This window comes from Microtus pennsylvanicus, chromosome 4, assembly GCF_037038515.1.
Source record: "Microtus pennsylvanicus isolate mMicPen1 chromosome 4, mMicPen1.hap1, whole genome shotgun sequence".
Lineage (NCBI taxonomy): Eukaryota > Metazoa > Chordata > Mammalia > Rodentia > Cricetidae > Microtus > Microtus pennsylvanicus.
In genome coordinates this window covers 20,198,905-20,259,852 of record NC_134582.1, presented here as the reverse complement: position 1 = coordinate 20,259,852, position 60,948 = coordinate 20,198,905, and the positions used below count along the sequence as shown (strand labels likewise).

At 45.4% G+C, this 60,948-nt stretch overlaps 1 protein-coding gene across 1 annotated transcript; it reads left to right on the top strand.

Moving 5' to 3' along the window:
* Positions 1 to 481: 481 nt before the first annotated feature.
* On the top strand, positions 482 to 39,996 carry LOC142848620 (O-acyltransferase like protein). The gene is made up of 15 exons (XM_075970825.1): positions 482 to 629; positions 8,890 to 9,029; positions 9,793 to 9,871; positions 17,063 to 17,204; positions 18,456 to 18,682; positions 21,394 to 21,573; positions 22,319 to 22,421; positions 24,881 to 24,982; positions 30,001 to 30,166; positions 32,308 to 32,387; positions 34,547 to 34,660; positions 36,490 to 36,622; positions 37,780 to 37,966; positions 39,188 to 39,330; positions 39,664 to 39,996. The coding sequence occupies exons 1-15, from the start codon at positions 482 to 484 to the stop codon at positions 39,787 to 39,789; spliced, it is 2,070 nt and encodes a 689-aa protein (XP_075826940.1). The 3' UTR covers positions 39,790 to 39,996.
* The last annotated feature ends 20,952 nt before the right edge of the window (positions 39,997 to 60,948 follow it).

The following is a 60,948-nucleotide window of genomic DNA, read 5'->3' as shown; positions in this document are numbered from 1 at the left end:
TGTGTGACCCTTCCTACTGACCGCAGAGAAGCCCGGCTGTGCTGACATCCAGCCAATCATTTTACAGGTGGGATTTATCATCCCTCTTGGTCAAAACCCAAATATTGCTACTTCACGTCATCAACATGTTTTGTTTCTAAACCCAGAGAGATATACCAGGCCATCCATCCAGAGAGAAGACTTATTATCCGAGACTTATTCCTGCGAGCTGGGCATGTTAATCTGCATAACTAAAGGAAGCCAGGTGGCCAGCGGGTGCCACTTCCACGACACAGTCTCCCTGACAATAACAAATTGTATATAAACCGGTTTCCATGGTTTATCTGTCCGCTTTGCAGGTGGCTGAGGAGATGCGGTTTGTCTCTTGGCTTGTTAAGGAGCGAGGGGCATCACATTCACCCCCCAGCACATTACAGACGAGGGCTTCATAAATATTAGGCTCTTTGTCTAAGAAAGAAGATCAGTCCTGACAGATTGAGAAATGACGGCCCTCGCTTTGCTAGCTTGCCTGCACTTTATGTTACCTTTTGTTTCTCCTGCGAGAAACATTTCTCTCAAGTGCATGCAAGACACTGACGAATTCCTTTCCGATCTGAATTCACTGAAGCCCAAGGAATACGCTCTGAGAAGTAAGTAGGTTTTCCTGTCCCTCTCCGCAGCCAAGCACAGGACAGTCTGCCGAATTTGCTGGAAGCATGCTAGACTAACCCGTGAGAACTTAAAAGGCACCAAGCAGGAGAGAGAAGACAAACCTGAGAGACTGAGGAGCTGCCACTGCAGAAGGCTGTAGAGCCAGGCTCCAGATGCTTTCTTACGGAGAGAATTGTTCCTAAATATTATGTGCTTTGCTAATGAAATCAATAGCATTTTACTTTGCACGGCATATCTGGGTTTATTTCCTTTCTGAGACATTCGATCTGCTCCTGATAGTGAGTTGCTCTGTTATTCAGTGAAACCAGCTCATCTGTTCTGTGCTGATAGAAGTAAATAGAAGGTGAGCAGTGAGACCGCTTTTCATGTTCTTTGCCTGGCCTTCAAATCGTTGCAGTTTGGTTTCTGTGTGTTTCTCAAAATTATATGCATGCCTTTCTGCCAGAACAGAGGATGAAATCAAGGGTACCTTGTCTAGGAATGAGATTCATTGTTGTTGCTGGTGGCAATCACGAACAAGAAAACTGTAAAAACTCCTTTTAAAGCCAGACAGTCTGACATATCCATTTCCATGTAGAATACACAGGCACTTTGTTCTGTGTTTAAAACCACTGGTATCATAATAGAGAATAAAATAGAACATTAGGATAATTCAAAATGCCATAACATTTGAAGAAATTTCTGTTCTACCTGGGGTCAGAGAGCCCGAGATTCGATGAAAGGGTGGCAAAGTATAAACCCAGTTAATTCAATAGCTGTTTTGTTTAAATCCCGTTTTGGAATCGATGGTGTTTCATAACAATACGCGGTGAGAGTGATGGGGGATGTTGCAGCCGAGCCAGGCGGCTGGCCAAGGGACTGCAGAAGGTATGACAGCAGGCCCAGATGCCTGGTACTGAGATGGCAGGATACAGTCACCATCAGTCAGAGCCACGTGGGCACCGTGGGCCTTGCAAGTGTCTCCACCCATGCGCCACCCAGGTTCTGTCTGCAGGCACCTGGAAGTTTAAAATGTTCATCTTTCTCCTTATTAAAACAGGAGTTTCTCAGCCTAGGGAGGCAACTCAGTTATAAGGTACGTTACTTCTGATGCAAAGTTCGATCCATCCCCAGCACCCACACAGGAAAGCTGGGTGTGGTGGTTCATGTTTGTAATTCCTGTGCTGGGTTGCCAGTGAGAGACCTGTTCCCCAGATCAAGCTGGATGACTCTTGAGGGACAACACTAAGGTTGACCTTTGGCCTCCATCTTTATGTGCACACATCCGCCTGCATACACGCGAACATACCCCCATCCCCACGCACACAAATGTGAATGGGTAGATGACTGTCAGTTTCCTGCAATGGAGGAGTGTGTCTGTCTGCAGCGGCTGTGACTTGGCACAGGTACTTTGACGTTTGTCTGGGATTTTTGAGGGCAGAATGTGCTATTGACTTGGTTCTCGTCACGGTTTTTCTGGTGGACGCGTGGAAGGAAGAATAAAAAGAGAGAAGAGGAAGTAGTAGGTGCCCTTTAGAACCTTTGTAGAGGGCTTGCCCCTTTGGAGCTCTTCAAGTCCCCTTTACGGGAGGGGAGACTTACTGCTCTCTAGTTGGTGAAGGAGGAAATAGAGTCCAAAACACACAGACAATAATAGGCATGGGTTGTGTGGAGCTGGATAACATGTCAGGGCCCAAGGGGATGGTCTGGCAAGAAGGCCCTTGAAATCTATGTGGCAAGGGGTGGCTATTCTAGGAAATAAGAGGAGGTGACTTAGAGAGACTCTGAGTGGGAAGGATGGAGTGAAGGGTATACTCTTTTTCTTTTTAGCAGCCTCACACACGCTAGGCAAGGGCTCACCACTGGGCTACACGCCCAGCCTGCTCTTATCTGTGATTGCGAAGCTATCGGCTTGGCCTGTGTTGGTATAGTGGCAATCCCTGCGGCTCTACCGCTCCTGTCCTTCTACCTCCACAGTCGGGTACGTCACCTTGGAGGCAGTCAGCACGTTAGAAAGGAACCGAGCAGCTGCCGCAAGTCAGGACATGTTTATATTTCAATACTGAACAAAAAAAAAAAAAAAGTGACGGCTCTCTAGTGATCGGCCTGCCACTGGATTCGGCACACAAGTGGATCAAGCCGCACACAAATACAGGCAGTTTTGCCATGCATTTTGTTTCGACTTCGTAGTGCTTGTTAAGGCAAATGAAACAACCACCGATATTCATGCCGGGTTACACCTGTCGGTGAGCAGAAACCATACGGCACGGCTACAAGAGGTGACAAGAAATTCATTGAAAGCAGTCGGAGAGACAGGTGTCTACATTTGGATTTTATACTAAGGAGTTATGGATTTCATTTTTATTTGTAACCCGTGGTGATGCAGATTGAATTGTGTTTCTCCAAGTTCATATATTGAAGCCCTACCCAGAACATCATAATGTCAATGCGTGTGGAGATGGGGGTCTTTAAAGAGACAATTAAGCTAAAAATAAAGCAAACAGAGCCCTAGTCCAGTGCCAGGTTAGGACACAGGCCTGCTCGGAAGAAGGATGACGTGAAGATATGGAGTGTATATCTGGGCCCATCTGAACCAAGGCGATCAGCCTCAGAAGAAACCAGCTCTGCCCACGTTGCCATCCCTGATGTACCTATTTGCAGAGAACTAGGAGGAAAGGGGCGCCTGCTGGCAAAGGTGCCATGTGGCTCCTGCTGGCAAAGGTGTTATGTGGCATTTGTCATGGCAGCCCTTGCAAGCTCATCATGTGCCGCTTGTCCTTTGTATCAGCATAAATTATAATATGCCTTCTCAAAAGATGCAGGCTGAATTGTGTCTTCACAAAAATATGTCTATGGTCCAGGGAGATAGCTTGGTTGGTAAAAACACTTTCCTTGAAGGACCTATGTGTAGTAGTCCCTGCTTATAACCCCAGTGCTGGGGAGGCCAAGAGAGAGATCCTTTTTGGGGGCTTCCTGCCCAGCTAGTCCAGTCTGTCTGTTTCATTCCAGGTTAGTGAGAGCCCTTGTCTCACGCATGGTGGACAGTGCCTGAGGAGTGACCGCCGAGCTTGTCCTCAGGCCTTTTACCACATCCAATGGGTTCCCACACACGTGTACCTGCACATACATGAACACACAGGCACACAGAGAAATGTCCTTGCTCACTCCTTGACCTTTACTTTCTGTGACCTTATTTGGAGATGGCTTCTTGGTTGTAAACAGTCAAATAACGTAACAGTCCAACGGTGAGGACCGAGCAGGTCCTGATGGAACAATCATTGTCGTTAAAAGGGGGAATCTGGACACTGTAATGGCAGAAGTGCCAGCCACCAGCAGCTAGCAGATGCCTGGGACAGACTCCCCAGAGCCTCTGGTGTGAGCTTCCTCTGTCCCTGCTTCAGACTTCCAGTCTCCAGATTCAGAGAATGGAATTCTGAGCTTGAAGCTCCCCTGGGTGTGGAGACTGTCAAGACAGCTATAGAACAAGAAGACAGATGCTGAGACAGACTGCTCTGACCTCCCAAACACACTCTGCAGAATTAAATCATGTGTTTATCGCCTGCACTGGAAAAACAGAAGCCCATAGATCTCTGGCGAGGGGCCCAGGCCTATGATACAGTGGTACCGTTGGCAGCCATTTCTCAAAGTCCATGCCTGCCCATGTCTAATGCTGTCCACAGCGGAGGCTCTGGGTGGGAGCTGTACCACACGTACACCCCAGGACTTCTGACTTTGCTTCCATTTCAGCTCTCCAGACACAGTGGTGGGGAAAGAGGGGTAGCCAGGAGTTCCCAAGCAACCTGCAGTGCTTTTCACGCCTGACTTCTGAGCATCTTTTCCCCACAGCATTCCCAACACAGCACTTTTTCTCTAAAGAAACTTCTTAGCCCTGCACATCCCTGGTCCCCACTTCAAGTCTCTTAGCCCACACTGAAACAGGATACCCAGCTTCCCATTTTGACTGTGTCATCTCTTTGGCTTCATTGTTTATTTCCTCGTGGTCACTGTTTTACCTTGTCTGTCTGCCTCAACTCTTTCCTAGACACCAAGCCCCACAGTGGACCCTTGTCAGAAGAGGCAGTTCATAGTAGACACTCCACAGGGCGACACCAGCCTGAGCTAGGATGTGGGTATCCTTTGGGAGGAAGCCTATTGCAGTCTACCACAGCGTGGGTGGTTTTGTTGTTGTGTTGTTTGCATGCATACATGCATGTGTGTGTGTGTGCGCGCGCGTGTGTAAGGTGTGGTGCTGGGGATTGAAGCTAGGGCCTTCCATCTGCTAGGGAAAAATTCTACCATTGGTGGTATGGTCCAGTCAGTCTATTTGTCTGTCCAGTGTGTGGATAGTACCCACTCAGCTGTCTGCTGGGAAAGCTTTTTCTTTTGTTGCTCAGGACCAACACTACAGAAACCAGGAAAATCGCCTGTGAGAAAGAGGATGATATAGTAGATCCCATAGAAAGTTTTAGATTCTGTGTCTATCAAACATCCACGCAGGACTGAAGGTGTGGCTTGGTGGCAGAATGCTTATTCAGCTCACGAAAGGCTTTGGGTTCCATTTCCGGCCCCCCAAACGACCAAAAATTCAACACGAAATAATAACACAGCATCATACTGCGGTAGGATAGTGTGCTTCCTCTGAAAAGATATCCGCAACCTAGGTGAGCATGGAGATGCACACCGCAATCCCCACACTTGGGGAGAGAGGCATGGGTCTGTAATCGCAAGTAGTTAGGGGACAGAGGCAGGAGGATGAGTTCCTTAGGCCGTTTGGAGAAACCTCGTTTAAAAAAAATAGCTCCATAGTCGAGTGCATCGTCACTTGTACCAAGCCTGGGGCTTGATCCCAGAGCAGCGAGAAAACAGAAAGCTGCGTTGTCATCTTCACCTGCCATCACCACCGCAGAAGGGGACATCTGCCGTTCAGCACAGCTGATTGAAACATGTTGCTTTTAATCATTTGGACACGAAAAATCAGAACAAGTGCGGCGATGTGCGGTATTGTGCCCTTAGTCCTGACCCGTTCCTCCCTCCCTGTGATACAGCATTTTGATCTGCACCGTGCCTATGGCCTGGTGTCGTTTAGGTTCTTGATGGAAACTCATTAGGGTGGTGGCCAGAAAAGGGGAGTTTGTCCATGTGAACCCATAGTAAGAAAGGAACGCAATGCAATTTGGAAACCAAAGCAGCTTAACTGGAAAACCGCCAAGGCGATCAGGAGAGGAAGCAGGAACGGAAGCATCAGTGAAGAACTGGGGACTCCATGACACATGCCCTGCAGACTCCACCCCAAGGACTTACAGCTCAAGAGTGTCCCCCATGCTGTTTCCTTCCTTGCCACTCTTACACTTCCAGAACCTACACTTGTGAGTACAGAGCTTGGGGGATCCTGTGATGGGAAACATATTTTGAAAACCACCTTAGTCTATTTGTAACAAATACTTCTAGTATTTTGGGTTGCAGGGAGAATCTGAAAATATTTTGTTGAAGCTGAATTTGGGCATTTTTACTAACCTTGTCAAAGTTTAATCCTATTCAGCCAACACCCACACAGTTCTTCCTCTAAGATGCACACTGACTAACACAGGGCACAATCTAACCCTCCTGGGAGACAGATGGGACACGGTGACGCACCTCCCGGTGTGACGCACTGAACAAGAGTCTGGATTGTTTCCTGGGAGAGATAGTCCTCTAGCTCAGATTCGAAGGATGACTCAGTTATTGCCAGTGGAAGGGAGGAGGGACAGCACAAGAATTAGCCTGATGTATCTTTAGAATGGAGCAGAGGGAATGTTCTGGCTGTGACCGGGAGGGTGAGCCTAGAGGGCAACTCGGGACATGCAGGGCCCCTTGAAGCCCTGCTCAGGAGTCCCACAGAAATCCTAGTGCCAGAGAAGTCACACCAGGTGTACACTGGCATCGCCCGGGAAATATCCTTGTCCAAGCATCACCCTTGACTTCATGCCCCATTTCCCCCACAAATATATAAAGTGTAACTAAAAAACCATCTGGAGCTAGTACAAGGAAAAAGAGAAGGGGTGGGACTGTGTTGTAGTGGGAAGAATGCTTCTAGCCTGCAAGAAGGCCTTATTGAAACCTTGTTTTGTTTAAAGAGAAGGGAGGGAGTGAGGGGGGAAGGAAGGCAGACAGGTAGGCAAGCTGCCTTTAAGAAACTTATGTCAGCATTATGAGAAGCCCCTGGGTTCTGCAGGCTGTGCCTGAAGTCCTGTGATGCGTGCGTGTGTGTATGTGTGTGTGTGTGTGTGTGCACCTGTATGTGCATATGTGCATGTGTATCTTTGTGTGTGCATGTGTTCGCTTGTCCACCCAGAAGTACAGTCATCCTCCATCTTCAAAATGAAATCAAAAGCTGCTTGCAAAATGGAGTCTCTCAGGGCAAGGCACTGCCTGGAAAAACGCCATTTTCCACTATGTGGAGTAACTTAGAATGGGGCGTAGCTTGATCTCAAGGAACAGAGAAGTCACAGTGAAAAGCAAAGAAAGAAGATGTATAAAGTGTGGCTGCATTGGGAAAAGGAACAAAGTGGTCCAGTGGCCGGCTCTCCCTCTGCCCCACAGCCCATCTTCAGGGCCCTGATACGAAGTTTAGGTTTAAATAGAAGGTGAAAGGTGTGCCCAGCTCAGGGTCTTGGTCTAATGTTCCTGTTCGCCATCCTTGTCTCTGCTGCAGCCTCTCCAGCTGTGTGAAATCTCTTTCCAGAACACCAGCTCCCTCTGGCTGCCGCCCAGCTCCAGCCCCTTCCTCCTAGCATGAGAATCCTGGGGAAAACTAGCTTCTTGGAGTCCCTGGTCTCAACAGTCTGGTAGCTGAAAGGAGGGGCACAAAGGTCTCTTAATATTTTAGAGGTGGGATCACTTGTCAGAAGTTTTTTTTTTAATTTAAAATTTAAAAAATTATTTTATGTGTATGGGTGTTTTGCCTGCACATATCTGAACCACATGCACGCAGGGCAAGAGGAGGCCAGAAGGGAACTTTGAATGCCCTGGAGCTAGGGTTGCAGGCAAGCTGCCGTGCGTGTGCAGGGAATTGAAGCTGGATGCTGTGGAACCCACTGCTCTCCACGGTGGAACCACCTCTCCGACTCCACGGACATGTACTTGGTGTTTCAGCCCTTTGAGGACTCTCTCAATCTTTTTGTTCGTTTGTTTTTAGAGACAGAGTTTCTCTGTGTAGTCCTTGATGTCCTGAAACTCCCTCTGTAGATGAGACTGGCCTCGAACTCACAGAGATCCGCCTGCCTCTGCCTTCCGAGTGCTGGGATTAAAAGCAGGTGCTGCCACCTCTGGATTCAGTTATGATCTTCTGATCAGTTTGTCTGATCCTTAAAATCCTGAGGGAAGGGTCCACCTGGGGCCTGGCCACACGGATCCCTCATTGTACTCCACAAAGGGAAGAGCTGTTCATGGACCACAGCACGGAAACCCCTAGGGAGTAAACACAGAGAAGAATGCCAGTGAACTAAGCCAGTCTGTGTGCTCCATGAACTGGGACCAATGGGCTGCCAAGGAATTAAAATAAGCAGACAAAACATGCCCAAAGTGATGAAAGAATATTGGCAATACAAAACTGTGTGTTAAAGGTAGATGCTAAAGACAGTAAAAATACTGCCGTGGATACATAATACATAGAGTAAATATTAAGATGGATAGCGGTGAGGAAAATTTGGTGAGCTAGCTCAATTTGATAGCCCTCTCAAAACAGAACAGAACAAGAGGAATAGATCTTTCTTCTGGAAAGTTTTTTTAAAAAAATGAAAGAAAAACAAAGAGACAGGAATTCAAATGGCTACACTGGGCTGATAACAGGGACCAGAAACAGAAATATAACAAAGAAAAGGAAAGAATATTTGGACAAGTAAAAGCCATGCTTTTTCCAGAGTGAAAGGGGAAGAGACTCACACAACACTGGATGAGATAGGGAAAAGAAAGCTGTCCCAGTGTGTCCAGACAGAGCTGACATTAAGGGCAATAAAGAGGGGCTGGAGAGATGGTTCAGTGGTTAAGAATACTGGTCCTTCAGAGAAGCAGAATTTCTCACAACTGCCTGTAACTCAAGCTGCAGGGGATCTGAAACCCTGGTCTGGCTTCTGCTTACACCCACACATGTAGTTATAGGTACAAGTAAGTCCGGTGCTGAGCTTTTCTCATGGGCTCTGGGGATTCGAACTCAAGACCTCATAGTTCATTTCTTAGTGGCACAGGGAGATTAATTATGTAAACTTCTGCTTTGGGACTCAGTGTATGACTCGGTGGGGAAGCTTGGAAGCAACGTTCTCAATGGCAATGTGGACAGGCTGGGATCCTACAGCGAGTGTCTTTCCACCCGGAGCCCCGAGGGGAGTTTCCGAGGCCAGTACTGCAAGCTTCATGTACTGCAGGTGAGTGGAGGAGCCCTGTGTGTTTGCTCTCGGAGGGCAAGTGCGTAAGACACAGATCAGAATACGACTCCCCCACCTGCTTTTCCTAACTGAAAACACAGAAAGAAACCAAGAAGTCACACAAGAAGCCGCAACCTTCTGCTTCCTTGAGACAAGATCTCACTATGTAGAAAAGGGTGACCTGGAACTTGGAACCTAGCCCTACTTCGAAATGTCGATCCTCTAGGCCTGTGCTTCTCAGTCTTGCTAACGCTGCGACCCTTTAACACAGTTCCTCCTGTTGTGCTGACCTCTCCCAACCAACCATACAATTATCTCCATTGCCTCTTCATAGCTGCCATTTTGCTACTGTTATGAATTGTAATGTAAATATCTGCTGTGTGACCCCTGGGAACGGGGTCACGACCCTACAGTTGAGAAACGCTGCTCTAGGCTCCCTCCCAGAGGCTGGGGTTTTAAGTACACACATTAAATTGTTGGTTTAATGTGCCCAGCCTCTTTGGAATGAGTGACATATGCTTGTCAGAGACAGGCAGATCCTGTGACGTCATATCTAGTCAATCTAACCGATATTGAGCTTCAGGTTCAACCCTACCTCAAAAAATAAGTTGAGTGTGATCATGGAAAGACAATCAATGCCGATATCTGACCTCCATATACACACTTGAACACACACACACACACACACACACACACACACACGAGCATGTGTGTATACTGTAAGCAGTAACATTAAAGGGCACTGTGTCATTGTGTTTCCCAGGATGGCGCAGACTACAGTGTGGGTGTGTGTGTCCCTGATTCTTGTGGTGAAGAGGATGTGACCATTCTGTCTCAGCTGGGTAAGTACAAAAAAACCACCACCATCACCACCACCACCACCACCAACAACAACAAAATCAAATAAAATATAGTCAAACTACTGTCACAGTATGACGTTTGAACATTCTAACTGCTTAGAGTCAACAAAAGTGGTGATTTCAGGACCTTCAGAACCACACGCAGAGTCTTCATCTTGGTCAGTCAGCTTAACTAAGAATAATGGAGGGGAGAAAAGCTGGGAACAGAGGTGGTGGCGTGATAGAGGAGAAGACGGGAAAGGAAGGGGAAGACAGTAGGCAGCAGATAATTGCTGGGTCTTGACACGATAGCAGGAAAGTCAAATAGTCTCCCCACAGCTGCCTCAGGAGGCCTGGAGACAGGAGTGGGCGGTGTCCGGTTTCCACACTGTGAATGCTCTGCTCTGCCCATGTGTCTGCCCACTGCCGGGTCAGGAAGGCCAGTTGGAACTTGGATTGTGTGAGGTCAATAGGTTGCAGTGGATTAGCACCGAGAGCCCAGCATTTGGTCCTGGTTGTCACTTCCCAGCTGTGTGATCCCGAGCAAATCATTTAAGCTCTCAACCCCCCCTCCCCCCAGCTTCAACCTCCTGTCTCTGCACCTGGGGCCTGAAAGGCCCTGAAGTTCAGGGGCTCCCAGTGCCTTACTGCCTCACAGCCACGTCTGATCTTTGGCCATGCAAAGGAATATATTTTGGCACATGGGAACGGGTTTGATCTCTTATAAGTATTTAAAAAATTTCTAAGTGAGAGCTTTAAAGCCTAAAATTTGTTTTTATCACTAGGGCTTCACATTAGTTTTGGCCATCTAAGAAAGAACTAACGGCTCATGACAGAGCTCTCTTTCAAAGTGTCGATGGTGCCGCTATTCTTAGTAACTTCAACTTGTTCTCTAAGCTGATAACGACGACACTCACAGCTTTGGGTACCTTATCTGTCTAGCCTAGTGTTACATGGGCTGTTTCCAAGCAAACCAACAAAACCAACCAACCAACCAACCAACATGTTATGCATCTGCAGCCCCAGCACTCTAGAAGGGAGGAGGTTCATGGATCTGAACAAGGCTACAGAGCAAGTTTGAGGATAACCTGAGTTACACAGCAAGGCATTTTTATCTATCTATCTATCTATCTATCTATCTATCTATCTATCTATCTATCTATCTATCTATCATCTATCTAATCTATCTAATCTATTAGAGCTGGTGACCTATCTCAGAGGCCCAGTCCTTGCTCAGCATCTATGAAACCCTGGGTTCTAGCCCCAGTACTACACATGAAATAAAACATGTTATAAATCAAAGTCAAATTTTGGTTCTTAATAGGTAAGTAATAAACATCATAAAACAAAGTCAGGTGTGTAGCTACTATGAAATTAACATTTCAGAGGTGTAATCAAGGCCCCAAGTTTAACGAGTTGTCTTGCTTTAGGAGACTCATCAGTTACTCTGATTTTTCTTGCTAACGCTAAGCTGGCTAGCCAGAGCTGACCAAAGGAAATGAAACATTGACAATCATTGCTGATGATAAAAAGATATTTTGAGACACTCATTCTTGGAGAGACATGAGGAAGATGCTTTCTGAGAAACCAGAAAAACCAGTCAGTCTAGGCTAGAGTGAGCAGAGATGACTTGGGGAATGGGGTGTTGGGGAAGTTAGGGTTGGCCGGCCCTCAGAGCCTCTCTCCTGCTTTGGCACAGAAGCAGGGCAGGAGATCAGGGTGTCTTTGCCCAGGGGAACAGTTCCCCATCTGGAAAGGATGTGTCAGCTATTTCTTAAAGCCTTTTGATGAAGTTGCTAGGATCTCCCCTCCAGATGTGGGGCAAGCAGCTCAGGAATGCCAGGTGGCTGCTGTTGGCACAGGAGCTGCTCCTTGGAGCAAGAAACCAGCAATGGCCACAGCAGCCAGACCAAGGCAGGAGGATCAAAGCATTATTTAGAGAAAGAGACAGAGAGAGTGAGGGAGAGACAGAGAGAGACGGAGAGAGACAAACAGAGACAGGGAGAGACAGACAGACAGACAGACACACACACACACACACAGAGAAAGAGAGAGAGGGAGAGAGAGACCTTGGGTAGATAGGAGGGACGGCCTGCAGGCAGAGCCTGCAGGACCTGCTGCACAGTTGGTTTCCATGGTTTCCATGGGATGTTAGAACATTTCAACAAACAGACGTTGCCTGATGTGATAGTTAACCTTCACCGTCAGCTTGACTGTATTTAGAATCACCTAGGAGACGCACAGTGCCTGTGAGGGTATGTCTAGAGGTTCCAGGAGGGTTCACCCTAAATGTGTGATTCTAGTCCAAAGTGTGGCTCGGGGTTTAGACTGAAAGGGAGGAAGTAAGATGGTGGCTGCTTTCTTTTTTTCTGGGTCCACAGAGATATGAGCAAGCAGCTTCCTGTTCCTTCTGTCACAGCTGTGAGCCACCGATGCACTAGGACTTCCCCGCCATGAGGGACTGTATCAAGCCATGAACCAAAATCAATCCTTCCTGCCTTCTGTTACTGTACAGTTCGTACTACTACATGAACTACGGTACTATGCCGGTAGCCTGCAGTATGGGACTGGACATTTTGCAAACCAGGCAAGAGGCTGGAGATTGAATGGATAGAGTCATGGGTCATCCTTGAATTCCCCAAGAATGCCAACTTTATTGTGTTCCAGGGCAGCTTATATAGCGCCTTCCCTGACCAATGGCCACGCCCGAGCTCTCGGGATCCTTCAGCTGTAAGCCATCAGAAACCACTCCCCTGCCATCAGGGTCTTGTGCTCAGAGCAGCTGCAAACACAGGAAAACAAATTGTTTGCTCTGAGCAGCTGCAAGCACAGGAAAAGAAGTTGTTCACAGGAAATTCAGGGTCCGGGGATCCACAGTCCCCAACACGTTACTTCTTGTTAGGTGTTTGGTCACAGTAATGAAAAGAGTAATGAATGTATGTGGCTTCCTGAGAATAAAATTATGTCATCCCAGGATATCAGGATATACCGATTCTAGATCAAACCTGGATTACATATCAGTGCAAATCTCTTATTCTGTTCATTTCTCAAGGCTCCAATCAACAGACTATCATACTTGAGATGACTTAAGATAAGAAAAAATGTATTTTCTCACAGTTCTGGACAGTAGACATTGAAATCAGATGCACGTGGGTGCGTGCGCGCGCACGCGCGCGCGCACACACACACACACCTTTTAAAAATGCCTAAAATATGCAAAGATGCTGAAAGCCACATGTCTTGGTTAGGGTTAATATTGCTGAGATGAAACACCAGGACCAAAAAGGCAAGCTGGGGAGGAAGGGTTTAGTCAGTTTACACGTCTACATTGCTGTTCATCACTGAACGAAATCAGGACAGGAACTCAAGCAGGGCAGGGTCCCTGATGATGCAGAGGCCATGGAGGAGTGTTGCTTACTGGCTTGCTTCCCCTGGCTTGCTAAGCCTGCTCATTTCTTGTAGAACCCAGGGCCACCAACCCAAAAGGGCCTGGGCCCTCCCCCAGAGATCACTAGTTGAGAAGATAACTTACAGCTGGATCGCTTGGAGGCATTTCCTCCCCTAAGGCTTCCTCCTCTCTGATGACTCTAGCTTGTGTCAAGATGACACACAAAACCAGCCAGTACACCACCAAACTAGGCATTTGACGCAGGCAGAAATGGATCAGCGCGCGCACACACAGCTGCCTGTGGAGGCCAAATGAGGATATCAGATTCCCTGAAGCTCAACTTATAGGAAGTTGTGAGCTGTCTCCTGTGACTGCTGGGAACTGAACTCTGGTCCTCTGGAAGAATAGCATTCACTTTAATCCTTGAGTTTCTACTCCCTTTTGACATCTTTGTTTCTTATTTCCCCTCCCACTAGTCATAAAGCAGATAAATTTGGTCTTTGGCATTCATGGTAGATTGGTTCCAAGACCCCCCAGGAGCCTAAAATCCACAGATGCTCAAGGCTTTATATAAAATTCCATAGTGTTTGCATAGAACTTATGCAATCCTCCTGCGCACTATTCATCATCTCTAGCTTGTCTAGAACACCCAGTGTAAAGGCTATGGGCATAGTTATCCCATATCCATACAATATGAAGGCTATGTACAGTAATTCTACAGCCATGCTAATATAAAGGCTATGCGCATAGTTATCCTATATCCATACAATATGAAGGCTATGTGCAGTCTACAGCCATGCTAATATAAAGGTTATGCACACAGTTATCCTATATCCATACACTATGAAGGCTATGTGCAGTAATTCTACAGCCATGCTAATATAAAGGCTATGCACACAGTTATCCTATATCCATACAATATGAAGGCTATGTGCAGTTATTCTACAGCCATGCTAATATAAAGGCTATTCACACAGTTATTCTGTAGTCACACTTTATCATTTAAAGGATAACGATGAAAAGTCTGTACATGTTCAGTATAGATACAATCTAAAAATACTGCCAGCCTTGGAAAGCCGATGCAAGTTAAAATGCCAGCTTTGTGTTTCTTTTTCTTCATTTTTTATTGAACTATATATTTTTCTCCACTACCCTCCCTATGTCTCCCCTCCCCTTTTACCCTCTCCCAAGGTTCCAATGCTTCCAATTTACTTGATACATCTTGGCTTTTTCTACTTCCCATGTAGATTAGATCCATGTATGTCTGTCTCTCTTAGAGTCCTCTTTGTTGTCTAGGTTCTCTGGGATTGTGAATTGTAAACTGGTTTTCTTTGATTTATGTTTAAAAACCATTTTTTGAGTGAGTACATATAGTAATTGTCTTTCTGGGTCTGGGTTACCTCACTCAATATGATGTTTTCTAGATCCATCCATTTGCCTGCAAATTTCAAGCTGTTATTATTTTTTTCTGCTGTGTAGCACTCCGATGTATAAATGTACCACAAGTTCCTTATCCGTTCTTTGGTCTAGGGACATTTAGGTTCTGGCTATGACAAACAATGCTGCTATGAACATAGTTGAGCACATGTCCTTGTGCACATGATTGAGCATCCTTTGGATATATAACCCAAAGTGGTATTGCTTGGTCTTGAGGAAGGTTGTTTCCTAATTTTCTGAGACATTGCCACACTGACATCCAAAGGAGTTGTACCAGCTTGCACTTCCTCCAGCAATGCAGAAGTGTTCCCTTTATCCCACATCCCCCCCAGCATAAATTGTCATCAGTGTTTTTGATCTTGGCCATTCTTACAGGTGTAAGATGGAATCTCAGAGTTGTTTTGATTTGTATTTCTCTGATGGCTAAGGATGTTGAGCATTTCCTTAAGTGTCTTGCGGCCATTTTAGACTCATTTGTTGAGGGTTCTCTGTTTAAGTCTGTACCTCATTTTTTTAAATTAGATTATTTGATGACCAATTTCTTGAGTTCTTTGTATATTTTAGAGATAAGCCCTCTGTCTGATGTGGGGTTGGTGAAGATCTTTTTCCATTCTGTAGGCTGCCATTTTGTCTTGTTGACCATGTCCTTGGCTTTACAGAAGCTTTTCAATTTCAGCAGGTCTCATTCATTAATTGTTTCTTTCAGTGTCTGTGCTACTGGGGTTATATTTAGGAAGTGGTCTCCTGTACCAATGTGTTCAAGTGTACTTCCCACTTTTTCTTCTCTGAGGTTCAGAATGGTTGGTTATATGTTAAGGTCTTTGATCCATTTGGATTTGAGTTTTGTACATGGTGATAGATATGGATCTATTTTCATTCTTCTACATGTTGACATCCAGTTATACCAGCACCATTTGTTGAATATGATTTCTTTTTTCCATTTTATATTTTTTGCTTCTTTGTCAAAAATCAGGTGTTTATAGGTGTGTGGATTAATATCCAGGTCTTCGATTTGGTTCCTGTCTGTTTTTATGCCAATATCAGGCTGTTTTTAGTACTGTACTCTGTAGTAGAGTTTCAAGTTAGGGATTGTGATGCCTCCAGAAGTTCCTTTATTGTACAGGATTGTTTTGGCTATCCCGGGTTTTTTGCTTTTCCATATGAAGTTGAGTATCGTTTTTTTTGGAGGTCTGTGAAGAATTTTGTTGGGATTTTGATGGGCATCACATTGAATCTGTAGATTGCTTTTGGTAAGATTGCCATTTTTACTATGTTAATTCTGCCTACCCAAGAGCATGGGAGATCTTTCCATTTTCTGGTATCTTCTTCAATTTCTTTCTTCAAAGATTTAAATTTCTTGTCATACAGGTCTTCCACTTGTTTGGCTAAAGTTACTCCAATAAATTTTATGTTATTTGTGGCTATTGTGAAAGCTGATGTTTCTCTGATTTCTTTCTCAGCTTGTTTATTATCTGTGTAAAGGAGGGCTACTGATTTTTTGAGTTAATCTTGTGTCCTGCTACTTTACTGAAGGTGTTTATGAGTTGTAGAAATTCCTTGTTAGAATTTTTGGGGTCGCTTATGTAAACTGTCATATCATCAGCAAATAATGAGAGTTTGACTTCTTTTTCAATGTTTATCCCCTTGATCTCCTTTTGTTGTCTTATTGCTCTAGCTAGGACCTTGAGAACTATATTGAATAGATATGGGGAGAGTGGACAACCTTGTTTTGTTCCTGATTTCAGTGGGATCACTGTGAATTTCTCTCCATTTAGTGTGATGTTGGCTATTGGTTTGCTATATATTGCCTTTATTATGTTTAGGTTTGTTCCTTGTATCCCTGCTTTCTCCAAGACCTTTATCATGAAGGCATGTTGTATTTTGTTGAAGGCTTTTTCAGCATCTAATGAGATGATCATGTGGGTTTTTTTCCAGTTTGTTTATATGATGGATTACATTGACAGATTTTTGTATGTTGAGCCATCCCTGCATCTCTGGGATGAAGCTGACTTGATCATGGTGGATAATTTTTTTGATGTGTTCTTGGATTCGGTTTGCCAGTATTTTATTGAGTATTTTTTCATCAATATTCATGAGTGAGATTGGTCTGTAATTCTCTTTCTTAGTAAAGTCTTTGTGTAGTTTGGTTATCAAGGTAATTGTAGATTCATAAAAAGAGTTTGGCAATGTTCTTTCTGTTTCTATTTTGTGGAACAATTTAAGGAGTATTGGTATTAGTTCTTCTTTGAAAATCTTGTAGAATTCTGCACTGAAATTATCTGGCTCTGGGCTTTTTCTGGTTGGGAGACTTTTGGTGACTATACTTGGGAAAGTCTAAAGCGGTAACATGGCCTCTTCTCTCTTGATAGATATTCTAAAGTTCAGAAATACTTCATTTTTGGCACCTTCCCTCTCCCTCTTTGCGAGAAACTCTTCCTCCTCATCCTGTGAAAGCGTGGCCAGATGTGCTGCTGGGGTGCTGTGGCTGGACACGTTTGCCTCTGTGTGTCTGTAAGTATGGGCATCTGGGGTACCCAGCTGGTAATGACGTCACTATCATCTCATTAAACTCTCTCATCAACTGCATTTAGTGTTGCATTTAAATCACTAAGTGATGACTGGCCAATGCTGTCTCTTCCTCCTGAGTGCTGGGATTAAAAGTGTGCACCACCACGCCAAGTTATGTCTTTTCTTTTCTTTTTTTTAAAGGTTTATTTATTTATTATCTATACAGTGTTCTTCCTGCATGTCTGCTGCAGGCCGGAAGAAGGCACCAGATCTCATTACAGATGATTGTGAGCCATCATGTGGTTACTGGGAATTGAACTCAGGACCTCTGGAAGAGCAGTCAGTGCTCTTAACCTCTAAGCCATCTCTCCAGCCCCCAAGTTATGTCTTTTTAAAAATCTGATGAGGAAGGTTTCTTTTCCCCCACAGATTTTCTGTTACTTCTATTTTTCTTTTGTAAATTTCCACCCTCTTATCTCTCTCTCTCTCTCTCTCTCTCTCTCTCTCTCTCTCTCTCTCTCTCTCTCTCTCTTGCATTTTCTTGTTTTTTAAAGTTCGTAATCTTTATATGGGCTATTTATCCTTAGATATACTGCTACAAATGTTTTGCTCAGGGTTTTGTTTTTGTTTTGTTTGTTTATAATAATTTCCACTGCACCTTAGCCAAAATGCTGAGAAGTGATGCTTATGATAATTTTCAAAGTTGACAGTGAGTGAAATTCATTCATCGTTTCCTGTTATGATTTCTCCCCATTACTTTTATTCTTAGAAGTTTTAAAAGATGTATTTTTTCTTAATTTATGTGTATGTGTGTGCCTGTGTGAGATTGTGGACCATATGTGTGCAGGTGCCCATGGAAGTCAGGAGAGGGCACACGATCACCTGAAGTGGGTTACAGGAGGTTGAGAGCCCCCCATTGTGTGTGCTGGGAAATCGGAAGCTGGTATTCTGTAAGAACAGTGAGCACTCTTATCCCCTAAACCACCTCTTTAGCTCCGGTTCTTAAGTTGTTAAGTATTGCCCATCTTAATTTTTATGTGTTTTTCTTGTTCTTCTGGTTTTGTTTTTTTTTTTTTTTTGAGACAGCATACCTCTATGTATATTAGTTAGCCGTGAACTCGGGACCCTCCTGACCCAGCCTCCAGCATGCTCGGGTTGCAGGAGTGCCTCCAAGTCCAGTTGATGATGTTGTTTCTCCTGGGGTTGTCTTCTCTGCATCTTTGGTGTCATGTGACAGGTGTCGTCTTTCTGCAGGTTCATCACCTTGCTAGGCCTGGTCCTTCCTGTGGCTGGGACTGTTTACATGGTGGCCAGGGGCTGGGGTTTGGACCTCAGGACGTCGCCGGCCCATGGGACTTCTCCTGCAGGTTGTGAGAGTCTGCCTTTGAGAAACACGGAGAGCAATGGGCAAAGAAGCAGGAGCCCGCAGACCAATTGTCAAGTTCATCTTTCCCCACCAGGACCCCCGAGCAGAGGAAAACGTAAGCATTTTAAACTAGGACCACCCAGAGAAAGGGCCTAGAGAAGTGTGTGGTTGGAAAATAATTCCTCCAGTTTGCATTCTAGCGAAGGCCGAGCAGCTCCTAAATGTCAGCCGAGGCTGGATCACTGCTGTTTACAATTCAGTCTTTGTTTACCATCAGGGTGCTAGGGCAAGGCGAAGTCACTAACAATGATGCTTTATGTCGGGTACAATTATCCACTGTGTTTTTGTGCTGACAGAAGCCTGGGTCAGTGGAGAGTTAAGGGGTTCACTGTAGTTATGCCCCTAGGAACCAATTCTATGATCAAGGCTATTTTTAGTACCGTAGATTCATGTGCAATTCTGAAGCCAGTGGTGCGGGTGAACGTGCCAGCAAAGCCAATCAATGTATATGAGTCAGAAATAGATAACTCGACCCCAATGGAGTAAAATGATGATTTGATTGGGGCCCACAAGGTTAAGCCTTGGTGAAAAATTAATATTAGTTTCAAGGACCATGGTAGCATATACCTTTAATCCTAAAATTTGAGAGGCAGAGGCAAAAGAATCTTCTGTGGTTTTGAAGCCAGTCAAGGGTTGCCTGTGTGACTCTGAAAGAGAGAGAGAGAGAGAGAGAGAGAGAGAGAGAGAGAGAGAGAGAGAGAGAGAGAGAGAGAGAGAATATTACTTGCATTTCCTTCTGTGGGTGTGGCTGGTGGTTCTTGAGTTTTGTCCACATCAGAATCCCCTGCAAGGGGTCAGATGCTAGGCACTAGTCCTGAGGACTATATCTTCGCAGGGTTGCTCAGAGTCTGGGGTTGAACATTTCTAACAGATTCCCTGGTGATAGTGAAGCCACTGATCCAGGATCCCCCCCACTTTGAGAGTCGATAACCATATAAACTGTTTAGCCCAGCAATGGCCTCTATCCACCCTAGTCTCTATAGTTTATAATTCTTTCTATTCCTAAACAAGCAAAACAGGGCTCCAAGAGGCTGTCTCTTTTCAGAAGAGTCTATAAAGCACTGATGGTTCCATTCACTCAAAATAGAATTTAGATGGAAAAATAATACTAAAGAACACAGAGTGCTTGCTTGCCAAGGTTAGCGCTGAGCCAGAGATGTTGCTTTGGAATCTTCGTAACACTCCTCAAAATTACATTTATTCTATATGTGAGGCAATGTGGCTCAGGAGGTTGGAGAATTTGGCTGAGAGCTCTGGTCCTGCCTTTCATCACAGGAATCTGGGGGAGGAGCCAGGTGACATCAGATGCTGAGCAATGCTGCTCATGGTGCTGACTGCCAAGGGATGCTTGGGGAACCCAATTTCTGTGAATGAAAGGGTGGGTGTAATGCCTGCAGCAGGGAGACCATCCCAGGGAAACCGAGATTGTCTGCCAGAATCTCAAGATGCCAGGAAATTCAACGTAAGACAACTGACTTAGATTTCGAGCATGTGGCCACAAGCTGGCCTTCGTTTGTGAATACATTCTAATTCGATAAGGGCATATTTGCAACCTTAGTGTTTCAGCTTTGCCCAGGAGAACATGAGTCTCTCAGGGATGGCTTGGATTTTGGAGAGTCTTGTGTCCCAATTCCATTCATTCGATTGGCTCTTGGGTTAGATTACATATAGTGTGTGTATCCATATACACACATATACATATACACTGTGTATAACTAGCATCCCAGCACTTGGGAGTTGGACACAGGAGGCCTGCCATAAGTTCAAGGCCAGCCTGGGCTATATAATCAGACTCTTGACTCAAACAACAATAATAACAACATCAAAAACAAAGATAACAACCACTACCACCCCAACAACCCAGGATATAAGTTAAGTAGTCAAGTGTAGTTGTCCTTGTGACAAATACTGATAACTGTAAAGATGATGTTGTAAATGCTTATTACTGGGTAGTCTCTATTCAGAGTGGCTTATTGGGTGGTCTCTATTCAGAGTGACTTGTAAGCATTTTCTCATTTATTATTCATGATATCCTATGATTACAAGATCTACCTCGACTCTTGGTTTCTAGCTGTGGAAACTGCAGTGCAGAGAAGTTGCCGTGGGTTACAAGGCAGACTTAGAACCAGGAAGATGTAACTTTAAGGGGCAACCTTTTTTTTTTTTTTTTTTTTTTTTGATTTTCGAGACAGGGTTTCTCCGTAGCTTTTGGTTCCTATTCTGGAACTAGCTCTTCTAGACCAGGCTGGTCTTGAACTCACAGAGATCCGCCTGCCTCTGCCTCCCGAGTGCTGGGATTAAAGGCATGTGCCACCATCGCCCGGCTAAGGGGCAACCTTAATTGACAAACCGACTCTTCTATTCTAATGCTTGTACCTGACGGATGCTGGAGACAGTAGTACCAAGTGAGAGTCCTTAGGACAGCACCAGGATGGTGTTTCAAGTGAAATGCTGGTTCTCTGGGCCCACTGCTCTCACAGACGTCTCCCTTTCTCCTGACCTTGGTAAAGCAGGCCTGGGGGCAGGGATTGGCCTTCCTGGTGCCTGAACTTGGGCAATACAAGGCATCCTGGAACACCACTATCAGGTCAAGACTGGTAGGGAGAGTCAAGGTCCAAAGGACAGGTATGAGGGCCCAGAGATAGGACCGTGGAAACCTGAGTTGAGCACTCCATGTTTTGAGCCAAAGTCTTTGGTCCACTTCAGGGTGATGTGTGGATGGGTCTGGTTTTCATGAGGGCTGGTAATAACTCTATTCTCTCTCAGGGTTTCTAGGAGTCGTGGATGGAGCTCTACAGTGCTTTTCTTGGCAAAAGAACATTCCGGCCATCTGCACCCCAGAGCTGCCAGGAGGCACCTGCCAGACACTGAATGGGATCCGAGTCCTGAGTCTCCTCTGGATTGTCTCAGGACACACCAGTCAGATGACTGCTTGGCTCTCTTTGGGTATGGGGAGCTGACTGGCTTCTTCTCCAGCATCCATGGGGAAAGAGAGCCCCTTCTATGTTAGCTAACAGCATCCATGGGTCAGGGAGCCTGACGCTGTCTCAGGAACAGCCAACCTTCCTTCTGTTCTAGAGACACACTGAGACATGCCATGGCATGTGACCTCCTATGCCAACTTTCCCAGGGCTGCAATCACTACCACTTCCCTAGGCAGAAATCAGGCACCCAGTGATGTTTGGTCATTGTGTGCTCCCTCTGCTTACTACACAAGACAGGAAGTAGCTTCCCCCCATTACTGAAGACTAGGCAAGTACAACCAAATGTGGTAAGTCATCATTTCTGGACATTGCCACACCCTGATATCCCTCATCCATAATTCAGTGTTCATCATTCAGTAGCAAAGGTCATCTCCTCGCAGGGGATCAAGCAGGTGGATCAGAACTAGAGGCAAGGCCATGAGGGCAGTTACAGGGAGCCTTTGAGGTGATGGGCACCTGTCCTAACTCTGAGAGAGTCCCAGAGGGCTGCGGGCACCGTGGGAGCACAAAGGGAGCACACAGCCTGAGCCACAGGGGCCTCAGTCACCACCGTCACTCCCGCTGTAAGTTCACCGCTGACGTTGTTCTTACAGCTCTCCAGCGCAAACAGAAATCGCAAGTGTGCCTCTTGCTTTTTCTCAGTGTGAAGTCCTCCTGTTTTCTTCAGCTGAACTAAAAGATATTGCTTTTCTTTGCACTTGTTACAGATAATGTGCTCGAATGGAAAGCCACAGTGCCTGTAAACCCGCTGTACCTCTACTCTCGGAGTGGCCCCTTCTATCTCGGGGTGGATACGTTTTTCCTGATCAGGTGATGGGGTTGACATGTAGTCGCTGCTGCTAGGCTTGTTAAGGGATGTGTAGGTGTGGCGGGGAGGGCTGCCAGCCTCACTTCCCTGAAGAAAGGCAATTGGCACACATTAACTCACTCAGGACTTGACTGTTCTTTCTGTCTAGAGAGTGCTGTGTTCACAGCTACTCTTTGCAGTATCTTCGGTTTGGTAGCTGAGTTAATATGATGCAGAAAAATGTTTTTTTTTTTTTAAATTGAATTTGAAAAATATTTTTATTGCATTTTATTTATTTGTGTGCATGTGTGTGTTTTATGTATTACGTTGGTGTATGTGTATTGTGACATGTTTGCTGGTCAGAAGACAGCTTGCAGGACTTAGTTTTTTTATCACCATGTGGGTTCCGGGGTTTGAACTCGGGTCATCAGGCTTGGCAGCAGGCACATTACTCTGCTGAGATGTCTTGGTTGGCCACACAAGTCAATTTTGTTTGTTAAAATCATTCATTTTGGTCGTTCTCAAGCTCTAGAAAGTGGTGTAGATTCATACTAAAATTTCAGATTCTCACTCCAGCAAAATGTGAAGGAAAACCATAACAAAGCAGTGTGAGGGCTCACAGAGTTACACTCTCTTAAATTATCAACCTAAAATTTCCTAGTCTTTCCTAACTTTGTAACTTCTTAAAACTATTAAGAGTTTGGGAAGCCCAAGGACCGCCCACCTCTATCCAGGTCTCCTAAGGTGAGCATCCAAACTGCCTAGGCTCCCCCAAAGCCAGTACGTGCAGTAGGATCAAAAACCCTCTGCGATTGTTCTTGAGTTCTCAGTATTCCTCATTGTCCTCTATATTCAGCCAGTCCGGATTTATCCCATGCTTTTTCAGACCCAGGCCAGCTGGCCTTGGTGAGTTCCCGATAGAACATCCCCATTGTCTCAGTGTGTGGGTGCGCCCCTCGCGGTCCTGAGTTCCTTGCTCGTGCTCCGTCTCCTTCTGCTCCTGATTTGGACCTTGAGATTTCTGTCCCGTGCTCCTCTGTCTCTGTCTCCTTTCATCGCCTGATGAAGGTTAATATTCATGAGGATGCCTATGTGTTTGTCTTTGGGTTCACCTTCTTATAGGGAGGGTGACTTGATCGGGGGAGGGGGAGGGAAATGGGAGGCGGTTGCGGGGAGGAGGCAGAAATCCTTAATAAATAAATAAATAATAAAATAAATAAATTAAAAAAAAGAAAAGTAAAATAAGATAGAGAATTAATTGTATGATGAGAAGATGGACAGATTCCAGAAGCAGTATATTCCTCCCACTCTGAGTTGGGGATCTCAGTGTCTCTCTTTGAAAATTGCTGGATGAAGCTACTTAGGGCTAATAGATTTCATTAGTTTCAGCTTGTGAAGCCATAATTAGTGGAACAACGTAAGCCTGAAGAGAGTTGCTTTATCTTTATTAAACATTTCATATTCGTAAATGTAAACAAAACCAAAAACAGTTGGAGTTTCTCTACATTTGTTAATAAATTTGGTGTAAAATAAAAAAAAAAAAAAGAGTTTGGTAAATGGTACAAGAAGCCACCACACTGGTCCACACATCTTGGGTTAGGGCTACTCAACCGTCAGTTTGTTCCATGGGTCTCTTGTCTTAATCTCCTGATCACTGATATTTACCCACTGATACACAAAAGACAGGGTTCCAGTTACCCTTGAGGGGAGCTGTGGGCCACTATTTCGAAATCCTTTCCTACCTCTTGGGCTAGGGTCATACTAATCTCTGATGCTTGACTTCCCCTTCCCCAGTCCATTCAGGCCCCGGGGGACTCAGCTTGTTTCCCCTCTTTTCATCGCCTCCTCCTCGCAGGCGAAGCAGTACATTCCCACACATGGAACAAGACCCAAGCTTAGCAAAGGCTGTCTGCCAGTGGGTGCCAGCCACTCTGAGAAGAAAAGATGGCCCAGATTCATCCTTTCCTGAGATTGAGAGGAGGCCAGAATCGGAATTGGCTGCCCTACTTCCAGCTCTCAATGCTTTCATTTAGATGTCTTTTATGCATTTGGTTCCTATTATAAGGAATCCAGCTTGCTGCTTTTCAAAGGAAGCCTAAGAGGCCTTACCCAACCCATCAGGATCCCTTCCAAGTAGGGCCCAATGCAGGCATCCTTGCTGTGCAACAGGAAACACATTTGCTATTCCAAAGAGCTCCCATAAGGAGCAGTGGGCTAAACGCCAAAAGGTCAAGGAAGTCACAAGCCCACTCATCACCAAGCTATAACTCAAAGTCAAACATTTGGGTGGTGAATTCACCATAAGAATGTACCAGTTAAGAATTCTGTGATCTTTCTGCAATCACAGCACTTGAGAGGTGGAAGCAGGAGGTTGGAGGAGAGTTCAAGGTCATGTTCAGTTATATCAGGGGTTTGAGGCCATTGGGGGCTATGTGAGACCACGTCTAAGTAACTCCTGAGGCTACTCTCTTCTCTCTCTTAGTGGCTGGTTAAGTGCACGCTCATTTCTAAAGATGCACCAGAACACAAACACGGGAATAACCCCTAAAGTCATACTCAGATACTTCCTCAAACGTTTTACAAGGTAGGTTTACTTATGTACTTCTTTCAGTTCATTGTTGCTATGTGATAGGTACAATGTTCAATCTTGCTTCATTTTTGAAATGAATACTTATCTTTCTTAATTATGTTTGGCTTTGACTAGTTTAAAACAGTTCAGCTTCCATATGGCAAAGGTCATGAAAAACTGGCATCTTCCACCAGCAAACACATTCTCAGCTGGCTGGAAGTAGACGTCCATAGATGTCCCAGCCATTTCTGTGGGATCTGTATTCTGCAGGAGAAGCAGTATAGCTGCAGTCAGAGTACCTGTGAGATAGTAAAAATAGCACATGACGAGGAACAGTGTTGTGCGAGGCTTGGGTCACGGCCGTGCTCCTTTATTAAGCAGCGTGTGGTTGGTTGAAGCAGAAGGACTTCTAATATTGGTTTAAACTACAAAGCAGTGATGGCGGTGATGTCATGAGAGGGCTGGGATTAAAGGGAAAGGACACCCCTGCTCTCCAGCCCCTCCCTTTTCACACTTTCTCAGACATGGCTGTACTGAACGAGAACCCAGCTTCCTGCATTCCTATTCTAAGTCCATCTTGCTATGCTACACTGTAGGGTCAGGGTTCCCTAGAGAAACAGAACCAATAGGATTGGTATCTATCTATCTATCTATCTATCTATCTATCTATCTATCTATCTATCTATCTATCTATCTATCCATCCATCCATCTATCTATCTGTCTATCTAATATATATATTAGATATGTGTATATCATCACATTCCTAAAGAGTTTACTAAACCAGCTCTCACTGAAATAGTAACTACAGTTATCTCACACCTAAAGAGGCTGAGAACAGGCAGTTGCTCCATCCACAGTGGTGCCCTAATAGTCCCAAACTAGGGCCGAGAGCCTGGAGAGCCATGGCTCTTTAGTCTGTGATGGGAGTCTGGACATGTGGGTTCTGCTTTTAGTGATGGGATCCGTAGCAGCAGCAACAGGGTGAGCTAACGTGGAGCAAAAGGGAAAGCCAACTGGGCTGAAGGCAAACACCGTTTCTTCTGGCATGTCCTTTGTGTCTGGTCTGCTGCCAGAGGTGCCACCTACATTTGGGGTGTGCCTTCCCACATCAATTAAGGCAGACAGGACAATTCTTGAGCTGAAGCTCCCTTACTCAAATGATTCTAGTTTGTGGCAAATTGATATTAAAACTAACCATCACCCTGTCATGAAACAGTTAAAACAATCCTCAGGGCTGGGGAAGTGGGAGTGGGCAGGAAGAGAACCTGTAATTCCACTGCTGGCCTATGTCCTGGGTTAACCATGCACCAGCTATGTGACTGTCTTAGCCTTTCTGTACTTGGGTTTTCTTCTCTATAAAATGAAATTAGGGGCTGGGGATGTAGCTCAGCTGGTACAGTATTTGCCTCAAGTGCTTGAAGACTTGGGTTCAGTGTCAAACACCACATAAATTCTGTGTGATAGTTTATGAACATAGTCCCAGCACTCTGGAGAAGGAGCCCAGAGGACTGGAGGTTTAAGGTCAGCCTCATCTACATAGAGAGCTTGAGGCCAGCCTGGGCTACTTGAGACTCTATTAAAAAAAAGAAGAAGAAGAAGAAGAAAAGAAACCGAGGTGGCAGTGGTGAAACTAGAGTCACTCTGTAGGATTTTTGTGGCATGAGAAAACGTACATGAAGAACTTAGAAGGTTCCTGATGGACAGGAAGCCGCAGTGAGTACAAGCATCACCACTACCCTTGCTGTGTGCTTTTCTCTCTATAAGTTAAGGATGAGGAGGGGCTAGGAGCAGACCAGCGCTGCCTCTTTTCAGGGTGGTTTTGTGGTTTCTTCTGAGCTTTATCAATGTAGCCCTCCTCCTGGCGAAGGGGGAAATGCAGGATTTCCGAGTCTCTCTTGGGTATGAGGTTCTGGTTAGGCAATCTGCCCTGCCTGAGGTTTGCTGGGATTATGGGGGCTTGCCACACAGGCCAGTGGTTCAGGACATCTTCGCTTGGGGGTGAGGGAACCAGTAGTGTGGTAGGTTAACCTGGAAAGCTTGTTTTGGAACAGAGCAACTCGGGAAAAGAGAGAAAGTTTTTGTTTGTTTGTTTGTTTGTTTTCCAGGCAGAGGGAGCCAAGGATGGGGGCACAAGGGGCACTGGGTGGGAGTGGGTGATGACTTGTGGGAACGATGAAGTGGGGAACCCAGTCTGGCCACTGGCAGTGGAGTGGGGCCAGAGAACTCAAAGGCAACCCGAGCGATGCCCCAGAGCAGAGGCAATGGCACTGTTGAGACAAAGAACTCTGGGAGAGTGGGGATTAGAGTCAGAGCGAGGAAGGGAATGACTCCAACTCGAGCCAAAGCTTTATTGAGAAATGGAGGTGGGCGGTACCAACCACATTCTGGCCTTGCCCTTTCCAAGATCCGTAGGGACAGGATAGTCATGTCCTTAGCAACTGGGATGTTCTCGTTTATGAGCTCAGAACTCACTGTTCCTATTCATTTAGGATTTATCCCTTCCAGAGGACGGGTGATAAGCTGGGCATGGTAGGGCACACTTGAAACCCCAGCACTCAGGAGATGAAAGTTGGGAGGTCAGGAGTTCAAGCCTTGACTACCTAGGGCATTTGAGGCCAGTCCTGGGAGCTTATCCACATGTTTGGAGGTGCTGTGGGACCCTGGGCTCTGCCCTACTTGAGTGAAAACCACCCTAAATTTCTAAATTATATCATCTATGTATGTATGTATGTATGTATGTATGTATGTATGTATCTATCTATCTATGTACGTATGTATGTATGTATGTATGTATGTATGTATCTATCTATCTATCTATCTATCTATCTATCTATCTATCTGTGTATCTATGTACGTATGTATCTATCTATCTATGTATCTATCTATGTATGTATCTATGTATGTATGTATGTATGTATGTATGTATCTATCTATCTATCTATCTATCTATCTATCTATCTATCTACCTATCTATGTGGTTCTGGAATCTCACCCAATGTTTTGTCCATACTAAGCACTGAGCCACAATGTAGCCTAAAATATCTCTTAAAAGAGGGCTCCTGGGGCTGTGGCTGTGGTCAGTGTTACCTAAGTGACCGACTCCCCAGGGACCCAAGTAAAGTGCCTGGTAGGCATGACAACCCATCTGCAATTCTAGCCCCAGAATTTGGAGGTAGGGGTTTCTCGGAGCAAGCTGGCTGCCTAGACTAACCATACCAGCTAGCTCTGGGGTTGATTGAGATACCTTGTCTCGATGAATAAGGTGGAAGAGTGATAAAGGATAATTCCCCTACAGTCTTGGCCTCTACATGTCCAATCACATCCATCCTGACTTGCATGTGCCCACATGCATGCAAAAACATACATATACACATGCAGGCCTCATATACATGAAAAATTGAAAACCACAAAAGAGGGCTTCTGTGGGCTCATTGTGGTACATGCCTGAAATCACAGTACAAGGAAGGCAGGCAGAGGCAGGAGGATCAAGAGTTTGAGACCATCCTGGAATACATAAAATAGAGTATATATGCAAAATCCAGCCAACCAAACAACAAGGGCTCTGACTTTAGCCCCACCCCCATGCCACAAGTGTGCACCCTTCCAACCGTGCCTTCTCTTCCAACTTCCCATATATGTGGCTTAATTTGCAGTCACTAGACACGGTTGTCAACTGAGAAACACTATGTACTAAAGTTCCTGATGGTTCTTAAAGATGCAGTCAAAAAAGAAGCGAACTTGTTAAGAAATTGCATGTTGCTTAATATTCTTGAAATGATCATATTTTGAATCTATCAGGCTAAAGAAGCAATATTAAAAATCATTGTAGTTAATTTTTCTTTTATTTTAAAAGTGTAGCACCTGGGAAATGCCCAATGAGTGTCAGATTGGCTTATTCTATTTCTTTTGTACCCCACTGATCTGGACCGTGTTTGTGATAGCTTGTAATTGGCTCTCATAAGCTCACAAGGAGTGGTACTATCAGGAGGTGTGACTTTGTTGGAGTGGCTATGGCCTTGTTAGAGGAAGTATGTCACTGTGGGGGCAGGCTTTGAGGTTTCCTATGCTCAGGATACTGTCCAATGTCTCAGTCAACTTCCTGTGGCCTGCATTTCAAGACGTAGCCAACACCACATCTGCCTGCATGCCGCCATGCTCCCAGCCATGATGATGATGATGGCCCGAATCTCTGAAACTGTAAGCCACCCCAATTAAATGTTTTCCTTTTTAAGAGTTGCTGTGGTCATGGTGTCTCTTCACAGCAATAGAAACCCAAGACAGTGTACATATGTATTTTTTTTATTTTTTTCTTATTTCTTTATTTGGGACAGGGTCTCATGTAGTCCAGACTGGCCTCTCTCTTACAGTATAATTGAGGAGAATCTTGAACTTCTGATCCTGCTACCACCTCCTGAGTTGTGGGACTACAAGTCATGTACTGACATAACATATCCAGTTTTTATTACCCCAGGGATCAGACCCCCCCCCCCCAAGGCTTTGTGCTAGAAAAGGACTCGACCAACTGAGCCACATAGCCTGTCCTGGACCCTGTTATTATTCATTAGTTTGTAGTTCTGTAAAATCCAGCTTAGAAGAATGAAAAGTTGACAGCAAGGAAGGAAGAAAGGAAGAGGAGGGAAGGAGAAAAGAGGGAAGTTTCTGTCCCATGAGGTGCATGGGAAGAAGATGAGCTGGTACCCATCTTACAGATGAGTGACTGTGGACCAGTCACCTTGACCTCTCTAGGCTATAATGTGAGTTAGGGTAAAAGCTACTTGACAGGATTATCTCAAGTTTTAGGAAGTCCTGGAGAGCTTCCATTTCAGCGGCGACAGAAATGGCTTTCGCAGCCAGCGGCGGCCCTCTTGCCTTTGTAGCAGCGCGAGGTGGGCAGCTCCGCACGTGTGGGCCCTTGAGGCTGCTCACCGGTGTCAGGAGTTTCTTAAAGTATCCCTCTGGCCCTCTTGGTGCCCATGGAGGTGAGGGCAGGGCACCTCTCGGTGTCATCTTCTCTCCCATGTCTCTCTGCCAGGTTGCAGCTTCTTCATCTGTACTCAGTGTGCTTGCTGGTTGGACTCTTCTCTTTCGTCCCCTGGGGACCTGTCTGGGAAGTTCCACAGTTCCACTGGGAGAACTGTCGGCAAGTCTGGTGGACGAATCTGCTGCTGCTGAATAACTTCGTGTCCGTTCAGAATGCCGTGAGTTACCAAAAGCCCATTTGCGAGGGCGTATGGGTAGAAACAAGGTGTCTCAGTCACATGGTTTGGCCAGTTTCCCAAGGGCCAACCTAAGCCCTATCTCCATAAGTTTGGGGGGCACAGCACCAACTGATGTAGGGGTCCTTGTTATTAAGCAAGAAAGGGCTGCAGTGGTGCTAACGAGGGCGGCCTCTCTGGGTCTCAGGGCAGCTCCCCTCCCCACCAATGCTCTTGAGTTGGTCGCCAGGCCAGAAAGGACAGTTTCTTTGCCTTCACACAGAGAGCCCATGCTGGGGTGAAGCATCACAGCCATGCCCCAACCCCCCTCGATCTTGGTGAACTCTAAATTTCAAACCAGTCTGGATGGAGCTGGTTCACAGCTACAAGAGCTATGCCTTCATAACCCGAATCTTCACCATTGTTCCAGTGTGCTTCCTAGTCCTGTGATAAAACACCATGACCAAAAACAATCTGGGAAGGAACGGGTTTATTTGGCTTATAAGAGTCAGGGCACAATCTCAAGGCAGGAGCCAGAGCAGAGATGATGGAGGCTGGCTTGCTCACCATTACCTGCTCAGTCTGCTTTCTTATATAACCCAGGACCACCTGGCTTAGGATGGCACCACCCACAGTGGGCTGGGCCCTCTCATATCAATCACCAATCAAGAAAATGTTCTCCAGGCTAGAGAGATGGCTCAGAGGTTCAGAGCACGGACTGCTCTTCCAGAGGTCCTGAGTTCAGTTCCCAATAATCACATGGTGGCTCACAACCATCTAGAATGAGATCTGGTGCCCTCTTCTGGCATGCAGGCACACATATAGGCAGAACCCTATATACATAATTTGAGAGAGAGAGAGAGAGAGCGAGAGAGAGAGAGCGCATTGGCTGTTCTTCCAGAGGTACTGAGTTCAATTCCCAGAAACCACATGGTGGCTCACAGCCATCTATAATGGCATTTGGATACCATCTTTTAGCATGCAGGTGTGCAATATATATAAAATAAATCTTAAAAAGGAGAAAATGTTCCCACAGACTTGCCTATAGGTCATTATAATGTGGGCATTTTCTCAGTTTAAGTTCCTTCTTTCCTAAGATGCTGGCTTGTGTCAAGTCGACAAAACAACATTAATACAGTCTAACAGGACAGTAATGGACTTGGCGTGAAGGAAACGGAGGTAGCTATGACTCAGCCATGTCCTTAAGTCCTCCCATGATAGACTGGCTGGCAGGTCCCTAGTTCTCGCCCATAACAACTCATTCATGAGATGGCCAAGTCCAGCAGCTTGGACAGGGTGTCATCCGTGCTGACCTCTGGCAGATGAGGGCAAGTCTGTCATAGGGTCCCAGGAGAGAGGTGGGCCATCTTCCTGGATGCAGACTGGCTTGGGCTACTATAGAAATCAGGGGCAAGGACAGTAGTTGCCTCTTTGAGTGGAAGCTACTGTAGATTTTTGGAAGCACAGGTGCCAAGCACCTCAAGCCTGACCATTCGTACTTCCTCCATGGCAAAGGTGTGTTTTTACCTGTAGACAAAGCTTCCCTCTATGTTGAGGAAGTTTGGGCTCCTTTGGGCCCTGGGACCCAAAGTGACAGGAAAATTTGCCCCCGGGAATTTCTTTAAGTGAGATAAAACATGACAATGACTGACTTAATTTACCATGAGCGTGGAGAGTTGGTGGGTCCCTGTGGCTTTGGCCAGACATCCACGTTGGTTCTAGTGGGAACTGTTGAGTGTAAGCAAAAAAATTGTTTTTAAAAGAACACAATTTCTCCACCTAGAGCTGGGAGTGGGAACCAGGCAAGAGAAAGAACCTCGCTGGCTTTTTGGAATTCCAGTCACACCATAAGGACAGCCACCTCCTACATTCCTGAATCATGACCCCAGTCAGTTCCCATGACTGTCCTAGGAGACAAGCTATATTGGTCTTTAGAAACAAGAGAGAAATGTGTCTGAATCTCGAAACCGTGATGAGGCTTGGTCCAAAGACCCCTGTGAGGAACAATGGAGGCTACCTAATTCCTCTTCCTATAGCAACTGCCCCGCCCACCTGCTCAACAGACCAAACAACAGTAGACACTCAACGTCCTTGCTACCTGGAAGGGAGGAGTCACGTTTACCTCTCCTTTTTCTCCCCTCCAGTGCAATGGCTGGACTTGGTACCTGGCCAATGACTTCCAGTTCCACCTCATCACTCCGCTGCTCTTCTTTGTCCATGGAAAGTGGGTCTGAGACGTCCCGTCTGCGCCCCCTACGCCCCCGCATGGGTCCTTGGGCTTGGAACTCTCAGAGATGGCGCCCCCCATCCCCCGCAGGGGTCCTTGGGCTTGGAACTCTCAGAGATGGCGCCCCCCCTCCCTTGCATGGGTCCTTGGGCCTGGAACTCTCAGAGAGGTTCCAGTTTTGTAGAAAGCAGTCTTTCCAAGTTTAGAAAATTAACTTTTCCAGAAATGGAGGCACCGTCCCCTCTCCTGCCCTCCTTCCGCGTCCTCTTTCAGCCACGCATAAATCAGTGTGTTTCCCCCAGATTTATCACCAGTGTGTGTGAAACCCGGTGCTCAGCGTTTTCCATCCCAGCTGTTCACATAAACATACCCACATATTGACACAGCCCGCATACCTGTCAGTCTCAGGATTTATATTCCGTTTTTATGGTCGGGTATCTAGACGGTGCCCGATTTTTCACGATTATAAATGACAGCCCTGGAACACTCGACTTTTGCTTGTAGCTATTTCCATGGGGACGTATTTCTACGTGGAGTTACCGGGTTAAAGGGTGGCAGCGATTCCCAAGTGTTTGTTACATACTGGGAAATTACTCCCTGGGAAGAGGGAAGTAATTTACAGTGCCCTGAGCAATGTATCAATATACCTGCTGCCCCTCAGCAGTATCTATCACCTTAATCGTGTTAGTTTTAGGAACACTTTACAGTCTCAGTAACTCACAGGGAGATTTACAGCATGCCATTTAAAAAGCAAATTTATGATTCTTTCTTGTTAAAATATGTGTTCAATTTAGGAAACATTAGGATTAAGAGAAAGGAAAATACTCACCCCAGTCCATCACTCCTGGCAAACTAGGTTCCCTCTTTAGTCTCTGGTGCTGTCTTTTCTGACTTTTGTCCTGCCCAGTTTTTAAAAGACAAAAGCATGCTGCTCTAATAGCTTAAAACAGTTTTACTATATTATTTTACTGATTGTAAATATTACTGTAATGTCTGCCTAACAACATTCCGTTTCCTGCATGAACTATAATTTATTTGTACCTTCTCCCATTGTTTTATACTTGGATTGTTTCCAGTTTTATGCTTTCATAAATAACTTCCCATGAATATTTTCACGACAACCATTTGTCTCCAACTCTAGTGTTCCTTCGGAATGCTTATCCTAAGGAGAATCAATGGGTCAAAGGGCATGCGTGTCTAACAGCTCTTGAGTCACAACGGGAAACTACTTTTAAAAAATGGAGATACGTGTGGTCCACATGGTCCGCATTTCTGTGCGACGGCAGATCCTGGCAGTGCCCATCTGCCCGTTCTGTTCCGAGGAACCAGACAGAACCTCACTTAGAGCCGGCGTCCTCAGGCTTTTCCCTTGCTGCAGAACCCTGCAGTATGTCAGCTGGGCTCCTTCATGTACAGAGCCAGAGTGTGCAGGAATTAATGTAGGTAGCCACCTGTGGAGCAGAAGACATTGGCGATAGGCTATTTTCCCTCATCCCCCCAGACAGTTCTGAGGCATATTCATAAGCTAGAGAATATTCTGGAAGAACCGAGTGCTGACCTTCTCAACAGCTTACCTTCTATTGGTTCTCTCCCTGTCTTCTTGCTCTCCCCGCCCCCCCTCCCACACTAGCCTCCCACATCCAGACATTTGTCTCAGGCTTACGCTGGCATGGAAAGCTGGGTTCTCGTCCCTGCTTTCTCCTCCCCCTCCCTCCCCTTCCCTGGAGTGGGTGGCTGTGTCATGTCTGTGTCCCATCCTGCCTTGAACAGCTCACTTCTCTCCTAAGTCAACCACCACGAATGTCCGTATAGTGTTCTGTAGATGATAAGCAATGTTCCCAAGAACGGTCTCCTTTGGAGCCACAGTATAAGCTTCTGCGCAGGGTAGGCAAGGGTGCCATTACTATCCTTGTCTAGAAGAGAAACCCAAGTGTAAGTTCTATCTGCAGTCTCACTGCTGGTTAGTGGTCAAGATCAGGCAGTCCAGCCGTCCAGCTTTCCCTGCTCCGTTGAAGCCCTGCTCACGCCCTCCCCTGTTCCCCTTAACCCCCCCTTTTCCTTTGAAAGCATGGCCCCAGGTTTCCTGGGATCACAGCACCTCATTCACTCTGTGGTGAAGGCCACTGAAAGACGTTTTCCTCTGCCCTCGTCTACAGAAATAAACGTGTCCTCGTCCTCCTCGGGGCCCTGCTGTTCCTGACATCTTTCTCGGCCACTGCTCTGCTCACGTTGGTTTATAAACTTCCAGTGGCATCTCCGTCAGCAGCCAGGTAACACGGTTCCAGCCTGGTCAATCCTCTCTGTCCCTTGCTTGACCTCACCAGGGCCAGGCTATCCCAGGGAGGCATGCAGAATCATCAGGATGTTTGTCCCATGCCCATCAACTTAGGAAAAAATGGGCTCTACACCTTTGATCTGGATGAAAGTTCCAAATTTCCCAACTTAAAACTCGCAGGCAGCGTGGGTCTTCTAGTATGTGTTTGGCTCAAGGAAATGCTTCTTAGATGACAGGAGCACCCCCATGTGGCTGAATTGGGTTACTCCCTTAGTGTAGCAGATGTCTTGCTGGATGGAGAAACTGAACCCACAATAAAGTTGGAGTTACCTCTTCAAGGCCATACAGCAGCTAGGGTGGCATAGGTGTTATTTGAACTTAGGATCTAACTCCAAAAGCTCCTTTGCCTCAACAATAAACTACTTATGATCCTGCCGTGTACCTCTGTGTATTAAACAGGAGCAAGAACTCTTCTCAATCCAGCAGTCGGAGCCACACAAGTGAAAATCAATTGGCCCAGGTGGCAGCTCAGATTCTTCCAAAAGCCACCTGGCTGCAACCTTTACTTGCTGGCTTCAGACCAGCCACCCTGGTCTCTCCCAAGTTTGTGCTTCTGCTGTTCTCCCAGTCTAGAACGATCTTCCATTAGCATCTGAGATCTGTCAGGGTTGCCCCCAACGCTTCTTTCAGATGTCCATGCAAATGTCACATTTTCCAAAGCAACCCTTCCTGACTTCCCAATAAAACCAGACTAAAGGGGCTGGGAGGATAGCTCAGTCAGTGCTTCCAGGAAAGCAACAGGGACCTGAGTGCACTCTGAACCCCCTTCTCTCTTACACACACACACACACACACACACACACACACACACACACACACACACACCAGAGTGTCATAGTGTATGCTTATAATCCCAATGCTGTGGGGGTGGAGACGGGTAGATCTGGGGATTGCTGGCCAGCCAGCCTAAACTACTTGGTGATTTCTGCGGCCAATAAGAGATTATCTCTTAAACAACCAACCACCACCACCAACAACAACAAAAAGCCCCAACCACTGCCACCAAAGAACATGGCATGGTTCAGAGAGAGAGAAGGTGCTATAAACCCGAGGGTGCAGATTCAATCCTGGGACCCACATGGTGGAAGGAGAGAACTGATCCCCGTTTGCTGTCGATGGACCCCCCCTGTGGCACACGTACATGAGCACACACCAACAAACAAATTTAAACTAAAAGGTGGACCTGCTGCTGGGTTCAGAGACATAATTTGGGAATCACAACATTGAATAGTGTGGTTTTCTTCTTTCTTTCTCTTCCTTCCTGTTTTTTTTTGGTTTTGTTTTGTTTTTTTCTTTTTTTGAGACTGGGTCTCCCTATGCAGCACTTGCTGTCTTGGAACTGGCTATGTAGACCAGGCTGGTTCAGAACTCACAAAGATCTGCCTGTCTCTCCTTCCCAAGTGTTCACCACCATGCCCCAGCCCTCAAACGTCTCAGGCTCTTTTGGAATGCCCCTTCTCTCACAGATCCTCTGGGTGCTATGTTCATTCCTAGAGGCAGTGGATCAGCCACCACAAAGGAGCATTTAAAACAAATGAAGTCATCAGATATCTTTGAGAACTGGGCTCAGAGCCCAAGGGAATTTAGAATGTAAACAAAGCAGCTGTGACCCAAGGCCCTAGAGTTTAGGGTCTAGACTGTCGCTGTGTGTAGCTCATTATTGGGAGATCTGGCTCTAGCTGTGTGGATCACCCCAGAGGACATCCTCTTTTCCTCGTCCAGCTCCAAACTGAGCCTCTGCCTCGCTTCCTCCTTTGTTTCCAGTGAGAAGGAGGCTGTGCTGTATTTCTCAGAGTATTACACCAAGCCCTACTGCCGGTGCGGCCCGTTCCTCGTGGGCCTCTTCTTGGGCATGTTCATGCATTCAGACTACGCAACAAACATTCTCAAAAACACGGTACGTTGTTCCCTTGCCTCCCTGTCAGGGCATCAGCCTGGCTGGGATTGATGTGGCTTCTCTGACCTGGCGCTTCCAAGCCAAGTGCAGGCAGAGCCAGGCTGCTGGATTCGTTCCTGGGCTGCAGTGTGCTGTGCAGCCATACCAAAGCATGAGGAGTCAGCCAGAGTCCGGCCCTCTTTCCTGAACTAAAGGACCAAGAATCCGATTGCACTGTTGGGCTACACCCGTTGGCCTCCAAGGGTTCTGTTTGACCTTCATTGGCCTTGGCTTTGTATAGACAGTTCAGAGAAGAGATCCTGGTCCTGGGGAAATCTTATATAACTCACAGTAACACCAGGAAATAGGATTTTCTGGATGTGTTGACTCATATCTTTAACCCCAGCACTCGGGAGGCAGAGGCAGGCAGATCTCTGTGAGTTCAAGGCCAGCCTGGTCTACAGAGTGAGTGTCAGGACAGGGTCCAAAGCTACAGAGAAACCCTCTTTTGAGAAACCAGCCCTCTTCCAACCCTGCAAATCCCCCCAAACCAAAAACCAAATAAGACAAACAAACAAAACCCCCAAACCAAACCAAAAAAATCCTAAAAAAACAAAAAGCAAAAAAATCACCCCAACAAGAAGCAAGCAAACAAAAAGATCCATCAGGACAAGTGGCTGTATCGAAGAGGGTATCTCTGCCATGTTAGTGTTTGGGTGTTCTGTACATGCACCGTCTGACTGTAGAATATAACACAGAGCCATCAGAGAGACTCTTGAAAACAGCCAGCAACTCGAGGCTACAGGGAGAGCAGGGTATTAGCAAAGGGGAGAAGGTAAGGCAAAGAGGAAGCATCGGGGAACCACGTTAAGGGCAGTGTCAGGTTGGGAGTTGGCCTTGAACTCACAGTTCTACTGCTTTGGTCTCCTGAGCAACAGGATTACAGGGACATGCCACCCCACCCAGCTCATCTCATCCTGTATAGTCACACACACCCTCCCCCAGCACTGTTCCTAACCACTGCCTCCCCCTAAGCTGATCTTTAATTTTAGTGAAATCTGGAGTCATTAAGGTTTGCACACAGAGATCAGAAGCGACAGAAATGGCACTGAAGAAGTGAGCGTAAGCAAAAGGACGCAGCGATTCATGAGCTGTGGCCTGCCTCTCGTTCCCCTCAGGTGCAGGCCATGCTGGGCTGGGCTTTCTCTCTGCTGACCCTGTTTGCGGTTGTCGCCCTGGCATACATAGTGGATGATGCTTCACCAGCCTCCTCCGTGGCTGCTGCCATCTACCAGGCCCTGCACCGGACCCTATGGGCAGCGGCCGTGGGCTGGGTCATCTTTGCCTGTCAGGAAGGCTATGGAGGTAGGAGGGGACCACTGGCTCTGCTCTTGGGCTCACACCCTGTCCCAGAGGGTGACAAAGTTGAAAGATGAGGTGCGCATGCAGAGGTAAGGAGGAATAGTGGATCCCAACTCAGGAAGAGCGCCTTGTCTTCATCCTTGGGGTAAATAACTCTCATATATTATTTTCAGTTTTTGTGTTGGTTCTTGTCTAGTTAAGAGGCTAGACAGGAACTCTGAAAAATAGTGAAACAATGATGTGGTGTGAACAGGCTCTGGTCACACCCATCTTAGGCCTCAGTTTCCATCTGAGAGGAGGAGGCTAAGAGTCACTAAAGACCCCATCCATAAGTGGAGAGAATATTTTTGTGCCATTGGCTTTTGATGTGCAGGGGGCAAGAAGATGAAGGGCATATATAGAAAGAAAGGAACTTTCTCCTGGAGAGAGAGAGAGAGAGAGAGAGAGAGAGAGAGAGAGAGAGAGAGAGATTCAAGACTCCTGGCATTTTCCTCCCTTTCTCTGTTTGGCCTGAGGTAGGGATGAGGTAAAGAGGTACCTCCAAACATCACTCAGGCACCATCCAGAAAAATCTCCATTTCCAAACTTCTTTGAATCCTTAAAGATGGAACAGAGCCCGGGGGTGGGGTGGGCAGGACAGCTGTGAACTCTTAGGGATGTCACTGGATGAGTTTAGAATTAGGCTGTAGATGAGAACTCCTCAGCCTCAGCCAACGTGGTGGGAACTCGTGGCTTAAAGAGAAAACAGGCGGTCCCAACTTGCTGATTGAACACAGGTCTTCCTCATGGAAACAGTTACAAAGGGACCCGGGTCTTACCAGTGGTTCTGGGATAGACTGTTTCCAGGGCTAGTCACTTAATTGCATAAATGTGTCTGTATGTTTGTTTTGTGCCAGACAACATTCTATATATTTGAGATCCAGCAAAAGATGAGAAAGAAGTCTTCCCTTGCAAGGCGTTGCAATAGAACAGTGGCAGAGAGGAGGCTAGGAGATACCAAGAGACAGATAGGGGCAGCAGGGACTGGAGAGATGACTCAGCAGTTAAAGAGTGTTTGTGGCTGAAGTTCCTAGGTTTGGTTCTAGCACCCATGTTGGGCAGCTCATAACCACCTCTAGCTCTAGTTTGAGGGTATCCAATACCGTCTCCTGGCCTCAAAGAGACAAATGCACACATGTATGCACACACACACCACAGGCTTGTGACTGTCCCTCTTCCCACCAGGTCTGGTGACACGTGTGCTTTCTTGTGGCATCTGGAGTCTCCCAGCTAGGATCAGTTATGCCTGCTACCTCGTCCATCCCATCGTGATCATTCTCTATAACGGACTGCAGGAGACCCTCATCCACTATTCTGACACCAATATGGTGAGCAAGTACTTGGTCCTTGGCCCTGTCCTAGCTCCACCTCTCGCTCTTCCTGAGCGGCAGAGCACACAGCTGGCTTTGTTAGGAGCTGGCTTTGTGCTGCTCTTTCCTAGAGTGGCTCTGCTCTCTGATTCAGCTGCAGAAGGGAGGGGGAGAGCTTCAGACCAGGGAAAACTGGAGGAAGAGGGCTTCAGTCTGGGAAAAACTGTTTGAATGTTTGGGACTGTTTATTACCTGTTCTGTTTCACAGCATTAGGGCAGTATACTCTCAGATCCAAACATTGGAGCGGGGGCAATGGAATAAGCTGTCCACTGTACTCTCTTTGTCCACAGTTCTATCTTTTCTCTGGACACTGTGTGCTGACCTTCCTCTGTGGGCTGGCCTTGACGCTGTTCATCGAGCGGCCATGGCAGGAGCTGAAGTGGGGTCTGTGGGGACCAGAGCCTGCTGGTCCATGAGCGTTTCAGCTAAAACACAAGAGAACCACAGCCCACCTGTCTGTGGCTCTTGGAAGGAATGTGAATCTGACTTTGTGAACATTTACTGTGTACAATATGTACAGATAACCTGTGGTCACCATAAAAAACAATTCTATCATGATTTTTAAAATAATTGTACAACAATCTCTCTCTCTTGGCTTAGATTTGATTTTCTGTATCGGCAACCACGGTGTTAAAGTATTAAAATGAAGGCCAGGTGATGTGGGATGTCCTTCTGTATATGTGTTGCTTTTATTTGTTGATGAATAAAGCTGTTTTGGCAGATGATTTAGCAGAGTAAAGTCAGGCAGGAAATGCAAACAGAGTTATATAGAGAGAGTAGGCGGAGTCAAGCAGATGCCAGTCAGCCAACTGAGGGAACAAGACATTTAGAAAATGAGGCAACACCATGACCATGTGGCAATACACAGATTAATAGAAATGGGTCAATTTAAGATGTAAGAGCTAGCTAGAAATAATCCTGAGCCATTGACTGAACAGTGTTATAATTAATATAAGTTTCTGTGTGGTTATTTGGATCTGGGTGACCAGGAAATGAAAGTACAATTTCTGTTTACAAATGGCACCCAAACATTTGGCAGCAATTTCCACATAAATCCTGAGAAAGTTTTAAAAAAAGGATTCTAGACAGAAAAGAGCAGAATCAAGTGCTTTGTCTGCATGTTGTTATACTTGATAGATTTTTAACTTTACCTCAGGTCCTCAGGGTGGATGACCCACTAACATTCATGACTCAGCAGACTTTGTCAACATAGGTTTTTAAGAGTCAACTTTCCTAAAACATGGTTCCTGTCTTGAGTTGAATTGTATCATTCCCCTAATAGAGACCTATTGAGGTTCTAGTCCCCCATACCTCACAATGTTGCCTTTTTAGAGAGAGAGATTTTCAGGGTACTTATGTTAAATGAAGTCTCTGCGAAGTAAGGCTCCATTTAATGACTAGTGTCCTTCTAAAAAGAAACATACATTCTCTCTCTCTCTCTCTCTCTCTCTCTCTCTCTCTCTCTCTCTCACACACACACACACACACACACACAGAGAGAGAGAGAGAGAGAGAGAGAAGATGACTTGAAGACACTGGATGAAGATGACCGTCTTCCATCTTAGGAAGGACTAAACATTTCTGGCCATAAGCACCAGAGGTAGCAAGGAAACCTGTTTTAGAGCTCTAGAGGAGTGTGGTCCTACACACAGACACACAGAGACACACTCACATGCATACACAAATACTCACATGCACACACACGTTCACTCATCTGTACTCACACACATTCATACACACTCACACTTATACACGTTCACACTCACACAGTGCACTCATACACACACACTCACACGCAAACACAGATACTCAAGCACACACATTCACTCTCCTGTACTCACACATTCACACACACACTCTCACACATATATGTTCACATTCACACAGTGCACTCACACACACACACGCAAACACAGATACTCAAGCACACACATTCACTCTCCTGTACTCACACATTCACACACACTCTCACACATATATGTTCACATTCACACAGTGCACTCATACACACACACTCACACATACATACATGCATGCAATGGACATCTGGCTGCCAGCATCATGAGACAGATGAATATTTCTGTGTTTTTTAAAGATAGTTAACTATAGTATTTTGTTATAGCAGCCCTAGGAAGTTATAGTGGTCCCCTTAATCTACAGAGATTACATTTCAGGAGTCCCCCAGTACATGGCTGAAGTCGCAGACTATTAACCCCTGTATGTTCTGTTTCTCTGTATTCATTTGTATCTATGATAAAGTATAATTTGTAAACTAGGTGAAGAAAGAAATAATAAGTAATAGTAAGTAACTCATAGTAGGATAATTATACTGCAATATACGAATTCTATAACCTTGTAAGCAATATATTGCAACAGATGTTTCCTGAATGTGGCCCCTCCTCTCTTGAAGAAAGTACTTTGTCTCTTCGGCTATCTGAAGCACCAGCATCATCACTCTTGGGCTTTGGGGTTGTTATTAATTACAGTCAGGGGTTACCTAAACACAAACTCTGTGGCACTGAGGTTCTGATCTGTTCCTAAGTGAAAACAGGGAGGCATTGACTGTCACACCAAGGAGTGATTCATCTTTGGGGAGAATATGGACAGAAACTTCATCACAGGAGTGATTGAAAGCAGGAACTGCTTCTGAAAGTTTCTTCTTAGCATGTTCAGACAGTGGATAGCTGTGAATACTGAGTTCTGGGAACACAAAACACCAGGGACAGTAGACTGTAGGTATGTAAGTGCTGGGCGAAACGAACCAAGAATGAAGGGACCTTGTGAATGACTTTTCTCTCATCCTGTCGATTTCTAGCGAGGAGAGATACAGGGGATGCTTGCATGACCACGGGAGAATCTGGGTCCCAAAGTTCCCGACTTTGAGTCTCTTTCTAGGTGTGTAACAGGGTGTTAGCAGATATCTAACATTGTTGATAATGCAGCTGCCTTTGATTACTTAATAATGGAAATACGAGGTAGAATGATGGGAAAAGCAAGCCAGTAAGTAGCATTCCTCTATGGCCTCTGCATCAGTTCCTGTCTCCAGGTGCCTGTCTTAAATTCTGTCCTGACTTGCCCCTGGGATGGAGTGTGGTCTGAGAGGATTGTAAGTTGAAATAAATTGTCTCACCCCTCAAAAAACCAACCACCAACCAAACAAATGCTAAGAGTGATAAGGCCACAAGGCACTCAGGTCTGGATATGTTCTCTCTGTTGTGTAGGAGACGTGGAAGGAAAATCATTGCATGGTGGGAGGACTAAAATCATCAAATCCCCCGACTAGACATACAATGGCTGCTGGGCGGTGGTGGCGCACGCCTTTAATCCCAGCACCCAGGAGGCAGAGACAGAGGCAGTCGGATCTCTGTGAATTTGAGGCCAGCCTGGTCTACAGAGCTAGTTCCAGGACAGGCTCCAAAGTTACAGAGAAACCCTGTCTTGAACCTCCCTCCCCTCAAAAAGAGACATATGATGGCTATCGCTGGCCTTTTCCAGGCAGCGAAGGAGCAAAGCACAGCTTCGGGGAAGAGTCTGGCTTCATCTGGGCGGTTCATTCTCTCCTCGAATACAGTCACCAAATTGGCTTTTGGGCAACCCTGACCTTCAGCAAGTTCCTTGAGTGCCCCCTGGTGGCTTCGCAGGCATCTGAGCCCTCAAGCTTTTTCTTTTTAAAATTGTATTTAGTTTCCCTTTTCTGGGCAGGGAATAGTGGGGTTGGGGATTCGCTCTGCCAACTCCTCTCATGTCCCTTCCACTCCCTATCACTTTATGACCTCATCTTTGTTGTTACTACTAACATACATAAACATACCACACCACACTAACACACACACACACTCAGTCACACAACCTTTCAAGACTATCTAGTGCCGCTTGTATGTGTATGTCTTTAGGGCTGACCCCTTAGGGTTAGATAGTCTATCAGGGGCCTGTCCCCATGAACTGATTCTTCCTTTCTCAGCAGTCCTTAATTGCCTGTAGCTTTCATCTAGGGATGGGGCTTTGCGAGATTTTCCCATTCACGATAGAAGGTCATCAGGTGGTCACAGTGGAGGGCTTGTTTAGATGACCACATTGTTGAGATTTAACGGGCACAACTTTTCTCTCATATATAGAAGAAGGTGCTATCTTGCTGCAGCGGTTCCGTGAGCCTTTTAACTTAATAAGGCTGCACAGGAACGCTTGAGGACTGGTGCGGAGAGGGCTTGGGGGCTTGGGGGGCTGGGGGTATGCCCAGATGGGGTGACTACCAATGTGGCTGGGCACCCTTGGGAAATGGACTGATCCGCCAACTTGTCCTGCCGCTCCATAGCCAAATTCTTCCAGTTGTGTGAGGCTTTAGACACAGGACCCGTGAGAATAGATTTCTAGTGACTAACACAGCCTCAGAAGACCTTTATAAAAATAAAAATACCCTCCCTGTTATTGTAGTTCCATAAATATAAAGGGAGGAATAAAGAAACTTAACTTTTGTTTCTATTTGAAAATACAAAATCTATAGAATGTTTGAAATTATTTGAATCCTGAAACAACTATGTTAAAGAATATGATATTTATGAGACAAAGATTTGGTGATCAGTAGGTATTTGATGATATTGAGGGCTTAGCATTTTCTGTAGTAATGGCACTGTGGTTATATTTATTTTAAAAAGCCTTTATTTTTAGATACATATTGAGATACTAATGGATAAAATTATATAATAAAATCTGATTTCTGCCTCCAAATACTGCTGGAAAGGACTGGAATACAGGACAGGCCACTGTTGGGGACCCTGAATTTTCTCTGACCCTTTGCCTGCCAGAGTGAACAGCTTGTTTTCCTGTGCTTACAGCTGCTCTGGGCACGAGACCTTCATGAGTTCTGATGACAGGGGAGTGGTTTCTGGTGGGCTTGCAGCTGAAAAATCCCGAGACTTAGGGCATGGCCATTAGTCAAGAAGAGCTTTATATAAGCTGCCCTGGAACACAATAAAGGGAGCATTCTTGTTTCGAGAACCCCCCCCCCCCCCCCCCGCGTGTGCGTGCACGTGCTTGTGTGGGTGTTTCAGTCTCCAGCCCCTTGCCCAACTCGCAAACCGTCCCATGGTGTACAGGCGGGACGCCACAGCCCACCAGCAAGATGAGTTGTGTATCTGGTTTTTGAAGCTGGTCAATGGGTTTATGGGGCTTCATTATACATTTTCTCCAATTTTAGACATGTTTGAAACTCAGGTAGTAACGAAAAAACAAATTTATAGGAATAGCACTTTCAAGGTGGAGAGTCGGTGTGTGGATGCTCCCATCAATTCTTCTAAATGGGTTTCATCACCACCTACGCACCACCTGTGGAGAAAAACAGGCGGAAGGTGGGCAATGCTTCTCAACCCCGATGGAGTCCCACAGCGTCTCCACAGCCACCTGTGAGCTGGGCTCAGTTGCTGCTCAGGCTCCAGGGTCCATTTAAGTGTAAATGATGTCAACCAGGTGCCGCCCACTGAAAAGTGTTTCCTTTCCTACCGCTCACTCTTGCTCAGCTAGGCACTAAAGCCGTCTATTAATGTCCTCTTGTGTGTTCTCGTCTGCTTTCTGTCGCTGTAGCAAACGCCATGACCAAAAGCAATTTGAGAAGCAAATGGTCATGTGTAGAAGGGCGGGAGCTTAAGACCTGAGTGGAAGCAGGAACCATGGAAGAAAGCTGCCCAGGGATGGTGGCCCCACACACAATGTGCTGGGCGTTCCCACACTAATTAACAATCAAGAAAATGCTCCACAGACTGTCTGCAGCCAACCTGATCCAGACAGTTCTTTAATCGAGTTTTTTTTTTTATCTTTCCTAAATGTATCAGATAGACAATAAAACTAACAAACAATGCATTTAGCAAAGTCACACTTTTTGCTTATTCTGATGCAGACTCATTGCCTTTGGATGCAGCAATACTACAGGCATGGCAATAGAAGTTACTTTTCTACTGCTGTGATAAGACACCATGACCAAGGTATAAAAGAGGCCGTTTAATTGGGCTGGTGGCTTCAGAGGGTTTGAGTCCCTGATGGTGGAATGAAGGAGCAAAAGGATCCATGGGACCCCTGAGGCTAACAGTTTGATAGATGTTACCCATTCCCAGTACTGGGAATGTCATTTGGTGATGTCCAGTTGGGGCTCTGTGCCCCCCCCCCTTATTTGGCTATTTCATTTAGGGTGTCTTCATATATGTATATATTTTAGGACACTTCTACTGTACTAGGTTTCCATACTACCCCTCCAATGGGCCTTAATTTTAGATGTCTCTTCCATGTTCTCTCCCTGGACCTCCTCCTCTCTCTTCCTCCATACTTGATCCTCCCAGGGGTTCCAGCCTGCCCATAACTATCTATCCAATTTTCTTTTCCTATGGAGATAAAGCTTTATCTCCTAGTTACTTCTTCTTTCTCTTAACCCCTGTGATAATACTGATTGTAGTTTGGTTATCATTGACTTAACAGCTAATATCCACATATAAGCGAGTACATACCATATTTGTGTTTTGGGGTCTGGGTTACCTCACTCAGGATGATTTTTTTTCTAGTTCCATTTTTTATCAATAGATTTCATTTTTTTAATAGCTGAGTAATATTCTATTGTGTAAATGTACCACATTTCCTTTATCCAGTCATCTGTGCAGCAATTAACATGATTGAACAAGTGTACTTTGGCTATTATGACTAAGAAGGAGATCATCTCCCATCTTCCTGAGGAACCGCCGCACTGGTTTCCAGAGTAGCTGCACAAGTTTGCATTCCCAGCAGAAGTGGGACTGTAATGAGTGTTCTCCTACTCCACATCCTCTCCAGTAAGGGTTGCAAATGTTTTACTGATCTTGTCCATTCTGACAGGTGTAAGATTTGCTTTTTTCTGATGAATAAGGACATTTCTTTAAGTGTTTCTCTGCCATTTGTCTTTCCTCTTTTGGAAGTCCTCAGTTTAGATTTGGATTCCATTTTTAATTGCGTTATTTGTTTTCTTGATATCTAGTTTTTCTTTATCTGTTTTGGATATTATCCCTCTATTAGATGTGTAGTTGGTAACATCTTTTCTCATTCTGTAGACTGCTGCTCTGTCTAAATGATGATGTCCTTTGCCATGCGGAAGCTTTTCAGTTTCATGAGGTCTCATTTATTAATTGTTGATCTTAGTGCCTGTGCTAACAGTGTTCTGTTCAGGAAATTGTCTCCTGTGCCAATAAATTAAAGGCTATTCCCCATTTTCTCTTCTGTCACATTCAGTGTGTCTGGTTTTATGTTGAGATTTTTGATCCATTTGAAGCTGAGTTTTGTAGAGAGTGATAGTATGGATCTATCTGGATTCTTCTACATGTAGCCATTCAGTTTGACCAGAACCATTTATTGAAGATGCTGTCTTCTTTCCAGCGTGTGCTTCTGATTTCTTTATCAAAAACCAGGTGTCCATAGGTAGGTGTGTGAATTTCTGTCTTGGTCTTCATTTCAATTCTATAGATCAGTGTGTCTGTTTTTGTGCCAATACCATGCTGTGTTTATTACTATAGCTCTGTAGTACAACTTGAAATCGGGGATAGTGAGACCTCCAACAGTTCCTTTATCATTCAGGTTTGTTTTAGCTATCCTGGGTTTTTTGATTTCTGCTTGAAGCTGAAATTTGTCCTTTCGTGATCTTGAAGAATGTGTTGAACTACTAACGGGGATCATACTGAATCTGTTAAATTTTTTTATATGACGGCCATTTTCACTATACTAATTCACGAGCATGGGAGATCTTTCCATGTTCTGATGTCTTCTCCAGTGTCTTAAGGTTGGTATCACACAAGTTTTTCACTTGCTTGGTTAGAGTTACCCCAAGATATTTTAGTTTTTGAGATTATTTGTTGGTGGCCATGTTGGAGGAGCTTCAGTCAGCAATGAAGCTTATGGAACACGACCCACCGGCTAGCAAAGCTGTGATGGTTACATCCTGGAGATGCAAACCCCCAGGGTGGGAACTGTCTCCAGAATGCCCCTGGCTTCTGTGCTTTCTCCTGCTTGCTGCTGTCGTGTTCCTGCTGTATTTGGCATGATGTGATTGCTACATGGAAGGATCTCACTGCATCCCAATGCATAGTGTGATTCTTTCATGAGAAAATCTCACTCACTCCTCACTGGGCAATTTACTTGCAAATCATAATGAAGATGATTTTTATAAGAGCAATGATTTAATCGAACATTTTGAGTCAATCTAAACGATACAGGTGGCTAAGACAGTTAGTGAAGATGATTAGGGAAATGGTTTAGGTTGCTCCGATAAGAGATACAAAAGCTCCAATAAGAGATACAGAAAAAGGGCAAAAATAAACTAGAAGTCACTTTCCCCTTTGTTAGATGTGAGAATTGCAGAGGATGGAAAATAAGAACAAGGAAGTTTCATGCATTATAGACCTGTGAATTCTGCCTGTGGAAAGACAGGCTGATGAGCAAAGAAAGCAATTGTGCCCCCACACTCAAGGGTAGTCCCAAGTTCCTCGGTCATGTATCCTACAGAAGTACACAAATTCTGGTATGCACCTTGATAAAACAAAGTTGTGAAGGGAAGTTAAATGACCCTATTGTGTGTTTTAAAACAAAATAGCTGATTAGCTCGACCACTTGAGTGAAGTTTCTGGAGAGGAGAGATAGGACAGGATCTGCTGTACTAAAGCTGCAAACAGCCGTCTGCTGGGACAAAGGAAGTGGCTGAAATACACTTGGCTTGCTTAAAACTCTGTTCATCAATTATAAAAGAATCATTTCTTTGGGGTGAAAATGTTACAGTGGGAAAATTAATATAAAGAAAATGTTTAACTACTTGTGGGCGTCCAAGAAAAATGTGTAACCTGTGGTCAAATGTGATTTCTCCTGTGTAAAGATTTTAATTTGTTTTTGGAAAATATATAACTTGTGGTTGCGAGGTAATCTTCTCTTGCATAGAAACTTTTGTCTTAGGTGGTATAAAAGGGATAAGAGAAAAAGAGACAAAAGAAGAAGGAGAAAGAGAGAAATGAAATGAGGATTTAAGCTTTGCCCCCTCAGAGAAAGTCCCCTGTGTGTGTTTGTGTGGTTCCTGCCAACTCCCCATTTCCTCTCCATGTTCTCTAACCTGCTGGAGCTAGTGTCTTCACAGTTATTTTGTGAGGTATTGTTTCCTCCAATATCTTTCTAAGCCTGTTTGTCATTTGTATAAGAAAGGCTACTGACTTTTGTGTGCTAATTTGGTAACTTGCTACTTTGCTGAAAGTGTGCATCAGCTGTAAAAGCATCCTGATGGAGTTTTTCTGATCATTTATATATACAAGCTTATCATCTGTAAATAAAAGTATTTTGACTTCATCCCTTCCTGTTTATGTCCCCTTGATCTCCTTCAGATGTCTCATTGCTCTAGCCTAGACTTCAAGTACTGTATTGAATAAGTATGGAGAGGGTGGACAACCTTTCTTGTTCCTGATTTTGTGGGATTGCTTTGAGTTTCTCTCCATTTATGTTGATGTTGACAAGGGGCTTGCTGTAAACTGCCTTTGTTATGTTGAGCTATGTCCCTTGTATTCACACTTCTCTAGAACATTTATTATGAAGGGGTGTTGGATTTTGCCAAAGGTCTTTTCTGCATCTAGTGAGATGATAACATGGTTTTTGTCTTTCAGTCTTTTTACATGATGACTTATTGATTTACATTTATTGATTTATGTATGTTGTATTACATTTATTGACTTATGTATGCTAACCAACCCTGCTTATCTGGAATGAAGCCTACTTGATCATGGTGGATGATCTTTTTTTGATGTGCTCTTGGATTCAGTTTGCATGTTTCCTATTGCATATTTTTGCATCTACATTCATGCGGGAAATTGGTCTGTAATTGTCTTTCTTTGTTGGGTCTGTATGTGGCTTGGGTATCAGGGAAACTGTGACCTCATTAAATGAATTGAGCATTTCTATTTCTATTTTGTGAAATAATTTGAGAAGTTTCGGCATTAACTCTTCTTTGAAAGTCTGGTAGACTTCTGGGGTGTTACTGTCTATCCCTGGGCGTTTTTTGGTTGGTAAACTTTTAATTACTTGCTTCTATTTCACTAGGAGTTATAAGTCTATTTAAATTACTTATCTGATCTTGATATAACTTTAGAAGGTGGTATATATTGAGAAAATTATTCATTTCTTTTAGATTTTCCAGTTTGGGGGAGTACAGGGATTCCCTGGCTTATGTGTTCCCAGGAAGTTCCTGCTGGAGTTGGGGGCTGGGATAATGGGGTGGGTGGCGGAAGGAAGGTTGGAGGAGAAGGTCTACATCTCAAAACTAGTTCATTTGTGCTGCGCATGCTTTTTCCTAGTCTGTGGCAACTTAGTATATGATGTTTTCCACAGGTAAGTTTTATAGCTTAGACATTGTGGTTCATGTCTGAAGTCCTGTTTTGGAGACTGAAGCAGAAAGATAGTTTCAAGTTTGAGCCCAGCTTAGGCTACATAGTGAGTTTCAGGTTAGCCTTTGCTATAGTCTCAAGAAGCAAATAAACATCCCTCCAAATCTCTCTCTCTCTCTCTCTCTCTCTCTCTCTCTCTCTCTCTCTCTCTCTCTCTCTCTCTCTCTCTCTCTCTCTCTCTCTCTCATGAGCATGTAGGTGGTAGCTATAGAGGCCAGGGGCTGCAGGGATTGGATCCCTGGGAACTGGAGTTACAGGCGGTTGGGTGCTGGTAACTAAGAACTCAGGTCCTTTGCAAGAGCAGTTTATGTTCTTAACTACTGAGCCATTTCTCCTGCTCCCAATTTTACATTTGATTTATACATTTAAGGATCTTGTTCATGCGATCTATAGGAATATTCTTCCAGATGTCCTCGGAGAACAAAGGCTCCAGCGACTGTTGCTATGTCACGCTGCCGTTCTTGGAGCTCTTCAGAGTGTGTCTGTACCACTTCCGATAGGGAGGATAGAGACAGACTTGGTAAGGCCTCAAGGCGTTTTTTTTGGATATTTTTTTAACATGATGGTGTCATGCTACGTACAGGCACACTCCCGACCCCATCCTCAAAGCATTAGTTAGCCAGTGCAAATGCCAGGGTGCCCAGACTGGGAGGTTTGTGTTAAGGCGCCATGCTAACGAGCCCTGTGGCCACCAGATTGGGAACACTCGGTACGGAGCCTTAAAGAAGGGGGACTTGGCAGTGCCCTTGGGGCTGACAGCACTGAGACAGGCACATCCCTTCTGTGTTGAACTCGACAAATGTCCCCCAGGCAAGTGTGACCAGTCTGTCAGGAAAAGCCAGAGCCTGCCAAACGTGCTCTGTCTGTCCCGCTCACGACAGAAGGAAGAGAACGGCCCGGCAGGGCAGAGCTCGATTAGATCCCATTTCCGTGCTAATGAAGCTGCCTTGCTACATTATGGGTTTTTTTTTAAAGGTTAGGCTGTGTTTCCTGGTTCCAAGCAAATTATCAGTTACCTTCCATGTTCATGAAAAATTCCATGCTCTCTTTATGGCTAGAGATGAAGTATACCCATTGTCTCCTCTAGAGGCATCTCCAAAAAAGCTTCTGGGAACCAGGTTCTCAGGAGAGACCTCTAGCACTTAGCAGGTTGTGCTAGGCCTTATATACCCCCTCCTTTTTTTTTTTTTTTTTTAACTTTTCAAGGAATTCCCTGACTAATTGTGTTTATGGACTACTGGACTCTGAGTGATCCAATTTGCTGTAGATCATATCTGAATTTTGACTCTTACATAAAGATAGCAGTAGTGTCAAGACAAGGGCCGCCACTGGCTCAAAGTGGATATTCTCATGCCCAACTGACCCACTAATTTGGGGAGCCGCACTCAGTCTTTGAAGCTACCAGGTATCCTTGTAGCTGGCTATTTCTCCCAGAACGACTTCATCCAGGACTTGGAGGCATCCGTTCTCTGGAAGTTTCTATTCGTTTGTGGACACGGGCGATTGCTTGCTCATGCTCTCTCCCATGTGTCCTGTAGATATTGCTCTCACAGTGCATCAGGTCCTGTGCGCAAGAGTGTTGTAAAGTCAAGGATGAGAGTCCCCAGGTGTGGTAGTTTGAATGTAGATGGTCCCCAGAAATTCATAGGGAGAGGCACTGTTAGAAGGCGTGGCCTTGTTGTAGTGGGTGTGGCCTTGTTAGAGAAGTCAGCAGACTGCACTTCCCAATTCCTACAACTTGACAGGCCACATGTACAAACTGAAATTTCAGAGCAGACTCCAATCCTGTGGGTCTTCTATATCAGAGGGTCCCAAAGTTTTTGTTCTTGGGATTGTGAAAGTCAGAATCATTTTAAACTCTGTGGTTACCGAAATTGATGTTGACTGTATTAGAAATTAAAATACAGAATTTAAAAACAATCATAAATTCATTTATGTATACACACATATATAATGCTAATACTAAAATTTTTATTTTTATTTGGCCTGCATGTATATTTATACACCATATGTGTGCAGGGCCTGAAGAGACCAAAGAGGGTGTTAGATCCCTTGGAACTCAAATGACAGGTGGTTGTGAGCTGCCATGTTGGTGCTTGAAACTTTACGCAGGTCCTCTGGGAGAGAGCATCCAGTGCTCTTAACCACTAAGTCATCTTTCCAGCCCCACATGCTATTTTTTTAATGAAAAAATGGTTTTATTTTCATTAAAAATTTCATATACAATATAATTTTATTTACTTACTTATAGTTTTTCGAGACAGGGTTTCTCTGTGTGGCCCTGGCTGTCCTGGAACTTGCTTTGTAGACCAGGCTGGCCTTGAACTCACCGAGATCCACCTGCCTCTGCCTCCTAAGTGCTGGGATTAAAGACGTGCACAATATAATTTTTTAAAAAATTATTTTTATTTTATGTGCACTGGTGTTTTGCCTGCATGTGTATATCTGTATGAGGATGTGCATCTGTGTGAGGATGTCGGATCCCCTGGAACTGGAGTTATAGACAGTTTTGAGCTGCCATGTGGGTGCTGGGAATTGGAGCTGGGTCCTCTGGAAGAACAACTAGAGCTTTAACTGCTGAGCCGTCTCTCCAGCCCCTCTACATACAATATATTTTATCCATGTTTTCCCCTACAGCAACTCTTTCCAGATCTTCCCCACCTTGCTCTCCACCTAATTTTCATTCTCCCCTTCCCTCTAAAAAAAAACCAAAACCACCAAAACCAAAATCAAGAATTAAAACGAACGAAAATGCAGTTTGGCAAAAGAGGCCAAAACAAAACGAAAATGCCACAAAAGTAGCCCTGAGTTCATTGTGTGCTGGCCAAAGTGCCCCTGGGCATGGGGCTTGCCCTGGAGTGTGGTTAATATTCCCAGTTACAATCCATTGTAGAAAACTGATTTTCTCTCTGAAATCAGGTATCAATTGCAAATAGCTTCTGGGTTGGGGTGGAACCCTCTGTCCACTTCCCCTCCTCAGCACTGGGACCCTATTTGCCTTGAACTTGTGTGGGTCTTGTTCACGCTGCCACCATTTCTGTGAGTTCCTATGCACACCAGACCTGTTGTCTCTGGGAAACTGTCGGGTCTGGCCTGATTGTTCATGTGCTCCTGAGAAGGGGGGTGTGGCTTGAGGAAAGAAATCGCAAGAGTAACAAAAGCCTGAGTTTACATTCACAGTCCATAATAATCTGGCCAAAACAGGAGGGCACAAGACATCCATGATGCAAAGAACAGGCAAGTGTAATCATCTCCTTACATCTCAAAAACACCTAGTAACTGCACCTTAAGTCAAACATATGGTCATCCTTGAGGAACAAGAGTAGGTTTGAACTCTCTGACCTTTAGTCAAGATGGATGGATCCAAAACTGTGGACTCTGACAGGAAACCCTTTCTTTGGAGCCACCCAGCACCTCTGGCTCTTACAGACTTTCTGCCCCGTCTTCCACATAGATCCCTGAGCCTTGGGGGGAGGTGCTTGATGAAGACATCCCAGTTTTAGGACTGAGTGCTCCAAAGTCTCTCACTCTCTGCAATAGTCCACTTGTGGTCTCTGTATTAACCCTCACTCACTACAAGAAGAGGCTTCTCTGATGAGGATGAGCAATGCACTGATTTACCATAGCATTAGGAGTCCCTTTATTCCTTTAGCAGAATAATATTAGGTTTGTCCCGAGGCTCATGACCTATCTGGTCTCAGGTTCTTGGCTGCTTTAACAGTGTTGGGTATGGGTTCCATCTCATAGAATAAACCTGAAATCTAATTTTTTGAAGGAAGTTGTTGTTCCTTCCATAACATTTGTGCCATGATTGCACTATGGTAGGCAGGCCACTGTTGTGGGTCACAGCGTTTGTAGCTGGGTGATAGTGGCGATCCCGTTTCTCTTCTGGTAGCACTTGGAAGAGAAAACGTGCAATATTGTTTGCTTGGGCCTGGGTTGTCTTACTCAGAACCATTGTTTCTAGCTCCACCTACTTACCTGCAGACTTCATTTCTCCTTCCAGCTGAGCAGCACTCCACTGTGTAAATACACCACACCTTCATTGTCTGTCCGTCAGCGCATGGACATCTAGGTTGCTCCCACTTTCTGGCTTTTATGAATGGGGCAGCAATGAAGATGGATGTACAAGTATCCTAGCAGTAAGATATGGAATCCTTAGGGTGTATGCCCAAGAGTGATAGAACTGGATCTTGAGGTAGATCAATTCTCAGTTCTTGAGGAACTGCCACACGGATTTCCACAATGACAGTACAGGTTTGTACTCCCCCAGCAATGAATAAATGTTCCCTATCTTTATTTTCAAAACAAGAAGCACTAGTAAGAAATGAGTGTGAAATCTCTTTAATATCAGCTTCATGGGAAACAATTCTTAAACCTGCTACTCATTCCCCTCTGTTGCAGTGCCTCACATAAGAGTTTCTAGAAAACACTACAGTATACTTTGGAGTGACAAAGAAAACAAAACACAAGTGTCTGCATTATATTGCAGAACGAATGCCTTTGTCTTATTATGAAAATAGTTTTGACTCTGTAGGTCCCTTAGAAGGCTCTCAGAGGCCCCTGGGGGGGGGTCCTCAGACCACACTTTGGGAATCCCTGCTCCAAGTCAATAAGCAAATTAACAGAACAGTCTTGCCTGTGTATTGAAAACAGGCGCTCTGGATGGGGACGCTCCAATGGCATTGCAGCAGGAGCCTGTATTTCACAACACCGACAGGCAAGACAGAGAGTACAGGGACAAGACCATAGGAGCACCTCTGAGAGCTAAAAAGCAAACAAAATTTCACTGGATAACACCGAGAGTCTCCATGGCTGCAAAAGCAGGTTGTACATGAGGAGCCACAGTGACAGTCCAGAGAAGATAAAGACAAGCCAGAAGGCAGGCAGCGACAGGCCATAGCAGTCTGTGCTGTGTGGTGTGAATACCAGGAAAGGTGTTCTCTTGTTCTAAGTCCCCCTTGGAATAGGAAAGACCTTGATTAGTTGTATCAGTTTACAGAGAGAACTGAAGCCCTGAAAGGCTGCCGCCTGTTCATTCTCTTACTGGCTTTCCTGCTAGTCTTGAGCAGAATACTGGAACAAAGCAAAGTTCTCTCTTTTCCCACTCTCTCTCTCTTTCCATCCACCTACTTCCCCCGCCCCCGTAGTATTTTCTTACTCTCCAGATTCCCTCTTAGCTATAAAAATCAGTGGTCCTCATTGATTTTTCTTATCTCCTCTATGGCGAAAACATGGACAGAGCATCACTGGATGGAACAGCCGGGGACACAAAAACCATCACCTTCCCTCTGTTTCTCGGTTCTGAGCAGGTTGGTTTGAATAAACAAAGTAGCAATACATCCCTAGGCGCCGCAAAAATCTGCTCAGACAACCACAAGGGGGCAGCACCTGAGAGGGCTTGGAGGGCTGCTGGAGCGCGCTGGCAGTTTTCTAGGACAGCTTGTGGTTAGAGACAAAGGATATGGTAGTTTCCTTTCAGAAGACAAGCCTGCCTGGACATAAAGAGCGCCTGAGGGAGGTCTGCGCTCAAGCCTTTTGGAAATGTATCTATGGTTTCTAATTGGTTGTGTTCAGCAGAAACCCCCCTTTTAGTGATTCTTACTGTCTGCTGTTCTTTGTGCCTCTTTTGGGCTTTGTTTAGTTATTAGTTAAGTTAGTTTGTTTATTTATTTATTTATTAGTTTTTGATTGCTTGCTTGCTTAGAGCACAATTTCACACTGTAGCCCAGGCTGACTTTAAACTCCTAGCAATCCTCCTGCCTCATAATTTTGAATGCTGGAATTACAAGTGTGAGCCACTATTCCTAGCCTATTTTGTGTGGGTATGTGTGCATGGGATGTGTGTGGGTGTGTATGCGTGTGTGTGTGAGTGTGTGTGTGTGTGTCGGGGGAGGTCAGAGGACTGTCTTGGGTGTCATTCCTTAGGTACTGTCTTCCTTGCTTTTTAATTTTTTGTGTCTATGCGCATTAGCTGTTTGGGGATCATCGGCTAAGTCAGAGCCCAGGGAGAGGTTGGAGAAAGAGTGGTCTAAGCAAGTCATTATTGCGGTGTGGGCCCAGCCCCGCCCGGCAGGACATCACCTGAGACCTCATTAGAAACCCACTTCCTTTATCCCTCTACTCTGGCGTCTGAATCCTAGGCTAGGGACAAGCAGTCTCGGGTAATTCTTAACTCTGGGATCCAGCAAAGTTGTCCTTGAGTGGAGATGTGAAGGGTTGCTGAGCCAGCAAAGTCTGGGGAGTAGGGGGATGCTAAAATGTAGAAAAAAGCAGCCACAAGGAGAGGAGAAAATTGACAAGCGGACACAGAAAGCTCTTCCGGCCCGGCCGGAGGCTGCAAGATGACAGCTGCTGCCCCACGGTATTATCGGCGTCTATGAAGCGTTTCCACTCTGCTGTGTCAAATTTATTTGGCTAACAACAACGCTTGTGGTTGTGACCTTTGATTCAGCTAATATTACTCCCCTCAATGTCTCCAAAGCATACAGAAAAAACCGGAGGGCTGCTGAAAATCCTCATCTGCTCCACACAGAAGCCTTCCCAAACACTGTGTACCTTTTGGAGGGTTTCTTTTTATTGGGATTGTAGATTAATGAAAGGTTATTCGTATCCTGTTCCTACAGGGATCGCAGTAAAACAGAAGGAGAACAGGTTGCTTGGTGTGTACTTTTCTACCTTCACAGGCCACGCCCCTGCCTCCCCACCCACCCCAGTGAGTGCAGCCTGCAAGGGGAGGGAGTGGTCCAAGTCCTTCCTTACCAGTAGCTGGAGAGGCTCATGTGGGGAGCAGCACAGCCACTTCCACCAGAGAGAGAGAGAGATGATGCTCTGGCTTCATCCAAAATGTTTATCCCCCCACCACCCCAGGTTTGGGTGGCTTGGCTGCTGGAACTGCAGGGGACTCGGTTCCCTTTTCTTGGAAATGATAACCACTGGGCCTTAACGTGACAGTTATAGTGACCACTCTACAAGTCGGTCCTGGGCTGCTCTGGCCCTTCTGGGTGCGTGCTCAGAGACCAAGCTGTCCTCACGGGTCTCACTGGTTCTTAGCACGCAGAGCTGGGATCGAAGAGGACAAAAGCCTGCAAAGTTTTCAAGCCACAGACACTCTGGTTCCCTTGTGATTGCTCTGCTGAAGATGGATCATGGGAAATGTGAGGCCAGGACAGAGAGGGACAGGCTGTGCACTGTTTGGCTCTGATCTATGAAGTGTTCGCCCTGTACCAGACGGTATTATCTAGTTTAATCCCCGCAGCAGCACTTAGAAATAAGCAGTAAACACTCGTTCCTCATAGTTGATAGCTTCTTCCTCATACTTTAGAGTTGAGAGAAATTGTAATTGACCTGGAAAAAATTGAAGATATTCCCAAGAGGCGCAGTTGCCACTCAGATTATTCAAACAATGGGAACTTCTCCAGGGATCTCATGCTGGGAGAAGGGAAAGTGGCAAAGAGAGGAGAACTTGGCTCCCTGAAAGGAATTTCAAACAGTTCCAACAATTCCTCAGATGCTCTTCGGGATGAAGGGGAAACCCAGGGAATGATGGGTCAGCGGTGGGCGGGACCGCATCTCCACTGCCATTGCTTAGATGCACATATCCCTGGCCCTCTATTTAAACTTGTATGTTATCTCGGGATCCTGAACAGTGGTTCTCAATCTGTGGGTCATGACCCCTGTGGGAGGACCGAATGACCCTTTCCCAGTGGTTGTGATTCCTAACAGTAGCAAAATTACAGTTATAAAGTAGCAACGAAATAATTTTATGGTTGGGGGTCACCACAACATGAGGAACCGTGTTAAAGGGTCACGGCATTAGGAAGGCTGAGAGCCACTGATCCAGAAGACAGACCTGCAGGGTTTGCTGGTCCCCTTTGTCTGTCTTCCCAATGTGGCTCCATTGAATAAATCTCTCTTTTTTTTCCTGGTTCCTTTTGATTTGACTCTTTTAGTTGACTTATTGAGGTCAGATCCCCATAAACCGCACAAAGCCTGACGTCGTAGCTGGCATTTGTAACCCCAGTGTGTCTATACTGTGATGAGAAGCAGACAGGGGACTCCTCCCTCAACACCCTAGAATCTCGAAGGCCTGCTGACTTGCCCTGATGTGCATAGCTGTGAACAAGAGACCCTGCTTCAAATATGGTGTAAATGAGGGCTGACGGCGCGGGTTGTCCTGTGACTTCTGCGCATGAACAGTGGCACTCGGAGAGCATACTGGAAGCAAAGCGGAAAAAAAAATCCAACATGAACAACAGAAAATAAAAACCGTTACTCATAATCCTGCTACCATCTTGGGGAAAAGATGGCGTTTATCATGTAAACATAATTTCATTTGTCCCCATGTACACAATCATTTTGCGACAGGGTAAGATAGTGCAGAGGTTCCCCCTGCGAGTGGGATCTTGGTGGGTCCCATGGAGGATGAGCATCGCGAGAGTGACCTTTACAGTGGTTACCGTGGCGGATGACAAACACATCATACAGACAGAGTTTGAGTGTGGAGTTTATTGAGAGGAGGGTAGAGGAGAGGGAAGGGAGAGAGACAGAGAGGGGGGGGAGAGGGAGAGAATGAGGAGGAAGAGAGAGGCAAAGGCCGACTGGCCTCTTCAGAAGAACAAGGGGAAGAGAAATCAGGAGTGGGCGGAGCTTGTCTCTTAATGGGCCCTTTTGCATGTGTGTATAGACTAGGACCCCGGCTTGCCTGGCCAGGTTACTGCCTGGGAGCATGCCTCCAGATGACAGGGCAGGCCAGCATAATGCCCGAATCTTAACACCTCCGTCTTCTGTTCTTGCTGAGGCCATGGAGGTTTAACTGGAATTCCATCTTCTTGGTAGAGAATTCTGTGGAAAATTACTAACCCTATTCTAGGAACCCGAGGTCGAGATGCTCCAGCTAACCTAGCTTCTGTTAAACTGCCTGCTTGTGCAAGCCTCTCCCTGCAGCTGTAGAGTGAAATACCAGGATGTGGGTTTTGCCTTCGATTGCCTCTTAGTCTAAAAGCTTAGGGCTCCACTTAGGTCCTGAATATTGGAATTGTTTAAACTGTGTCTGAGTAGAATCTCTGGTGGGTTCCCTTTAGCCATTTCTCTCCCTAAACAAAACTAAATGTTCACTTAAAATTGATTCCAAAGTCACGACTCTGTAGTTCAACAAGATTGCAACTCTAACTCTGAAAATTTTCCGTCGGTGTTACCGCTCTTGTTGGGAGTGTGAACCTAGAGAGTGGAGCCTACAGATGAGGCAGACTAAGATCCCACACGATCGTCAGCTTTATTCAGGGCATCAAACAGTTTATAGTCTGAGGGCATTCTCAGGGTTAAGCAAGGTCGTGTGAGCAAAGTTCACGTGAGTTTGTTCATACTGCATACAGTCACAAGGGCAAGGTTGCCTGAGTTTAGGTTTACACTGTCGTGAGGACAGTTTGTGCTTGGAAACATTATTCTGAATAATAACAGGGCAGACGAAGGGTACCCACTCCTATTTACTCCACCTGGGAGGGGCACGAAGGCACAGTTGAAGAACAAATCCATGTTATGGAGGAACAGAGGTCACGAGACTCTTGTTTGTAAATATGTAAATACGATGGTGGTTTTGGCCAGGGAGGCTTTGTCCTGTGTACTTGGAGTTTTCTCACAAGCTCTCAGCAATCTCCTCACACGGCTTCCTTCATAGACGGTGTTCCGACCCTTTTAAAAAATAGGCTTATCTTCTGTAAAGCAAAGGACATGGTCAACAAGACAAAATGACAGCCTACAGAATGGGAAAAGACTTTCACCAACCCCACATCAGACAGAGTTCTGATCTCCAAAATATACAAAGAACTCAAAAAATTGGTCAACAAAAGAACAAATAATCCATTTTTTTAAAAAGAAAGGTGAGGTATAGACTTAAACAGAGAACTCTCAACAGATGAATCTAAAATGGCTGAAAGACACTTAAGGAAATGTTCAACATCCTTAGTCATCAGAGAAATGCAAATCAAAACAACTCTGAGATTCAATCTTACACCTGTAAGGATGGCCAAGATCAAAAACACTGATGGCAGCTTATGTTGGAGAGGTTGTGGGGAAAAGGGAACACTCCTGCATTGCTGGTGGGAGTGCAAGCTGGTACAGCCCCCTTTGAATGTCAGTGTGGCGATTTCTCAGAAAATTAGGAAACAACTTTCCTCAAGACCCAGCAATACCACTTTTGGGTATATATCCAAAGGATGCTCAATTGTGCCACAAGGACATGTGCTCAACTATGTTCATAGCAGCTTTGTTTGTCATAGCCAGAACCTGGAAACAACCCAAATGTTCCTCAGCTGAAGAATGGATAAGGAAAATGTGGTACATTTACACAATGGAGTACTACACAGCAGAAAAAAATAACGACATCTTGAAATTTGCAGGCAAATGGATGGAGCTAGAAAACACCACATTGAGTGAGGTAACCCAGACCTAGAAAGACAATTATCATATGTACTCACTCATAAGTGGTTTTTAAACATAAAGCAAAGAAAACCAGCCTACAAATAACAATCCCAGAGAACCTAGACAACAATGACTACCCTAAGAGAGACATACATGGATCTAATCTATATGGGAAGTAGAAAAAGACAAGATCTCCAGAGTAAATTTGGAGCATGGGGACCATGAGAGAGGGTTGAAGGGGAGGGGAGAGGCAGGAAGGGGAGCAGAGAAATATGCGGAGCTCAATAAAATCAATTAAAGAAATTAATCACTCAAAAAATAGGCTTATGAATTCACACTAAGAAAAACATTCCTTAACAATAGCATACAATCAAGAACATTGAAAGGTGACATCTTAAAAAAAGGCCTTTAACATAGTGTGCTCGCTTCTTTTCTTGACATCTGAAAGGAGGGAACCTTAACTGAGAAAATGCCTCCCTAAGATCAGGCTGTAGATAGAGCTAATCCCACTGGAGGAGACTAAGTCCACTGCCACAGTTTAAAGCCAAACTTGAAGCAAGCTTTAATTAAATACTGGTTGGGTTGACGGACTCTCTGGACAGGTCCATCTCTGAGTCCCCAGGAGATGGCCCCAAGTCACACCTTGCAAAGAGGCTTAAAAAGGCTACCCCACCAGGTCACTGTATTTCCCATCAGGTCCAATCAGAGGCTAGTGTACATCCTGGCGTGTTTCCT

Bases quoted from the DNA above. Each gene is read 5' to 3' on its own strand.
- LOC142848620 (XM_075970825.1), top strand. From the start codon at position 482: ATGACGGCCCTCGCTTTGCTAGCTTGCCTGCACTTTATGTTACCTTTT. The intron at 24,983-30,000 runs GTAGGTTTACTT...TCTCTCTGCCAG, and splicing joins TTCCTCAAACGTTTTACAAG to GTTGCAGCTTCTTCATCTGT. The intron at 37,967-39,187 runs GTAGGAGGGGAC...TCTTCCCACCAG, and splicing joins CTGTCAGGAAGGCTATGGAG to GTCTGGTGACACGTGTGCTT.